The 72,089-nt window shown below is 40.7% G+C and overlaps 1 protein-coding gene and 1 long non-coding RNA gene across 4 annotated transcripts; one reads left to right on the forward strand and one right to left on the reverse strand.

Moving 5' to 3' along the window:
- Window positions 1-3,088: 3,088 nt before the first annotated feature.
- On the reverse strand, window positions 3,089-19,176 carry LOC121654323. The gene is made up of 3 exons (XR_006012934.1): window positions 19,096-19,176; window positions 7,750-7,755; window positions 3,089-3,120 (listed from the first exon to the last, which is right to left on the reverse strand). It is a non-coding gene; the product is annotated as an uncharacterized LOC121654323 (long non-coding RNA).
- Window positions 19,177-19,909: 733 nt separating this feature from the next.
- Window positions 19,910-32,453, forward strand: LOC121654322 (N-lysine methyltransferase KMT5A-A-like). 3 transcript variants are annotated; one of them, XM_042008408.1, is made up of 6 exons: window positions 19,910-20,027; window positions 20,330-20,492; window positions 20,730-20,922; window positions 21,109-21,180; window positions 21,475-21,546; window positions 31,461-32,453. In XM_042008408.1, exons 1-6 carry the CDS (start codon window positions 19,910-19,912, stop codon window positions 31,527-31,529), a joined length of 687 nt encoding a protein of 228 aa, XP_041864342.1. In that variant the 3' UTR covers window positions 31,530-32,453. The 3 variants fall into 3 exon arrangements, 2 of the variants coding, with proteins under 2 accessions (XP_041864342.1, XP_041864344.1); XM_042008410.1 differs by lacking the exon at window positions 21,475-21,546; XR_006012933.1 differs by lacking the exons at window positions 19,910-20,027; window positions 20,330-20,492 and having other exon boundaries at window positions 20,868-20,922; window positions 21,069-21,546.
- Window positions 32,454-72,089: the final 39,636 nt, after the last annotated feature.

Here is a 72,089-nt window from a genome sequence, read left to right on the forward strand (position 1 = left end):
TAGCTCGTTAACTGAACCCAATCTTTTGTATAACTTTAAAGTGTATGTGATAACTAAAAACCTGCATTACTGCTGCCATTTTATTGATGATGTCATCGGGTGAACAAAAACAGATTTAAGCCCAGATCAAATGGAAGAGGTCACAAGCGGCTCTCCCCCTCAGTAAAATATAACCCAAGTGGCTGCAGCTGAAAACAGAAAAGGAGGGAGGAAGGTGAAGTATTCATATGTACTGCAAGTCAATGCCAGAGGCTACTTACTGTGAGCTACAAGCAGCTGCGAACCGGGAAGGAGGAGGTGATTCGTACTCGTACTCGTATTCGTAGAGCTTTGAGGAAGGGAGGGGGCGAGTGATGACTCAAACGACTCAAATTTGCTATAACTCAGGAAGGGAGGGGGTGAGTGAGTGACTCAAACATGTTGTTAGCAGAGAAATGCTAGTGTAAGCTAATGAGTGAATCTCTTGTGTTTTGAGAGGCTGGGCTACTGTGAGCTTTGTACTGAGGGTTTCAGAGGGTACTCATATATGAGCTGATATATTTCTATAAGTGCAGCTGCAGCTAGTTTTCTACTGGTAGCAGGGATGAGTCAGTAAATGAGTCAATGGGGACAAGTAATCATGATTCATGAGTCAGTACAGTGATTCTTTAGTACTGAACAATTTGTCCATAACTCACACATCACTACAGCTGGGAACCTGCTGACTTTCCAAACAACTCTACTACTTCCCTGTTGCTCAAGCCTTGCTCCAGGGCTCTGCACTCTGAGCTTCTAAGAGCCTGCTGGACATCCAGATCTGACCAGCCGCTCAGAGACACACAATTTCATCTGAAAGTCAGTGAAAATGACTTGATTAAATCCCACACTGAAGCCGAGGTTCAGCCATCTAACTGTCCCGGTGGTGTGTTCTTGGTCTTGCAGAAGTAGCAGTCTGTGTTGAGAGCACACACTTGATATGGGAACATGGTAGGAACAGCTGTGGGTAGCAGTGTCTTTGTGTGCCAATCACAGAATTCTCACCTTAGCTTTGTGACTGGCATAGTGCCAAAACAGCTGACATCCACTGACATATGGGTGGTCAGTTCCCCCAGCCTACAGGCTCTCAACATAGTCCCTGAAACCTCCAACCTGCTGTGCTACTGCTGGGGAACAGGGTCTTTTGGGAACTTAAACAAACTAACACTGTTTTCAGGGGTGTTTGAACAGAATCCTGCAACACATCAAGCAGGGATATCTCCAAAAATACAGCACAAACAAATTTAAACACTGAGGACGCTGGTGGCAGGTAAGTGACGCTAATGCTGTAGGTGACGTAGTTCCGTGGAGACGGCAGATTCAAACTAGGCGAGCCCAAACATTTATACTTTCATTCAATTGTACTTTGTGCCAGCCTAATCAAAATATTCTTTAAAGTAGAAAAATAGTGTCTTTAAAAGGTACACTCTGGAGCACAGCGAGGAGGATTTGGCCAGCCTGACAGATTTTATAGATCGTTGTTACGACAGAATCATCATGGGGAAACCAAACAACACGTCCACCCCCTCCATCTCATCCAAGTCCAAGAGACAGCGAAACGAGGATTCACCTGGAGCTATTTCACCACTCAACAGATGTTCTGATCTCTATAGATAAGAAACTCAGTAGTTTTGATGCGCGGTTGAGCCTGGTAGAAATTCTCCACAAGGACTTCCAGGCGCTACGTGAATCACTAGAATTCAGCCAGAATCAGGTGAAAACTCTGGCTGTAGAAAATGCTGGTCTCAGAGAGTCAGTAAAATCCCTCACCGAGGGCTTGACCTGTCTCTCGGAAGAAAATAAGAAGATGAAGGAAACGGTGATCGATCTGCAGGCGCAAAGCAATCTAGATTAGATTATTTTTAACTAGCAGCTCGCTGATAAATGACATGTCAGGAATCAGAATCCATCCTATTAGCATTAGTGATCACGCACCAGTATCATTCACTCTGAGAAATAAGAGCAATAAACCAGCAACTAGAAACTGGAGATTTAATACGTCATTCCTTAAAGATCCTGAGTTTATCAGCTACTTCAAAAGAGAATGGTTCTTATATCTAGAAAATAACGACTTGCCAGAAACTTCAGCTTGTGTTCTTTGGGAAGCAGGAAAAGCAGTAATGAGAGGGAAAATAATTTCCTTTTCTTCTCATAAGAAAAAGATGGAAATTTTGAGAATTTTAGAGTTAGAACTTAGAATTAAATCCTTGGAGGACGCTTACCATGTCTCCCCAGAAGAACACATACTAAATGCTATCAGGAAAGCTAAACTTGAACTTAATGAAATAATAGATAAAAAGACACAATTCTTCATGCAAAGACTTTGCTTGGAGAATTTTGAGCATGGCAACAAATCTGGAAGGTTCCTGGCTAATCAGTTAAAAACATCCATCCATCCATTTTCTGCCGCTTTATCCGGAGTCGGGTCGCGGGGGCAGCTGCCTAAGTAGGGAAACCCAGACTTCCTTCTCCCCGGCCACATTCATCAGCTCATCCGGAGGGATCCCGAGGCATTCCCAGGCCAGCCGAGAGATGTAATCTGTCCAGCGGGTCCTGGGTCTTCCCAGGGGCCTCTTTCCGGTGGGACGTGCCCAGAACACCTCACCAGGGAGGCATCCAGGAGGCATCCTGACCAGATGCCCGAGCCACCTCATCTGGCTCCTCTCGATGTGGAGGGAAAGCGGCTCTACTCTGAGTCCCTCCCGGATCACCGAGCTTCTCACCCTATCTCTAAGGGAGAGCCCGGCAACCCTGCGGAGGAAACTCATTTCGGCCGCTTGTATTTGAGATCTCGTTCTTTCGGTCATTACCCACAGCTCATGACCATAAGTGAGGGTAGGAACGTAGATCGACTGGTAAATAGAGAGCTTCGCCTTTTGGCTCAGCTCCCTCTTCACCATGACAGACCGATCTAGAGCCCGCATTACTGCGGACGCCGCACCGATCCGCCTGTCGATCTCCCACTCCATCCTTCCCTCACTCGTGAACAAGACCCCGAGATATGTAAACTCCTCCACTTGGAGCAGAACCCCATCGCAGACCCGGAGAGAGCACTCCACCCTTTTCCGGCAGAGGACCATGGTCTCGGACTTGGAGGTGCTGATTCTCATCCCAGCCGCTTCACACTCGGCTGCGAAATGCTCCAGTGAGAGCTGAAGATCACGTCCCAATGAAGCCAACAGAACCACGTCATCCGCAAAGAGCAGAGACCCAATCCTGAGGCCACCGAACCTGATCCCCTCGACACCTCGGCTGCGCCTAGAAATTCTGTCCATAAAAGTTATGAACAGAATCGGTGACAGAGGACAGCCTTGGCGGAGTCCAACCCGCACTGGAAACGATTCTGATGTACTGCCGGAAATGCGGACCAAGCTCTGACACCAGTCGTACAGGGACCGAACAGCTCTTACAAGCGAGTCCGGCACTCCATACTCCCGGAGTACCCCCCACAGGAGTCCCCGGGGAACACGGTCGAATGCCTTCTCCAAATCCACAAAACACATGTAGATTGGTTGGGCAAATTTCCATGCTCCCTCCAAGACCCCAAAGAGGGTGTAGAGCTGGTCCACTGTTCCACGACCTGGACGAAAACCACACTGCTCCTCCTCAATCTGAAGTTCGACTATCCGACGGACCCTCCTCTCCAGCACCCCTGAATAGACCTTACCGGGGAGGCTGAGGAGTGTGATCCCCCTGTAGTTGGAGCACACCCTCCGGTCCCCCTTTTTGAAGAGGAGGACCACCACCCCAGTCTGCCAGTCCAGGGGGACTGTCCCCGATGTCCACGCAATGCTGCAGAGGCGTGTCAACCAAGACAGCCCTACAGCATCCAGAGCCTTAAGGAACTCTGGGCCGACCTCATCCACCCCCGGGGCCTTGCCACCAAGGAGCTTTTTAACCACCTCAGCAACCTCAGCCCCAGAGATAGGCGAGCCAGCACCAGCTACCCCAGACTCTGCTTCCTCATCAGAAGACATGTTGGTGGGATTGAGGAGGTCTTCGAAGTGTTCCCTCTACCGCCTCACAACGTCTCGAGTCGAGGTCAGCAGCCCCCCATCCCCACTGTACACAGTGTTGATGGAGCACTGCTTTCCCCTCCTGAGCCGCCGGATGGTGGACCAGAATCTCTTCAAAGCCGTCCGTAAGTCATTCTCCATGGCCTCTCCAAACTCCTCTCCAGGTCCAGATGGTTACCCAGCAGAATTCTACAAATAATTCTGGACAATGCTGGCACCCACTTTCCACAATATGATATTAGAAATAAGGGGAAAACAAAAAGTACCTTCAAATATGAACCTAGCCAATATTACTGTACTATTAAAACCAAGTAAAGACCCAACACTTCCATCCAGTTACCGTCCAATTTCATTAATAAATGTAGATCTCAAAATAATTAGCAAAGCTTTGGCCAGAAGAATAGAAAAAATGACCCCTTTAATAATACATCCTGACCAAACAGGCTTTATTAAAGGTAGACATTCCTCTACTAACATGCGTAGATTAATTAACATCATAGATTATTCTACTCTACATAATCTGGAATCCACAGTCATTTCTTTAGATGCAGAAAAAGCATTTGACCGAGTAAACTGGAAATTTTTCATTTGCATTAAAGGAATCCATGCCAAAAATATAAAGCATAAGATAAGTCTTTATGCTGATGATGTACTACTTTTCCTCCAGAACTCACCGACATCTCTCCCTCAGACAATCACACTTATTAACACATTCTCATTAATATCTGACTACTCTATTAACTGGTCTAAAACTATTATTATGCCCATCAACTGTGACCTACAAAACACACCCAATACTACAATATAGTCTGGAAACATTAGATATCTAGGCATAAACATTTCCCCCAGGTTATCAGAACTAACAAAGCTAAATTATGTCCAGCTACTTAATGCAATAGAGGATGATCTCTCACGGTGGAGGCGCTTACCCATATCACTCATGGGGAGGGTTGCCACAGTTAAAATGATGGTTCTATCTAAAGTAAATGTTGCACCCTTGAAATGAACAAGAATGAATCCTCTTTTCTTTACCTTTATTTTGAGCTCAGATATTTAAAAGATATACAAGTTCCGCAACAACCAGGTCAAGGTCCCCTATGAAAATACAATGGTTCTAGTTAGATTTAGATTAAGTTTCAATGATACAAAATAGAATATAAAAAGAAGACACTTACACGTCCTATATAGGCCTCAGTCTAGCCACTGCACCACACCACTCCTCACCTGAGAAGGATGTGGGCCTACTTAAAGACTTCCCCTACTGGGTCACATGACTCTGGACTTCCGCTTGTGCCCAGTCATAATATTATAGGTACAATTAACAAGACTAATACATTTTTACGGACCAACATAGCTGATGCAATAAAAAGAAATAAATGGGTTGGCAACATAAACTACCTGTTTTCAATGATAACCCACTAAACCATCCTCCAGCTGGTTAAAGTCACTGGACTCACATATATCTAAAATTTTATGGAAAAATAGGCCATCACGTATCAGTCTACAAACTTTACAACAGACTAAAGATAGAGGTGGATTGGAGCTACCCAACTTTAATCATGTTTTCTTAGCTAACAAGCTGCAGTATATCTCCAAATGGCTTAAACCTAGCAGTCTGGATGAATCATGGTACTTTTCCATGTCTCATCCCAGCATGAAGTCCAGCTTTTCATAATCAGCAGCTTATTTCACACTTTTACAATCATCTATGAGACTGGAACCAAACTCCACACAGTTTTTCTTTGTGCTGCAGCTAAAAGCTTTCTAACACTTCACAATATCTCCCGCATCAGTCATTTAATCTCAGCAACAGGGCAGCTTTGTGTCGCCTAGCTTAGCTTCAACTAGCATAAACTGCTCCATGTTCAGCATGGCAGCAGCGTGGAAAACGCAGCATTTGTATCAAACTGACTACTTTTTTACTGAAACTTACCGAGCTGTTGTTGTTCGGGAATAAAATCCTTTCTGTTAATATTTTTAACCCTTTTCTGTTCGACGTCCTCTGCATGAAACCAGCATGAACCCAGTGTCTCAGACAGGAACAATTTTCATTAATTAATTCAAAGGTCCGTGGTGTTCGTATTTAGTTTTTTCCACAGCCGAATTTTTCTTATGCTGTTATAGAAACCAACCATCACACGTCCTCCCTGATTTCCTTGATATTGTGAAGAAATAAGCATTTCCAACAAGAATCACCATATTCTCATTGGAATACGTTAAGTGGAGGGGGAGTGGCAGTGTGTTACGTAGGGACTCCAGGGAGACAAGGGAAGGTTAACAGGTTTATTCGATTAGGTGAAGACAAAGGATAAATGTACGGATACCGGTTTGCAGGTCAAGAATCCAGGAACGGAACAGGAGTGAGTCCATAAGATACGTGGTTTAAGGTCCGACGAAGATTGACTGGACTGATTGAGTATATATGGAGTGAGGAGTCAATAGGGGACAGGTGTGGCAGGTTGACATGATTATAATGACTGGATCTGGAACTGGTGTGGGGAATCAGGGAAGTGCAGGAGTGAATGGAGGAGTAGGACAGGCTGTAACAGTACACCCCCCTCCAGAAGGCCGGATTCCAGACGGCCCGGGAGGACGACAGGAGGGCTGTGATGATAAGAGCTGGAATCCTGGCGGACAAACCCCCAAAACGTCGGAGGACGTCCAGGAGGATGGAGAACCTTGACCGGACCTCTGGAGGATGGCCTGGAGGGCGAGAAGGCCAGGGCCGGGACTCGGATGGCCGGCCTGACCGGGACCGGACCTCTGGAGGATGGCCCGGTGGGTGAGCAGACCAGGGCCGGGACTTGGATGGCCGGACTGACTGGGACCGGACCTCTGGAGGATGGCCCGGAGGGTGAGAAGGAGGACGAGCAGGCCGGGACCTGACAGCTGGAGGAAGACCAGGAGGACGAGCAGGCCGGGACCTGACAGCTGGAGGACGACCAGGAGGACGAGCAGGCCGGGACCTGACAGCTGGAGGACGACTCGGAGGACGAGCAGACCAGGGCCGGGTCATGGAAGGAGGACGACCCAGGGGATGAGCAGACCTGGACCGGACCTTGGGAGGACGAGCAGACCAGGACCGGGTCTTGGAAGGAAGGCGACCCGGAGGACGAGAGGACCAGGGCCCGGTCTTGGAAGGAGGGCGACCCGGAGGACGAGAGGACCAGGGCTGGAGCTTGGGAAGATGAGCTGACCAGGGCCGGGTCATGGAAGGAGGACGACCTGGTGGACAAGCAGACTGGAGACTCTCCAGTGGCGGCAGATGAGCAGACTGGAGCTGGAGCTCAGGCGGACGGCCTGAGGGATGCACGGACTGGAGCTGGAGCCAGATGTCTGGCAGGCGTGCTGACTGGAGCTGGATGTCTGGCAGGCACGCTGACTGGAGCCCTGAGTAGTTGGCCGAGTGGCGGTGGAGCACAGGGAGACCCACCAACTGCAGCTGGAGAACAGGGAGGCACGCAGACCGGAGTTCTGGAAGACAGAGACTTGTCAATACTGATTCTGGCAGGCGACCGGGAGGTCTCATAGACAGGAGCAGGAGCGTCGGAGTCGGTGACCTCCTCGGAGACAGGAGTTGACTTCGGACTGGTGAGGTTGGACAGAATTATATAGTGCACATCTAGGGGTCTGGCAGGCACAAAATAATTGAACAAATCTTTTCGATGAGCTGATTCTAGAGATTTAGGGTTTTCTAAATAACTTCTTTGCCTATCACCAGTGCCTGTTCTCACGATAATAAAAGAAATGATCTGTCATGCAGATGGATTTGCAGGTCCTTTTCAAACATGTTAAATAAAGATGTAAAATTAAAGACTGCAAACATTTACAAACATGCATTTTCTTTTTAATTTTAAATTTACTCAGTTATTGTGGTGTTAAACAAGTAAATCTAAATAGCAAACTTAAAATCAATTTATGGGAGCATTTATTCTTTAAATAAAAAAATTCAACTGCAAGTCCAAATTACAATTGATTTAATTCGAATCGAAGAAAGATGAAGTCTTTAACTATTAAAGTGTTAACTTTATACTAATTTTGTTAATATTATAGCCACCTATATAGAGCCATTTCAAAATCTTCACATGGTTTTGAATTGTGTTAATACATTATGTTAATATATTTATTCTATTCATGTACCGTGAGTATATTTTGGTTTTGTAAGGATCTTTTCATAAAAGGTGTTAACATTCTGTCTGATTTCCCCAGTATATTCCTTTACTGCACATGAGCACCCGACTCTGCCTTTGGAGAGTGAGGGATGACACAGATTGCTGGTGGGAGGCCACTGGTGGTGCCTGGGTTGGTGGGCGTCGGTCCTGAGCCGGGTGGCCGGGCTATTCTGGGGCAGGCTGGGCAGGGGTTCTGGGCTCTGGTGCCTGGGGGTGGTCCTCCTCCCTCCGGGGTGGTGGGCTCCGTATGTGCCTGGGGTCTGGGCCTGCCCGGATGTGCTGCCATGGTGTGGGTTGGTGCATGCCCTGGTGTCTGGTTGACACCCTGGGACCCAGGGTATGGCCCGGGGGCAGGGGGGGTGTAGGGGTTTGAAGGAGGGCTGAGTGGGATTCGGGGGATTATAGGGGGAGGTGCTGGGGTGTGAGACAGGGATGCTTGTATGTTGTGTGTGTGTCTATACTTTGGATGTTTGTGTGAATGGGGGGGGTATGTTTGTGTGCGTGTGTATGCATGTGTTAGGAAGAGTGGGAGTGTGTCTGGGGAGTGAGAGTGGGAGGGTTGGATGCTGTGCGAGTGTTTATATTTTTTGGGTGGGGCTGAGAGGGCATATATGTGAGTTAGGATGAGTGGGAGTGTGCAAGGAAATAGGTGTGTGCATGTGTTTCTGTGTGTGGTTGGGGCGGGTTAAGTGCACTTGTGGGGGGGGGGCTTGGGCGGGCCTGGGGGTGGTGGGCCGTGGGTCTGCCGCTGTCCCCATCCTCTCATTCCCCGTTAGGGGTGTGGAAGGGTGGGAACTTTCTGGGGTGGGTGGCGGCTCACTGGCTGCGGTCCCTGAATGGCCCGGTCGTGGGGGGCGGCCTCTCCTGGCCTGTCTTGCCCTGGGGGGCCTCCTGGGGAGCAGGGGTGCCTAATGCCACTAAAGGCTCATCATCCAGAGGGAAGTTTGCTGTACATCCCCGGACCCCTCTTACTTCCCGCTCTCTCTGTCTCACACACACACACACGTAGGGAGTTGGGAGGCGTGGGGCCATGAGGGGTGGAACGGAGGAGACCATTCAGTGGTCTCCTTGGATGCACCCCGTGGCTGCTTGCCTCTCAGTTTTAATTGCACCAAGACACCAAAACACAAGAAACACAACACACAAACAACACCTGGGGGGCATGGCATGCGGTGCATGTCGGGCGGGGCCACTTAGGTGGCCCGGCTCGCGGCTCATTGCAGTCACTGCCCCTCAATTTTAATTGCACACAACACACACTACATAAACAGTCAGGAGCGGGGAGGGAGAGGGTATTGGGGACCTCTTACGCCCCTGCTCCTCCTGTGGGTGGCTGGGGGGCGGGCAGGGGCGGGGGTTGCCCCGGGGCCGGGTCCCGGGATGGCTGCGCTGGTGGGCTGCTGGCTCTATGGGGGTTGGGGCCCGCTGCCCGCTGTCCGCTGGTCCGCCTGGGGTGTCCCCCACGGGGCATGGTGGGAGGATTGTGTGTGGCGTGATTGTGTGGTGGTGAGCGATTGTGGGTGCGGCACGGGGGAGGGTGTGAGTGTGGGGTTATATGGGATGCAGGTTTATTAATAAGAGACTAAATTTTGACATAGATAGCACAGTAGTGGATCCTGAAGGCAGATTTCTGATAACTTTATTATCTATTTGTAATATCAAATTATGTATTACCAATGTGTACGGTCCCAATGCAGATGATCCCTCCTTTTTCCACTCCCTGTTTGCTACACTCCAGAATTATTCAGATAACAGAATAGTGCTAGCTGGTGATTTTAATGTAGTCTTGACTGAACAAGATCGCTGCAGCACATCAGGCAGTCATCGAGTCTGGCAGTCGTCAGAAACTATCAAACAGTACATGAAGGATTTTGGTCTTTGCGATGCTTGGCGCTCTCACCATCTTAAACTAAGAGAATACACCTTCTTCTCTTCAGTTCACCACTCCTTCTCTAGAATAGATTATATTTTAAATAGTAACTCACTAATGGGCGACATTTCAGAGACTCAGATACATCCAATCAGCATCAGCGATCACGCACCAGTTTCATTCAGTCTGAGAATCAAAAATAATAAACCGATTGGTAAAAGCTGGAGATTTAACACCTCTTTATTGAAAGATCCTGAGTTTATTGATTATTTTAAAAAAGAATGGTCAATTTATATAGAAAAAAATGACATGCCTGAAACTTCAGCGTGTCTCCTTTGGGAAGCAGGAAAAGCAGTAATGCGAGGGAAAATAATTTCCTTCTCCTCACATAAGAAGAAGAAGGAAACAGCAAGAGTTTTAGAATTAGAACTCAGGATTAAATCATTGGAGGAGGCTTACCGCATTTCCCCCGAAGAGCACACAATGAATAATATAAGGAAAACTAAATTGCAGCTTAAAGAAATTATAGATAAAAAAACACAGTTTTTAGTGCAAAGACTTCGCTTGGAGAACTTTGAACATAGTAACAAATCTGGAAAGTTTTTAGCAAATCAACTAAAAACAAACAAGGAGAAAACAACAATCTCCTCTGTTAAAAATCAAGACGGAAACATCAGCCATGACCCAGACAAGATAAATGACACGTTTAGAAGCTTCTATAAAACATTATATGAATCACAGATTAATCCAACAGATGAACATATTGAACAATTTTTAAACAACATTAATCTACCAAAACTAAAAAATGAAAATAAAATAAATTTAGATGCACCTATTACTGTAGATGAACTCCACGAAGCTCTCCAACATATGCCCAACAATAAAGCCCCGGGTCCAGATGGTTACTCAGCAGAATTTTACAAGGAATTCTGGACAACGCTAGCTCCTACATTTTATAATATGTTGTTAGAAATACAGGAAAAACAAAAAATACCGCAAAATATGAACTTAGCTAATATAACACTATTGCTAAAACCAGGCAAAGACCCCACACTTCCATCCAGTTACCGTCCCATATCTTTAATAAATGTAGACCTGAAAATAATTAGTAAAGCTCTTGCCAGAAGGGTAGAAAAAATAACCCCTCTTACAATACATCCGGACCAGACAGGTTTTATAAAAGGCCGACATTCATCTACTAACACGCGTAGACTAATTAACCTCATAGATTACTCTACTTTACATAATCTAGAATCCACAATCATCTCTCTAGATGCAGAAAAAGCCTTCGACAGGGTAAACTGGAAGTTTCTATTTGCAACACTAGACAAATTTGGGTTTGGACCTGCTTTCATAGAGTGGATTAAAATATTATATAATAACCCAAATGCATGTGTGAAAACCAACGATCAAACTTCTCCAAGCTTCCGCTTACAGAGAGGCACCAGACAGGGCTGTCCACTCTCCCCCTCACTTTTTGCCATATTCATAGAGCCGTTAGCAGCTGCTATTAGAAAAAATATAGAAATTAAAGGAATCCAGGGCAAAAATATAGAACATAAAATAAGTCTTTATGCAGATGATGTATTACTCTTCCTTCAGAACTCACAAACATCACTCTCTGAGACAATCACAGTTATTAATAAGTTCTCATCAATATCTGATTATTCTATTAACTGGTCTAAGACTACAGCCATGTCCATCAACTGTGACCTACAAAACATCCCTAATATCAAAATACAGACAGGAAACATTAGATATTTAGGTATAAATATTTCCCCCAGATTATCAGATTTAACAAAATTAAACTATGTTCAGCTACTAAAAACAATAGAAGATGATCTCTTACGGTGGAGGCGCTTACCCATCTCACTAATGGGGAGAGTTGCCACCATTAAGATGATGATTCTACCTAAAGTTAATTATTTATTTTCAATGATACCCACTAAACCCTCCACCAGTTGGTTTAAATCTCTGGACTCTTTCATATCCAAGTTTCTTTGGAAAAACAAGCTGTCATGTATCAGTCTTAAAACCTTACAGCAGACTAAAGATAGAGGAGGACTGGATCTACCAAACTTTAATCACTACTTTATAGCTAACAGATTGCAGTACATCTCAAAGTGGCTCAAACCCAGTTATCTGGATGAGCCGTGGCTAGATGTGGAGCAGGCTTTGTGTGAGGACTTAGTCATCTCTGACCTGCCGTTCATCAGCTCAACCATTAAACCATATAAGTGCTTTAAAAGCCTTAACATCCGTTTTTCCTTAATGGCTTGGTGGGAATTCTGTAAGATAACCAGATCTTCCCTCTTTCCATGTAGACTTACACCCATCTGGAACAACCCTGACATCCTGCAGAACAAAAAGATGATAAACTTCACTCAATGGAAGACTAAAGGAATACAACAGTTAGGACAGATAATAGAAAATGGAAACTTTGTATCTTTCAACACAATTGTCTCACAGTATGGAATCAACAGCAATAAATTCTTAGAGTACCACCAACTAAAATCAATTATATGTAAGAAGTATACCCCTGTACAGTTAGACTTGCAGCTTCCTGTCAGAATAGCAGAATTCTTGAATCTTAATACTCCAAAATTATTATCAAAAATATATAGATTATTTGCAAAGCTAGAAGACAGGATATCTCTCCCAACTTCAAAATGGGAAGATGATTTATCTAATAACTTTGGTCAGAAAAGATGTTCACAAATATGTTTAAACACGTTTAAAATGACTCAGAATTCAAATATACAACTAATACAATTCAAAATTCTCCATAGAACTCATTATACAGGACACAGGATGTTCAGGATGGGCCTTTCACCATCAGATATCTGCCTACACTGCTCTGAGAACACTTCTGATAGCTACATCCATGCGCTGTGGTCCTGCACACCTGTCCAAAGGTTCTGGATTAAGGTGTGTGAAGATCTCTCAAAATGGTTTAAAACCAGTTTTTCTGCAAACCCCACACTTTGCCTACTGGGCGACCTGGGTGACACTAACATAGGAATACACTCCATAAACTTGGTCCTCGCAGTCTTATGCATTGCAAAGAAAACTATTCTTGTGAACTGGAAAGATAAGAATAATTTGTCTATCCAGCAGTTTAGAAATCTCCTGTTAGATCACATCAGCATTGAGACAATGTCTGCCTCCTCCAGGAACCAATCAGATGACTTTCATTCCCTCTGGTCCCCTGTGACTGGCTACATCACCTAATGTAGGTGGAGGATACCCCAGGAGGCCCCAGGCTCTGGGGTGTCGGGTCTCCCCCCGCTCCTGGGGGTGGGGGGTCTGCCGCTGCTGGGGGGGGCTGGGCCCGTCCGGATGTGCCGTGCCGGGGGTTGGTCCGTGCCCTGGTGCTTGGTCACAGCCCCGGAACCTGGGTGGGGGTGTGTTTGTATATAGGTGGGTGTGTGTGTGTGTGTGTCTGTAGGTATGCTGGTGTGTGGGTGGGTGTAGAGGAATGTGTGTGCTGTATGTGTGTGTGGGTGTGTATGAAGGTCTAGGTGTGTGCGTGTATGTGTGTGTGAGTGGTGTGCGGGTGTGTGTGTGGAGGTCTATGTGGGAGGTGTGTGTGGGTGTGTGTGAAGGTGTGTATAGATGAGTGTGTGCACATGGAGGTCGAGGTGTGTGTGGAGGAGTGAAGAAGTGGGTGGAGGCGTGAGTATGTATGGAGGTGCTTGTGTGTATATGCAGGTATGTATGTGAGTGCGTATGTAGTGGTGTATGTGTATGGAGGGGTATGAGAGTGTGTGTGTATGTGGGCACCGGTGTGTGTGTTTATAGGTATGTGCGTGAAGTGTGTGTGTGGAGGTATGTGCACGTATTGAGGTGTTGGTGTATAGAGGTGTGTGAGAGGGTGTGTGAGTGGCTGGGGGGAAAAAAAAAAAAAAAAAAAAAAATGTGTGCATTTGCAGGGGGTTAGGACGTGTCCTCTGGGGGGCGCCCTGGCCGGGTGTTGGGGGCGTGGGCCTGGGGTTCCCTTCCTTTGCCTCGCCCCCCTCCCACTCAGAAAGAGCAAAGTGGCCCCTTGGGCTGGTGGCTGGCCCCTGGGGGGGGTTCATGGCGTGCCTGGGTTGGGGTGCCTGCTCCGGGCCTGTGACGCCCTTCGGGGCCGGCGGGGGACGGGGGCGCCCTAGGCCACTGGCGGGTCGTCTTCCAGGGGGGAGGCCTACTCCCCTCTGGACCTACATCTCCTGACCCCTCCCCTCCCCCACTCTTCACTACATACACAGGTAGGGCTGTGGGAGGTGTGCTTGTTGCGCTGGGCGGGGCAGGGCGGTCATCATAGTGGCCCTGTTGCTTCGCCGAGCGGCAGCATGCCTCCCAGCTTTTAATTCCACTTAGTCACTGAGCACAAATAACATTTGCAACATACAAACACGTTTTGGGGGGTGGAACATGCGAGGTCAGGTGGGTGGGACTGCTCAGGTGGCCCCGCCCCCTCCTCAATGCAGTTACTGCCCCCCAATTTTAACCCTCTTTTTTTAATTGCAAACAGCACATAATATATTCCATCACTAGTGGAGGGGGGATGGGGTCTTCAAGCGCCCCTGTCTCCATGGATGGCCCGGGGGTGGGGCGGGCCGGGTGGCCTGTCGCGTTGGCCCGGGGCGTAGGCGGGCTGTCCCGGGGGGTTTTGGCTGCTGGCCTTGGGGGGAAGGTGCTGTTTTGGGGGTGGGGAGTGGGGGGCGGGGGCGGGGTGGGGGCCTGGCTCGTGTCTCCTCGCCTCCTGGCTGGGGCTGTCCCCCCGCGGCGTGGGGTGGCGGGAGGATGGTAGTGGGGGGATGGTGTTTGTGTGTGTGTGTGTTGGGGGGGGGGGTGTGTGGGTGGGAGAGTGGTGTGGGTGTGGGGGGATGGGTGGTGGAGGGATGGTGTGTGGGAGGGTGGGGTGTGTGGAGGTGGATGCGTGGTGTGTGGGAGGGGGGGTGATGTGGGTGTGGGAGGATGAATGGTGGAGGGATGATGTATGTGTGGGAGGATGGGGTATGTGTGGGAGAATGTATGGTGCAGGGATGGGGGACTGTGTGGGAGGATGGATGGTGGAAGGATGGTGTGTGTGCGGGAGGATGGATGGTGTATGGGAGGGAGCATGGTGTGTGTGTGTGGGGGAGTGGTGTATGTTTGGGAGAGTGGGTGATGGAGGGGTGGTGTGTGTGTGTGGGAGGATGGGGTACGTGAAGGTGGATGTTTGGTGTAGGAGAGGGAGGACGGTGTATGTGTAGGAGAATGATATATGTGTGGGAGGATGGGTAGTGGAAGGATGGTGTGTGTGTGTGTGTGTGGGAGGTGTGAAGGTAGATGAATGGTGTATGAGAGGGAGGATGGTGTATGTGTGGGAGGATGAGTGGTGGAGGGATGATGTGTGTGTGGGAGGATGGGGTAGGTGTGGGAGAGTGTATGGTGGAAGGATAGTGAGTGTGTGGGAGGAAGGATGGTGTGTGTGTGGAAGGATGGATGGTGGAAGGATGGTGTGTGTGTGTGGGAGAACAGAGTATGTGAGGGTTGAATGGTGTATGCGTGGGAGGATGAATGGAGGAGTGGAAGGAGAGTGTGTGTGTTTGTGTGTGTGTGTGTTGGTCTGGGGGGGGGCAGGACTGGTTCTCGGGGTGTGCGGCTGGGCGCTGGGGTGTGGGGCTGGCCTCTGGTGGTGGCCGTCTGGGCGGGCCGGGTCCCCCCGGGTGGCGTGCTGGCCCTCGGCCTGTGGGGGGGGGGGGGTGTCCCTGCGCTCCTGGGCCCGGGCCCTCTGCCCCGTCTGTCCCGGGCGGCCGGTGCCCGGGGGGGTCGGGGACTGCTGGCCTCGGCCCGCCGGGGCCGGTGCCCTGTGTCCGCGGGGCGGCTCCTGCTGGGGTCTCCTGCTGCTGCCTTCCTGGGCGGGCGAGTGGTCGTCTCTGTGGACCGGTCGGGATCTGTTGCCTGCGGGGGGGCTGGTGGCCTGGGTCTCGGGACCGCTGGCCTGACTCTGGCCTCTGTTCAAGTGAGGTGGCATCTGCATGATCACTCTGCATGGTCACTCCTTCCTGAACGTCTCCACACAGTCTTTGCGTCGCCGTGTGGCCGAGTTCTCCAACACATCCACACAGGTTTCTCTGCGCGTGTTCTTGAATACAGCAGTTTCACTTATATCTATTATCATATTTTTTTTTCTTTTTTTTTTTTTTTTTTTTTTTATTATTTCTGTTCTTATTATTATTATTACTCTTACTCTTATTATTATTATTGTTACTATTACCAACTAGCTGTGTAATGACCTACTGGCTAGGATGATCTTAGCTATATATGTTGTAAGTAGTATGGATTACATGGTCTTCTGTATGATGTTTCAAGTCCCCACCCGCACTCCCCACACCCTTTCTGTCCCTCTCTCTCCCCTCCCTCTTCTCTCTACTTTCTTGTCTCTCTCTCTCTCTCTGTCCCCTCCGGTCGAGTCCAGCATTAAGAGTCTGATTTAATAAAGTTTTTCATGTCATCAAGAGGGACTTTATACATGTAGTATAAATCCCTGCTTGATAGAGTAAAATTGCCCAGCATCAGACGGCAGCCAGACAATCATTCTGTTTGTCTGGGGCTCTCCTCTGCCGCCCTTCGGGTGGGGCTGGAGTCGTCTTTGTGGTGGGGTGGCATGGGTTGGTGCTCCGGGTCTGCTGCTGAGGGCCCGGCCCAGGCCCAGGCCCTGGTCTGCCTCTGGCCTCCGTGGAGGCGAGGTCGCATTTGCATGATCTCACTCACCACTCTTCATCACTGATCACTCCTTGTTTCTCATCTCATTCCCCTTGTTTTAATATTAAGCGATAATTATTAAAAAAAAAAAAAATAAAAGAAAAAAAATTTGTATTTTTCCTGTGAGTTAGTATCTGGTCGCTGTTATGTCTTTTTGATTTGATTTGGTTATTATTTAAAAACTCTTAATGACTGGCAGCCCTGTTTTTTTTTTTTTTTTTTTTTTTTTTTTTTTTTTCTGTGTGTGTGTGTTTCTGTTTTTGTAAAAGTTGTAGGAAATTTTCTGGTGTGTTCATGTACAGGTGTAACAGTTTGTTGTCTGGTGATGGTGTGGATTGAAGGGTCGTTTTCCTTCTGTCTGTGATCTTTTTGTCTCCTTTCTTCTTTCCCTTTTGCTCTTTTTTTGCTATTTTCCATCTTTTTCTTTCCCCTCCAGTCAGGTCCAGCAAGATTACATAGATTCCGTGATTCAAAGTAAATAAATAAATAAATTAATCACATTATCAAGAGGAGCCTTACCCATAGGCCTCCCCTCGGCAGAGCAAATTTGTTCAGCACGATACAGCAACCAGATTATCATTTTGCTTGCTATGATGCTGGACAAGACAAAGTTAGATAAAAGAAAAAAAAAAAAAAAGATTGCTGGTGGGAGATACCATTTAACTGTTGCTTCTAATAAAAGCAAAATTTGATATAAACTGTTTATTTTGAAAGGTTTGATAAAAGTGAAAAAAAAGAAATGCATTTTTGTTCTTAAATAAATAAAAGGTTATGCTCTTTTTAACAATTTGATTTATTTAAGGTATTCTCTAGCTCACAGGTCACTCCAGAAGTAGAAGAACTTTGAGGCATCAAATATGTATAAAAGTCAACGCTCTACGTGGTAATTTTCTTGGTAATGACTTGGCAGGCTGCCATGTTGCAGACTACCGCGGAGGCTTTTAATGAGTTTTGCGACGCCAAAAACGGCACAGCCACGGGCTGCCACTGGAAGTTCCCTGTTAGCCTGTTCCCATTAAGACTGGCCTAAAATACAAACTAATGAAGTTTTTTTTTTTTCATTTTTCAGTCTCGTTACTAGTCTGTGGCGTTGTCCATTACGTCATGTGCGATGCAAAGGATATATGCTTTAAATTATACATACAGACACGAGGCTAAAGTTAGCTTCCCATATTAACCTCCGCTTCGCCAAATACGTAAAGGGCAATTCCACTGAATTTTCTAGACTCAGCCCCCTTTACAACCGGTTGTATTGAAAAAACTACAATACTTAAACTATTCAAATCTGGATTTAAATTCTCTACACTGTCCACAGATTCATAAAAACACAGTTTGTGATTTGTGAAACCTTTATTCTATGAGTGAAAATGCAAATTTGCCTAAGTTTTGAATTTTTCTGCACCAGAACTGCTCCTGTGTGTAAAATTACAACACTTAAGACTCTTGCAGTCTGGACTCAGATCTTCTAATCAGAATGGAGATTCATAAAAACACAGTCTCTCATTTGTGAATACTTTAATCTATTTGTGAAAATGCAATATAACCTCCATTTTATTATTTTTTCAGCATCTAGACCACGTCAGACAAGGCCCTGTTAAAAGAACTACAGTACTTAGATTCTTCATATCTAAACTAAAATATTTTTAAAAATATGGACATTCATAAAAACAGTTTCTGATTTTTGAAACCTTTAATCCATTTGCGAAAATATAAGTTAGCCCCATTTTATTATTTTCTAAGCATCTGGACCACATCAGAATTTGTCCTGTTAAAAAAATTATTTAATGTTTTTTATTAATCCAGATTTGTATATAACATTTGAGTCCACATTTGAATGGTTTAATTGTTGTATCTTTACAACAGAACCAGGTCTAAAATGGTTTAGATGAAGCGATAAAAAATAATAAAATGAGGCTAAATTTTGCAATTAAAATAAGAGTTTCATAAATGACAGATTGTGTTTTTTTTTTATTTAATTTTCTGTGTAGAAGATTTGAGTGTAGATTGTAAAAGTCCAAGTATTGTATTTTTACAACAGGACCAGGTCTGATGTGGTCTAGATGCAGGGAAATAAAAAGGAATTAGGTTAATTTGCATTTTCACTTATAGAATATCCATTCACATATCTCCATACTGTGTATATCATTTGAGTCCAGATGTGAAGAGTCTAAGTGTAGTAGTTTTTCGACGGGACCAGGTCTGATGTGGTTTTGATGCAGGAAAATAGAAAGAAATTAGGCTAATTTGTGTTTTTGCTTATAGAATAAAATTTTCACAAATCTCAAACTGTGTTTTTATGAATCTATGGACTGTGTGGAAGATTTTAGTTCAGATTTGAAGAGTCTTAAGTGTAGTTTTTCAACAGGACAAGGTCTGATGTGGTCTACATGCAGGAAAGTAGAAATAAATTAGGCTAATTAGCATTTTCACAAATAGAATAAAGATTTCACAAATCAGAGACAGTGTTTTTATGAATCTCCATACTATGTGGAACATTTGAGTTGAGGTTTAAATAGTTTGAGTGTTGTAGTTTTTTAATAGGACCAGGTGTAAAGCGGGCATAATCTCCAAAATTCAGTGCGATTGCCCTTTACTGAAATGGCGAATCGGAGGCCACAAATCGAAAGCAAACTTCAGCCTCGTTATACAGACATGTTTTGTATCACTAAGTTTTGAGTGATTATTTAGTAAAATGTGATGAAAAGTCTTGTGATTTTTCTGTTTCAGACCTAAAATAGAAATAGACATGTTTTATTGCTGTTTTAGGATTAATTAAAAGTGAGAGATGTGACTGTTTTACTTAATTCATACAGCATGTAAACACACTATAACATTAGGTCAATTTATAAATGACTACCAGGATAGGCTATGCATAGTTAGATAGATAGATAGATAGATAGATAGATAGATAGATAGATAGATAGATAGATAGATAGATAGATAGATAGATAGATAGATATGAATAATTGCAGTTTAAATTCCTTGTAATGTTTTCTCTTTCTCTCCTGATAATGCATAAACATTTTTTCTATCTGTGTAAATCAAATTGTATACAGTAATATGTTGTTGCTCAAGTCGTTAACATCTGATCTTTGCAGGAGATGGCAGCAACAAGGCCACAGAGAGCAAAAAGAAATCCTAAACATGATGCTTCTTATTATTGCAAGTTAGGTGAAGATAAGGAAGGATTTGATGTGAAGTATATTAATTCATTTAAAGGTGAGTTGCCAGAGTGTATTATGCAGAGGTTTTTATTTAACTGCACTTTAGGAGCATAGATCATGTTTTATGTTCATGAATTGCATATCTAGCTTGATATTTGAAGAGAAAATGTTCATGGATTGGTTTATAGAAATCATTTGTCGGTGAAGAAGCCATTTCACCACTTAATTGACAAAAAAAAAAAAAAAAATTACACACACAAATAACATAAATTAATCGATCAAAATAAGTTGTTAATTTAAATATAAATGTATTATTTACATTTATTCCTCTCCTTTGCTTATCATGTGTGCCTTTAGGTCGGGGTGTGTTCAGCTGCCGGCCCTTTGAAAAAGGAGATTTCCTCATTGAGTACAGAGGGGATTTCATTACTGAAAAGGAACAACAAAACCGATTAGCAATTTACCATGATGCACTCAAAGTCTTTTTGTTTGATTTCCAGTTTAATGGAAAGCAATTATGGTATGTAACTGTTGCAAGGCTTATTTTCTAAATTTGTATCTAGACACAGAGATGCAAACTTGGTTGCTCATCATCAGTAAAAGTAGTTTCAATCATGAAATGCATTGCCAGGATTGAAATTTTTACTGTTGAATATTTTAAGTTGTTGGAGAAATGTTCTTTAGACATGCTAACAATGAATATGCTCAATTCTTTCACTTACACTCTATAACTGTTATTGTATACTTGATATTTTAGTGTTGATGCTGCCAAAGAGGATGGTTCACTAGGGAGGCTGGTAAACGATGATGACAAGAACCCTAACAGCAAGATGAAAGTGATAAGAGTGGATGGAAGACCCCATCTTTGTTTATTTGCACTGAAAAATATTGCTGTAGGAGAAGAAATCACATACAATTATGGTGATTCTGACTGGCCATGGAGGAAAAAGGTATTTTAAACTCTGTAATAATACTATCATAAATTGAGTCATTATACCAGCTTTGAAAATAATTTTGAGGGGGTGTGTGAAGTTGCAACAAATATATTGTCAATATTGGGTTCTATATTGAGGAGGTCTCTGCTCTTTGTGTGTAGATACATCGACTCACATTCAGTGTCCATTCCTTAATTTTAGACGTCCATCGAGATGCAGAGCCCAGCTGCTGATGCGGACGCACGCAGTTCCTTTGCAGACATTATACCAAAGGTAATATTGATCTTTTAAACCTTCTATATTTTCAAAATATAGACTCATAAAACCAATATCCAGTAGTCTTCAGGTACACGAGATGTGTGTAATCCTCACCATGTAAGGTACAGACATCAGCAGGTCTGACTTAGGAAATGAGAAGTGTGGAAGAATGAAACTTTGGTTTAGAAACTTGCAGACACACGGATGTCCTGTGTATTCATCATCTAGTCTGGTACAGACATTAGCAGGTCTCTGCTCTTTGTGTGTAGATGCATCGACTCACATTCAGTGTCCATTCCTTAATTTTAGATGTCCATCGAGATGCAGAGCCCAGCTGCTGATGCGGACGCACGCAGTTCCTTTGCAGACATTATACCAAAGGTAATATTGATCTTTTAAACCTTCTGTATTTTCAAAATATAGACTAAAAAAACCAATATCCAGTAGTCTTCAGGTACACGAGATGTGTGTAATCCTCACCATGTAAGGTACAGAAATCAGCAGGTCTGACTTAGGAAATGAGAAGTGTGGAAGAATGAAACTTTGGTTTAGAAACTTGCAGACACACGGATGTCCTGTGTATTCATCATCTAGTCTGGTACAGACATCAGCAGGTCTCTGCTCTTCGTGTGTAGATGCATCGACTCAGATTCAGTGTCCATTACCTAATTATGCATTACGTAATATTGATCTTTTTTGATTTTGATATTCAACACCACAAGTTTCAGTTTGTGTCAAGTTTTTACCTCTGATAAAACTTCTTTTTGGACAGCACGACTGTGACCATGATTTACTCCCTGAAGAAATGTCAAGTTTGGAAAAATGTTACACATGTGGAGGACCTTATTCACCTCTGAAATGGAGTGGTTTGAGATGTAAAGGTAATTTTTTGAGAATTAAAGATAATCTTTTGAACATTATCCCCCCCAAAAAATCGGTCTAAACTAAGCTAACATGGCAAAGTTTAACATGTCTTTGTCACTTAGCAGCAGCTTTGACAGTCAAGCTTCTCCTTTTTTTTCGCCTTTTAAGAAATTGATTCTTGGAAATTTTGAAACAATTCTGAATCTTGATGAACAAGAATCTCTATTCCAATTTAAAAACTATTTTTTTCACCACCCCTACCCGTAACAGTGCTAAATATTCAAAATGTGGCATTTTAGGCTGTACTTTTCAAGTATTTACCATGACATTAATAACTATCATTTTAATTTCTTCTCTGTAGTTTGCTACCAGTCCTGGCACAAAAAGTGTTATTTTAAGCACGAGGTGAACATTGCTGGACCTCTTCCATTGGTACGTGTTTTAGTAGTTTTTCTTTGTTAAATATTGTTTCAAATGCATATACGCACACGTGTGTCGCGCGTGTGTGTGTGTAGATGTTAGGGATGTGAAATCTGTCTGGTCCCCAGATCATTCGATTGTGGCCACCGTCGGTCACCGATAGGCGATCCAGTCGTCCAAGAGGGCAGGCACAGTTATGTCATTAAAAAAAAAAAAAAAACTTGCCTGGTGCAAGAGCGACCTATCCAAGAGCAAGTTCCGTGCCGAAAAAAAATGCCAAGTCGGCTATTTGGGCATATTTTTAACTCTTCCCGAATTCCAATGGTGAGCCTAGTCAGCTGTAAGCAGTCACTTTTTTTATTTGCTTGCTTGTTTACGCCGTAACCCCCCTGACGCGAACGATGTGAGTATAAACCAGCTTTAGGTGCATTTAATTTACGCTGATGTCTCGATTTAATAAAGTTATTGTTGTTCAGTGCGTGAATTATTTCTTTTGTGACTGAAAAGAAAAATAATATAGCACACCACTTGTGGTGCAGGGAAGTTTATGGTAAACAAGCAAGAAGATTAAGAAAAAAGAGCCAACATCTGCGGCATGCTCCTCCGAAAAAAGAGGGAAGGAAAAAAAAGACGACTTTAACTTTCACTCTTCAGTTTTGTAGATCAACAGGCCGTGTATGCAGGCATGCTGCTCCACCAGAACCATTTTAAAAGTAACCTACACAGTACAGCGCAGGTTCTAGAGATTTTATGGCAGTAAATTAAAGATCTGCATTTGAATAAAATATATATATATATATATATATATATATATATATATATATAAACAAAATTTTCATCATTAACAGGCCTATGAAGAGCAAAGTGCGAGTGACGAGGCATCTTCAGATGAGGAATATGTCCCTGATTCCACAGCTCATTCCAGCAGTTCATTTGATGACAGATCAGATTCTACAACAGTCATTCCAAAACATTCGGAACTACAGAATTTTGAGGTCTCCACCAGCAAGTCAGCTTTCACAATGAAGAGTCGCCATAAAGAGAGTTTTGTAGAGGAGAGGGAGCCCTTTTGTGAAGCAACAAAATCATCGGAAGATGCAATCAGCACACGTCAGCCTGAAGTAACAGGAGTTACTGCAGAAGTAGGAAATGCTGATGCTGAAGGCACTAATGTTGATGATAACACCAATGCTAACACTGAACAGGTCTCAAGCACAACCTCCTCGCTCAGAAATAAAACTTACTGCTACATTTGTGGGAAACTACAGACAAAGTTTACACGTCATCTAAAAATTCACGAGAAAACACATGCAGACGTTGCTCAAGTTTTAAGTCTTCCCATGAAGTCCAAACAGCGGATCACAATGCTAATAAAGCTACGCAACAAGGGAAACCACAGACATAACTCAGAGGTCTTGGCAAGTGGAGTTGGACCACTAAAACTAAGACGCACATCAAAGAATAAATACAATGCAAAAGACTATATTCACTGCATGTACTGCCAGGCTTTATATCTCAGAAGAGATCTGTGGCGACATGCGAAAAAATGTTCTTCAAAACCAGGAGAGCCCGATTCAGAGATTGGAAAAAAGAGGGTCCTGTCTTTGGCTTCTATGAATGAGTCAGCTCTGTGTCAGCAAATATCCCCAGGTGTCTGGAACATGCTGTCTGTCATGAAAGACGATGAGATAACTTCAACTGTAAGAAGTGACTTCTGTGTTCTTCAGCTGGCCCAGTCTTTGTTTAACAAACATGGACAGGATCCTACTAAATACGACTACGTTCGCCAGACGCTCCGAGAAAGTGGAAGACTTCTGCTTACGCTTCGCAAGGATTTCTCAATACATACCTTAGAGGATGCTGTGAGACCTGCAAATTTTGATGTGGTAATCAAAGCTGTCAAGAAAGTGTGTGGGTATGATGAGGAAAAGCACTGCTACCGTACTCCAAGCCTTGCTCTTAAGTTAGGTCACTCGCTGCGGAAAGTCAGTGACATTTTACATTGCAGAGCACTGATGGCACAAGACAGTGTGCTGATCAAGTCAACACAGAGTTTCAAAACCCTCTATGCTACAAAATGGTCTGAACTCATCTCCCACACCGCTTTAACAACACTGAATGAACGGCACTTTAACAAGCCTTCCACCCTTCCTTTCACAGAAGATGTTCAGCGTCTCCACAGACATCTGGAGAAAACTACACAACAAGCGTTGAAGGACTTGGAGGACCACAGTTCACCAAAATTATATAGTGAACTTTGTAAAGCTACCATGGCAAATGTAATACTGTTTAACAGGAGAAGAGGGGGAGAAGTTTCAAAGATTACGCTGAATGGCTTTCTGGAGAGAGACACAAGTGCCCTGCACAAGGATGTCGCGTCTGGTCTGACGCAGTTTGAGCTTCACCTTTGCCAACACTTCAGTCGTGTTGAATTAAGGGGTAAAAGAGGACGGAAGGTGGCAGTCTTGCTTTCACCAGACATGGTGAAGGCCATAACATGCCTGATAGAGAAAAGAAAAGACTGTGGTGTTGTGGCAAACAACCTGTTCCTGTTTGCCAGACCTCATTGTCTGACTCCCTACAGAGGACAGGACTGTTTGAGGCACTATGCGAGTGAATGTGGGGCTGGAAATCCCGAGCTTCTCCGGTCGACACAGTTACGCAAGCACGTCGCAACTTTATCTCAGATCTTGAATCTGAAGAATCATGAGTTGGACCAAGTTGCCAACTTCCTTGGCCACGATATTCGAGTTCATCGGGAGTATTATAGACTTCCAGAGGCTACTACACAGCTGGCCAAAGTTTCGAAACTGCTGCTTGCAATGGAAAAAGGGTGTCTCGGAAGCCTTCAAGGCAAAACGCTTGAGGAGATTGAAATTGAAGGTAATACCATTTAAAGTAAAAATTGGACCTGTTTCTATCAAATATGGGGTTGCAACATGGAACACACATTGTGTATGTAAGCAATCTATAGTACTTTAACTCATAACTTGTATTACTTTGATGAATTATTTTGTTAGACAAGCTACAGTTGACTGATTCAAGCACCGAGAGTAAGGTCGATGCCGAGAGTGAGGTCGATGCCGAGAGTGAGGTCGTTGCCGAGAGTGAGGTCGTTGCAGAGAGTGAGGTCTTTGAAGGAAATTTCCCATATCTACAGACTGGTAAGTACAGTGATTTTTCTTGAATTTGTTTAATTTATGAAATCACATGACTAATATTAAACTTTATTACAGATTCTGCAGAGATGAATAGAACGAAGAAACCTGTTGAGGAACCTGCAGGCATGTATTTGTCAGGAGATGGTTTTACTTTTAACACTGTAACTATTTATGATGTATCCTTGACGAGTATTAATTTTACTGTCAAATTAGTTACTACAAAATCTTATTGCTATATTTCAGACAAAAATAAATTACATTTGTGACTGAAATACAAGAAAACCAATGGCAATTGACAGCTTTCACAGACTGCACACACAGTTGGTTTGCATTCTACAGGTTGTCTGAAATGAAGTCACATGCAAAGATGGTGAAGGCTTTAGTATGCTAATGAGATTTTTGAATGTTTCCTGTATTATTTTGTAAAAAGTTTGAACAAAACCAGGCTGCAGTAAACTGAGCAAACTTTACCTTTGTTTGCCTATGACAGGTTAACCAACTTGCTCTGTAATACTTCTATTCATCTTTTGTCATTTGTGTGTATGCGTTTAATGGAGTATATTAAATTTTATTACAGATTCTGCAGGACTGTTGATTGCTGGGCAACCTGTCAAGGAACCTCCAGGCATGTCTACGTCATCACAAGGTTAGCCCTTATCTTCAGTCTACTAATTTGTCTCCTTTTGATTGCTTTTATGTTATGAAAACTCAGTGGGTCGGGTTCAGATTTGACTGGAACATGCAGGTAACGGGTCAAACCCATCACCTGCAGATGATTACTTAGTTCAGTAATCATCTTAATGGGGGGTTGGTAAAACTGGAACTGTGCAGACTGCTTGACAGTATTTGAGATGCCCATCTACAACAAATAAATGATTACAGTAACCATTGTTGTTTTGTTTTTTAATCTTTTTTCTTTTCAGCACAAAGTAAAAAAGCAGATAGGAAGGGCAAAGTACCCAAAAGAAAACTGAAAAAGGACAAAATGCCCAGCAGAAAAAAAATGACCGAAGAATCTGGTAAATGCTGCCACACAAACGCAAGTCACTAAACACAAAGTTTCTTATTTACGAAAGCACAACTGAAGCATTGTTAAAAGAAAAGTAACACCACCACCTTAAAGTGGAAATGAAACAGTCAACCAACAGATTGAGTTCTGGTCTTATCAATAATTATATAACAAACAAGAAGGATATAAAAGAAAAATGTAGCAATGTTTTATGCTTTTATGACTAGGGCACTGCCATCTTGTAAACTGTGACGTCACCGGGATGGTTGGTGTTGCGATAAAATGAGATTCCCCTTGTAAGCAATACAGTTAGAAAGACAACAGAGTGATCGATGGACACTGGTGAGCCAAAGGAGAAGGGAAGTCCAGGCGGAGACCACTACTGTATTCCTGCTGGCTCTAAAAACAAGTATTCCTAAGTTTAGGTTGAAGATAAAACAGTTAATTTTCACAAACTCACTTGAACAGCAAGCAGTTCTGCTGCGCTGGATGCGACTCTGAGGGACACCCTCCCTGACTCCAGGGTCTGTTCTCTGGAGTCTGGATTTTCTTGAGAAAATTAGGAAAATTATCAGAAGACTTAGTCTGGTAAACTAGATGTCCACAGACTAAAGCCTAAAGCTGCTCTTGAGTATTTTTAATTTTACCGACTACAATCAGCAGTCGCTTCACGCTCGGCTGCGAAACGCTCCAGTGAGAGTTATCATCATCCGCAAAGAGCAGAGACCCAATCCTGAGGCCACCGAACCAGATCCCCTCGACACCTCAGCTGCGCCTAGAAATTCTGTTCATAAAAGTTATGAACAGAATCGGTGACAGAGGACAGCCTTGGCAGAGTCCAACCCGCACTGGAAACGATTCTGATGTACTGCCGGAAATGCGGACCAAGCTCTGACACCGGTCGTACAGGGACCGAACAGCGAGTCCGGCACTCCATACTCCTGGAGTACCCCCCACAGGAGTTCCCGGGGAACACGATCGAATGCCTTCTCAAAATCCACAAAACACATGTAGATTGGTTGGGCAAACTCCCATGCCCCCTCCAAGACCCTAAAGAGGGTGTACAGCTGGTCCACTGTTCCACGGCCTGGACGAAAACCACACTGCTCCTCCTCAATCCGAGGTTCGACTATCCAACGGACCCTCCTCTCCAGCACCCCTGAATAGACCTTACCGGGGAGGCTGAGGAGTGTGATCCCCCTGTAGTTGGAGCACACCCTCCGGTCCCCCTATTTGAAGAGGAGGACCACCACCCCAGTCTGCCAGTCCAGGGGGACTGTCCCCGATGTCCATGCAATGCTGCAGAGGCGTGTCAACCAAGACAGCCCTACAGCATCCAGAACCTTAAGGAACTCCGGGCCGACCTCATCCACCCCCGGGGCCTTGCCACCAAGGAGCTTTTTAACTACCTCAGCGACCTCAGCCCCAGAGATAGGCAGAGATAGATAGCTACCCCAGACTCTGCTTCCTCATCAGAAGACATGTTGGTGGGATTGAGGAGGTCTTCGAAGTGTTCCCTCCACCGCCTCACAATGTCTCGAGTCGTGGTCAGCAGCCCCCCATCCCCACTGTACACAGTGTTGACGGAGCACTGCTTTCCCCTCCTTAGCCGCCGGAAAGTGGACCAGAATCTCTTCGAAGCCGTCCGGAAGTCATTCTCCATGGCCTCTCCAAACCCCTCCCATGCCCGAGCTTTTGCCTCAGCGACCGCCGAAGCTGCGCTCTGCTTAGCCTGCCGATACTAATCAGCTGACTCTGGAGTCCCACAGGCCAATAAGGCCCGATAGGACTCCTTCTACAGGCACCGACGACCTTACGGCCACAGCTGCGGCTGGCCGCCTCGACAATAGAGGCACGGAACACAGCCCATTCGGACTCAATGTCCCCCGCCTCACCCGGGACATGGTTGAAGCTCTGCCGGAGATGGGAGTTGAAACTCTTTCTGACAGGGGACTCTGCCAGACATTCCCAGCAGACCCTCACAACACACTTGGGCCTGCCAGGCCTGACCGGCATCCTCCCCCACCATCTGAGCGAACTCACCACCAGGTGGTGATCAGTTGACAGCTCCGCCCCTCTCTTCACCCGAGTGTCCAGAACATGCGGCCGCAAGTTTGACGACACGACTACAAAGTCGAATATCGACTGCGGCCTAGAGTGTCCTGGTGCCAAGTGCACATGTGGACACTCTTATGTCTGAACAAGGTGTTCGTTATGGACAATCCATGACGAGCACAGAAGTCCAACAACAAAACACCACACGGATTCAGATCAGGGGGTCCGTTCCTCCCAATCATGCCCCTCCAAGTCTCGCTGTCATTGCCCACGTGAGCATTGAAGTCCCCCAGCAGAACAAGGGAGTCCCCAGAAGCAGTGCTCTCCAATGCCCCTGCCAAGGACACCAAAAAGGGTGGGTACTCTGTGCTGCTATTTGGTGCATAGGCACAAACAACAGTCAGTACCCGTCCCCCCACCCGAAGGCGGAGGAAGGCTACCCTTTCGTCCACTGGGGTAAACCCCAATGTACAGGTGCCAAGTTGGGAGGCAATGAGCATGCCTACACTTGCTAGGTGCCTCTCACCAGGAGCAACTCCAGAACCGAAGAGGGTCCAGCCCCTCTCGAGGACAGTTGTTCCAGAGCCCAAGCCATGCGTCGAGGTGAGTCCAACTATATTTAGCCGGAACCGCTCAACTTCGCGCACAAGCTCAGGCTCCTTCCCCGCCATAGAGGTGACATTCCACGTCCCTAGAGCTAGCTTTTGCAGCCGAGGACCAGACCGCCAGGGTCCCCGCCTCCGGCAACTGCCCAGCTCACTCTGCACCCGACCCCTATGGCCCCTCCTGTAGGTGGTGAGCCCACGGGAGGAGAGGCCCATGTCTCCCTTTCGGGCTGTGCCCGACCGGGCCCCATGGGCAAAGGCCCAGCCACCAGGCGCTCGCCCACCTCCAGGCCTGGCTCCAGAGGGGGGCCCCGGTGACCCACGTCCGGGCAAGGGAAACCTTGGTCCTTGTTTTTCAATCATCATAAAGGCCTTCTGAGCCGCGCTTCGTCTGGTGTGAAGCGGCTGGGATGAGAATCAGCACCTCCAAGTCCGAGACCATGGTCCTCAGCTGGAAAAGGGTGGAGTGCTCTCTTCGGGTCTGCGATACGGTCCTGCCCCAAGTGAAGGAGTTTACATATCTCGGGGTCTTGTTCACGAGTGAGGGAAGAATGGAGCGGGAGATCGACAGGCGAATCGGTGCGGCGTCCACAGTAATGCGGGCTCTAGATCGGTCTGTCATGGTGAAGAGGGAGCTGAGCCAAAAGGCGAAGCTCTCGATTTACCGGTCGATCTACGTTCCTACCCTCACCTATGGTCATGAGCTGTGGGTAATGACTGAAAGAACGAGATCTCGAATACAAGCGGCCGAAATGAGTTTCCTCCGCAGGGTTGCCGGGCTCTCCCTTAGAGATAGGGTGAGAAGCTTGGTGAACCGGGAGGGACTCGGAGTAGAGCCGCTTTCCCTCCACATCGAGAGGAGCCAGATGAGGTGGCTCGGGCATCTGGTCAGGATGCCTCCTGGACGCCTCCCTGGTGAGGTGTTCCGGGCACGTCCCACCGGAAAGAGGCCCTGGGGAAGACCCAGGACACGCTGGACAGATTGCATCTCTCGGCTGGCCTGGTAATGCCTCGGGATCCCTCCAGATGAGCTGGTGAATGTGGCCGGGGAAAGGGAAGTCTGGGTTTCCCTACTTAGGCAGCTGCCCCCGCGACCTGACTCTGGATAAGCGGCAGAAAATGGATGGATGGATGGATGGATGGATGGATGGATGGATGGATGGACAATCAGCAGTTCTGCTGATGGGTGGGTCAGCAGCATCAGTCCATACGAACATCAGTACTTGGCTCTCCGCCTCCATCCCTCTTATTAAACACACCGCAAACGCCAACACTCATAAATCCCGTCCTCACAGCCTGCTAATGACTGGAGCAGCTCTGCAGAAGGCTTGCTCTGTATCTTACCCGGACTCCCCGTTTTCCATGGCAGCTTTGGGTAATACCAATGCTGTGCTCTAATCGCCCAGCAGCCTGGATTCTTTGCATCTTTTCCGTCATATCACTGTCCCGCCATAGCATTTATGTTATGTTACAATTAAACCACCGGAAATTGCTAAAGTTGGTTAGCTTGGCCAGTGTCTCCCCTTCGGATCTCCCTCAGTGACAGCAGTCACCTTCAAAATGTCCACCTCCCAGTACAGTAATCCAAATGAGTGAACATTTATTATGTACGATTCACTGCGCATGACACGGTACATGTCACCTCCTGACAGCAGCTTCATGCCTAGCATCGCTGAACAGCAGCCACTACTACAGGTGCTGCAACCCGCTCCGCCCTGAGACCAGCAGCACCGGCTTCACGTTTTTGTTAGTTTTTTAGCACCGGCTTTTCCTCATCCTCTTCTTGTCGGCATGTGGGCTGGAGAGCATTGGCAACGGGATCTGGATGCTTGATTGGCCTTTCAGCTTCGCCTTCCATCGTATTCATCTTCTAAAATGTGTTACAGCTTGTTAGTTATAGTGTAGAGTAGCTGGTGGTATCTGTGGATTATTGAATTCACAGAACGCGAACCAACCCATGATGTCAGAGCTTGCAAGGTGGCGGCGCCCTAGCTATAAAAACATAAAACTTTGCTACGTTTTTCTTTTATATGCTTATATTTATATATTTATTGATTAGACCAGGACTCAATCTAGTAAATAAAGTTAGGGTTGTTGACCGTTTCATTTCCACTTTAAGGCAATATGGTGACCATTCTCATCTAATAGTAGAGTTTTCACTGATTTCTTTCTTTTTTCCAGTTTCTGTCGGAGTTGGTAGGAGAATACAAAAGCGTCCATGGTCTTCCACGGAGGTTGCCGCAGTCATGAAACATTTTAGCAGACACATAAAAACAGGAAAACTGGCCACTATGATAGAATGCCAGCAATGCATGACAGCTGAAGATCCTGCTCTGTCTCATCGCTCTATTCAAAACATACAAGACTTCATAAGGAATCGGGGCGTGACTTTGAAAAGAAAACAAAATTCTGAATAAAACTGGAGGGGTGTAGTAGGGTAAAGGGGTGGGGGGCAGACAACTGGAATGCTTAAGGATCTAAAATCAGTAATCTCTGTTCTGATAACTACTGCTACACAATTTAGATGTTTCAGCTTGTGGAGGTGGCAAGTACGGGTAGCGTATTGTTGTCACGGAGGAAAATACATTTTCGAGCGCTATCTCGTTATAACATGATAATTACATTGTACAAACATGATACTTGTATTGTACAAACGTGATATTATATTGTACAAACGTTATAATTATATTGTACAATGTATGACATTTGTACAATATAATTATCACGTTATAACGTGAAAGTGCTTGAAAATGTATTTTCCTCTGTCACAGCAATACGCTTCTGTAGGAAGGGGAGTGACTGACCCATTATCAGGGTAGAGTGGTTGTTCAACAGTATATGTAAGCATATGTTCAACAGTATATCGTTTGGTGTGGCTGACTTAATTTTAATCTCTCGCAAAAGGAATCAGTTTTATTTGTTGGAAAAAAAACAAGTTAAATATTTACTCTGTGTTTTGTCAGTTGGTTTAACAGTGGACATTTCATTTTGCCATTATGTTCACACATGGGATTCTGTAGCTCTTAATCACTGTTTAGCCATGTCCCATTTATCCATGTTTGGCCCTTTTAATGCACAAAAATAACATGTTTGTGTATGTATATGGCCATGGTCCTGGTAAATAAAGTTGGCCCTGACAATTACTGTTTTTGTAATGGGCGGAGCTAAGCACCTCATTATCTCTGTCCTCTTAATTCAGCATGGTGTCAGGTTCTTATATTTTGAGTTCTGATGTGTGTATTCAAACTTTGAAGTGAGATTTGTGATGTATAGCTGAAATAGATTTTTTTAAGATTTACTAGAACTTCCTAGCATAAGCAGAAAGCAGTGTCCCTCTAATGTAGCAAAAAACTGGTTTGAAAAATTTGTCCTGTTAATGACTGAAAACCAGTTTGTGTGTGTGTGTGTGTGTGCGTGTGTTTTTTTTTTTTTTTTTTTTTTTGTTGTTTTTTTTTGTTTCTGCAAAACTTCTCCCATATACTCCTTATGTTAACTCACTGCAGTTACCCGGTGTTTGTTTAGGTGTCATAGGTGTTGTCTTCTCCTAGCATAAAAAATGTTGTAGCTAGTAAAGAAACAAGATCTTTATTGGAAATAAGGAACAAAGCGGAAAGCAGCCTTCAAGCATGATTTCTAGGCCAATACTGATTCTGTTGCAGTGGCATGTTAAACAGAGCAACACCAAGTAAGATAAATGAAGATCATTGTAAGCAGTGCTCATTATAATTCAATAGCTGAATCTTTTTCTGCTTTTCACCTCAACAGTTAAATCAATAGAAAATATTCTTTACACTGCTAGTGTAGAGCCTGGTGTACTGAACCAAGACACTGTTGGTCTTTAATGGATGTCGCTATACTGTTACTTCATCTCACTAAAATAACCTGATCATCATTTTTGCTGTGTTGTGTTATATCTACACTGTTGGGTTTCCTTAGTTCTTCTTAATGTATCCTTATTTCATTTTTTTACAACTTCATATAAGCATGTTTAGTCATTCAGTTATTGTATGGTCAATAAAAAAAGCATCTAATGGTCTTTTACACAAATCAATATTTGCTGTGAAAACTATTCTGATTTGCCACATGTACATTTATAGTGGGGACACCAAGCTGAATATGAAGACAGAAAATACTTTGTAATCTCAGTTGTCAAAGCTCCACAATTTGTGTACCTACATGCATCTTCACTTTCTATTAGGCTTTGAAGTTGAATTCCTATACTTACTTACAACATTCATCAGTCAATAAAGTCTTGTTTTATAACCGTATGCGTTGTTACCACGCAGAGTTCAAAGAGAGGAGATGGTTTCAAAATAACTCAAAAGACAGTTTTAAATGACCTGGTTCATTAATTTCTGGGCCAACAGGAAAAATGTATCTTGGAGACAAGAGGGTAAAGGCCAACATGTTCTATTCTTTCAGCCTAATGAGTGGTCAGACCTCCACAAGGTGACATTGATTCATCACCATCGGACATCCTTTTACTTTTTCTCTTTACTCTTTATTTTCTTTACCATTGTGTCCTCCATACAGGACAGGAAAGCTGCAGTCTTACCCCAAAATGGAAATCTTTAAAGGCACAGTTCTAATTAAAGCCGATGTTTAAATACCTTCACTAATCCATGCACCATTGTAGTGTATTAAGACTCCATAATTGATTGGACAGAGTGATTCAAAGAGCCAGCAAAGGCAAACTCATTAGAAAAGATCTGAAAGATGCCCTTTGTTGATGGCTTCAGATGGTCTTTACCTTGTTTGTTTACTTGACCGAAAATACATTTTTCTAAATGGCGGATAAATATAGGTGATGTTACAAATGGCGAATCATTAGACAGACAGGTGTATGCAACCCTCGCTGTACATTCTGATTAGTGTCACCAGCAGTGAGAAATAACAGCTTTCAAATGAAGAAGCTGCCATTGATATTCTCACAAGGATATGAAGAATAATAGTTATTATGGAGTTATTATGTAAATTAACAGGAAATACAGAAAAGTGGTTGCTTATCCTGGTCGGACAGGACTGAAATTTAAAGCAATTTTAACAAGCACAACCTCAAAGAGCTCCTGATAACATTAGAAATGCATCAGTCATATGCCTCTAAGGAGATTTTATGGCCATATATCCCACCAGATGAAGGCTTCAAAGAAGACCCAGGACTCAAGAAAAAGATTTTTACTTTTTTCTTTTTTTCTTTTAGCTGACTTGTGAACACCTCTATAATCAGTTTTAATTTTGCTGACTAAAAGTTTTTGTTGACTCATTTTTTTTCCTAATAAAAACTAGATGATATCCTTGATAAGAAGATAAAATCTATGACACAATCCACTGACCCTTTCTCGAACAAATAAAAATGAGGTGAAAATATTAAAAAGATTAAAAAGAGAAAATATTCAGTAAGATCTATTTAGGTTATGTGGAAAGGTGGGACAAGTTAGGAAGGAACCCAATCAGACTTTTTTGTTTCAGTCAGAATTTTTGTTTGTGGTAAATAAACACATTTGATTAAACCTGGGGAAGATGGTAAAGCTGGTTCTATTCTACTCTTATCAAACTACTGCAGCTAAATGTCATGGGAGAAAAAGAATCAAGAGGATAGAGTTAACATTTTATGTCAAGTTGATACTTAATTAATTCTGTGGACAGACTATCGCTTGTGGAAAAGCACAAAAAGTATATAGCAACATTTCATTGGCCATTCTGAAATCCATGCAAAGCTAAAAATGCTTAAGCTAACATGTCATGAACTGCAGAAGCTTTTGCAAGACTATAAAATTGCAAGCGTACAAGCTGTCATTAATCTGAGATGAAAATCAACAACTGATTTGCCCATTTTTAAAAAAAAGTTATAGGTGTTCGGAGAAAAAAAAAATCACATTCATTTCACTATAATAGATATATATTACCCATACACCTTATATTATTAGTATTATTATTATTAATACATATATATATATATATATATATATATATATACATATAGAATAGAATAGAAATACTTTATTAATCCCTTCAGAGAGCCCTCAGGGAAATTTGGGTACCAGTAGCAATACAACCCAACTGTAAAGCAGGACAAGCACAAGACACAATATATACAGGTACAAAGCAAAATAGAGACAAATAGAATGCAATAAATATAACAATAATAATAAGATAAGTTAATAAAACAATATAAACAAGCATTGCACACAGTAGAGGTGGTACAGATTCCCAGTTCACTATTGCACATATAAGTTATTGCAACTGTTTGTATGGGTTATTGTACATGTGTTCTATCAGGCGGACTGCACAACTTCCTCTCCCCCCTCCTTCTCTCCCTCCTGCGTAATGCAGAGTTGTACAGTTTGATGGCTCGGGGGACAAAGGAGTCTCTGAGCCGGTTGGTCCTACTCTTGTGGAGGAGCAGCCTGTTACTGGTCAGGCTTCTCTGTGCACTGATGACAGTGTGCAGAGGGTGACTGGCATCATTCACATTAGCCAGTAGTTTTTTTTAGTGTTCTCCTCTCTGCCACTGTCACCATGGAGTCCAGCTTCATACCAACCACAGAGCCCGCCTGCCTGATGAGTTTCTTTACAGGTGAAGCATCTGTTTTTGTCTGTTTTGGCTGTACAAATGTAGCAGTTGCCTTTTGTATTTTTGTTTAATTTTTCTTCTCCTTACTCCTTCTTGTTATCTCACTCACCTTCCCCTGTTTCCCCTCATCAGTTTCAGTATTATAATGGAATTTAGAAATATCCAAATTTAAAACAACAAATCGTTCTTAAAAAAAAAAAAAAGAAATAACTAAATTAAAAGAGGGAGCACTGTAGAAAGTGGAGGTCTTTGATGCCATAAAATGCACCACAGCTGCTGCTTCTTTTTTGTTCTTTTTGCTGATCACACATGAGCTATACTGCACAACACTGCCCCTGTGGTTTCTGGTGGTACTGTTACATTTGTTACATAAAAGTATGCACCTGCAAGTACTCTGAAAATGGAAATAAAAGAGGCAGAGAATGGACAGAAGGCTCCAACCATAGGCTCCATGGATGGATGGATGATGGTCCCTGAGACACACAGGTCTCCACAACCTTGGAAAAGTTCTCTGGTTTCTAACACATTTACAGGGGATGTGGAGCTTTAAAAAATAAAGAAAGCAAACTTTCATGTTTAAAAGAAAATTGTGTGCTGAACTAAGACTTCTCCACAACTACAATGAAGATGGTTTGGTAATCTTTGTCCACACTGGAAGAGAAGGAAACTTTCTTTTGTTGATCCACCAGACACCAGCTTGAATGCAGCCTTATAAATTAGGGGAAAAGAAAGAAACTATGACCCCATGCAGAGAAAAGGAATGAAAGTAAGGAAAAATGTCTTAGTCTCCGATACCCCTGAGTGGTCATTGATCTACAGGCTCTTATTCAAGTTCAGTATTAAACCACCCTCGAGTCCATGGCCAGCCGGTTCTCCTTACCCGATTTTCCAGACACCCAATAATAATAGAAAGTGTTTTGCCACGAGGCCCCAATCTTGCCTCTAGCGTTTATCCCATCTTCCCTCTCACTATTTCTGCAGCCCTTTCCTCACCTCTGTTTCACTTTGACTTTTTCTTTTTTTTCCCCCTTAAATCTCTGTCTCCTTCCTATACCGTATTGTAAAGGGATCTTTTGTGTACCTCTGATGGAAAGACCACTCTCAGACAAAGACAGCTAACATTGTGGAACAGGAACAACAAATAGGATCTTTTGTGGGCATTCTGAAGGTGCTCTTTCATCAACAACAGACAGAGGAAGGGAAAATAAAGAAGAGGAGTTAAAGGGGTTGAGTTTGAGTAAGATTTATCATCATAAAATCAATGGCTTTCAAAGAAAAGTTAACCATGGTTTTTAAAGAGCATGTGTTTTGTAATATTAAGATTTATACTATATCTCAGATTATGTGAGATCAATTACAGTGTATTCAGTAACATAGTGTAATACACATAGATGTATCTGGATTTTAGTATCAGATCATTTGTTCAACCAAGCATTTTAGAGGAAGACATGTTTTGACACATTAATAAATGATTGCCAACCCATAGATAGTACTGTACAGCATTTGTGTACAAAGAATGTGGATACTGAACAGCTGAGTATAGTGCTGTAAAGTAAACAGGCAACATCTAGAAATGGACACAACACTTAATCTTTTCACTGTAGAATAGATCTTTGTACTTTTTTAAAAATGTGGGTATTGGATAAAATATGTGGCACCAATCAAATCAAATAAACAATTTCAATTACTCATCCCAAAATTGCCAAAAGTATTGGAATGTCTGCCTTTACATGTAAGTGAACTTTAAAAACAAGTGAACATCCCTTTCTTAATCCTTGGGGCTTAATATGTACTTTGTTCACCCTTAGCAGTTATAACAGCTTTGACTGTTTTGGGAAGGCTTTCCACAAGTTTAAGAAGTGTATTTATGGGCTCAGGCACAGATATTTGATAGTAATGTCCAGCTTTGCAGTCTTGGCTGTAATTAATTCTAGAGGTGTTTTATCGGGTTAGAGTCAGCAGTTTGTGCAGGCCAGTCAAGTTCCTCTACACAACGCTTGTAATAATAATAATAATAATATTAATAATAATAATAATAATAATATAAAGAATATATGCCTTGGATAGCTTGTCACAGCTGTATTTTAAGCCATACAGCAGCACTTATTTCAGAAGAGACAGAAAAGAAGCATGGAGACATGCAGTACTTCCATCAAGCTTGTTTGTGAGTGTTAAGAGATGGAAGCTTAATCTGAAATGTCAATTCTAAGCAATAATATGCCTAAGAAATTACTACAATGATGATTCTGATTGTTCAGCTCTGCACGTTTCTGCAATGGATATGCAATTTTTAGCATAACGCTGGAACAGGAAACAGATATTTTTGTAGGTGTCTGCTGGTGGGAGTATGCTTACCTGTGTGCACACAGCATGAAGAGGCACGTGAAGATGGTGTGTAAATAAGATAAATAACATTAGGCTGTTTAGCTTGGATGGAAAAGAAAATACTAAATTTAAACATGTTTTTCAGAAAGTTACCTTAAATTAATTTTATTGTGACATGTAGGTGCTATATGAAAAACATAGGTGGCTGTTGGGGATCAGGGTGTCCCATTATTGTGGTACTATAAGTAGGAGACTGCTTCAGAATTATAATAGTTTAGACAAAGTTAGGTATGCAAAATCCACAGTGTACCCACTTAATTGCTCCATCAATACAAGTAAGCTTTCAACAACAACAACAAAAAAAATTCCCTCAGCTTGACTCTTCCTGGCAACTGAACCTTGCCATCTTTTCCTTTGAGGTGTTGTGGCGTTGTAGCTGTCATAATGGATGAAACAAAAGCAGTTGCTAAGGTTTAGAAATATCTCAAAATTCATTAGCCAGTTTTCTGGTGAACTGGCTGGTGATGTTTTCTTTTCAGGCAGAGTTAAATTCAACCTTGTTTGAATCCAGATTGACAGGGTCATTTAAATGTAATGCTTCCTTTATTTTTTATTTTTATTATTTCTTTTTTTTCCCCCAAAGTTGAGGTAGGTTTGTATGGTAGTGTATTTCTGTGGGTGTTTGTGTGTTTAAAGTGCAAACAAGTTTCAGTCCAAAAGTTTAAATCTTAACTCTCAACAACAAGCAGAGTTGCTCCATAAATCATGTTGACAGGTTTCTTGTTGATAAGTGCTGCTTTTCTTCACTGTGCTGTTTGGTTTGTGAACCTTCAGCTGACCAGCAGCTCCCTGCTCGTGTTCCACATGGGAAATTTCCCTGAAAATTTCCAAAAGAGTGTAATGTTCTGCTACTTACTGCAGGAACAGTTTTGTCACATTTAAGTGAATGCATGCTGCTTGCACAAGGAGACTATAAGAACACATTCATGAGAGTGTCCGTCATTGATGCATTCAAAGAACTCCAAAGTTTGTCATACAAGGCAAGGCAAGGCAAATTTATTTGTATAGCACATTTCATGTACAGGACAATTCAAAGTGCTTTACATAAAACATTTCAGCAGGGTGCAGAAAGCAATACAACCTCCTTGCTCTGAAAATATATCGTTTTTTCTTTAAAAAATCTGCTCCTCTTTTCAAGTTTAGTATTGCAAGTTTAAATCTCCAGTGCTTAGGCTTTGTCTCTTTTTCTCACATTCAGACTCGTTATCTGCTCTCTCAAAACTTCTGGTCTTTTTTCTTCTCTCTTTGGTTGCTGAATGAGCTGTCTGTCTAACATGTTTCAGCCAATAGAATACTAGATAAATACTGACTATGCAAATCGTCACCACCTTCTTCGGGGTGCGCTCTAGTGTCCCAGCAAGGCAGCAAAGTCACCACCAATTTGTCACCGCCATCAAACAAGTTCCTTAAGTCCTTTAACCAAAGAATCAGGATTTTCAAGATAAACATGGACATTGTCAGCAAAACAGTGAAAAGATAGTGTGTACTTTTCAAAGATAGAACCTAAGGACAGCATGTACAGTGAAAACAATAATGAACCATGTATTGACCCTTGTGGTAAACCACAGGTAAGAGGAGCAACAGTAGAAGAAAAGTCACTAATTTGTACAGAGAAAGATCTGCAAGATTAATAAGCAAGCCCTGTACTGCTAAAGCCCTGCAATGGACAGGTGACCTGTCCAGGCTGTACCCTGCCTCTCACCTGATAAAATGCTGGAATAGGCTCCAGCTTCCCTACAACCCATAATCGACAAAGCGGCACAGATAATGAATGAATGAATGTACTGCCAAATGGGATAAAGGAAGAAATGAATGACAGTGTCAGAAGCTGCTGTCAGATCGAGAAACACTAAAATAGCAGTTTCCAGACACCACACTAAAAAGAAGATCATTAAATACTCATAAAAGGATAATTCCTGTGCCTAGACCAAAACCTGGCTAAAGTTTCTCATAAATATTAAATTAGTCTTAAAACACTTGTAAAAACCATTCTGTCTAAGACCACTGATGTGAAAGGTAAGAGAACAGTGGTAAGTTGTTGTTTTTTTTAAAAAAAAAAAAGAGGTTGGACAATGGCATCTTTCCAACAAGATTTCAACTGACTGAAAACAGAAGGGCACACAGGAGAAATTGGGTGCTCAATTGCAGAAATAGGAAAGTTTGAGAGTTTAGAATTTTTTCTAAAAAAATCTAAGAAAGTCCTTACAGACTGCACCAGAAGACTCTGTTTCAGGGCTATTCACTTCAGTCCCTGGAGGAACTTTGTTTAGTCAAACTAAATGAATCAAACAACCAATGAAGTTCTGCATAATTACTCATTAATTTGAGTCAAGTGTGTTGGAGCAGTGACACATTGAAAACCTGCAGGATTTTGGCCCTCACAGGACTGAATTGAACAGTTCTGCTCTATTTGCTTTATACTCTGAGGATTGATAAGAAAGTTAAACATATTTAAAAGAGTTTAAGTTAAATTATTGTTAGCAATAAGATTGGATAAAAAGTCTGCCTCCTTTGTCATTTTGTATTGTCCAAAGTTCTGTGGAGAACTTCATGAGAGACTTGAAGTTTGTACTACTTTATATATATATATATATATATATATATAAAGGGTCTACTTTTTTTTATAATTTTTTTTTAAGTCTCTGACCAAAACTTTGGTTTGCAAACATAGATGTTAAAATCACAGACTATTAAAAAATAATCATATTTCAGTCCAATCTCAGCCACAAATTTTCTAAAATCCTGGATATAATCCTTATCAAATTAAGGAGGATGGTACAGCACAACCCAAAACACAGTCATGGGGAAATGCAGTTCAAAGACATGAAATTCAAGGCTTGCACAGCTGTCCAACTGTACTTCCTAGCAATGAAGTGGATTTAAATATTAAGGCTAACCCCTCACTTTTACTAGTGCAGTGTTATGGCCCTTGGCCTGTCAGCCTGGTGCCGGTATTGAAAACAGCTGTGTCTTGCTGCAGCCTGACGACTGCCATCAGGAGCTGCTCCTCTTCGTCACTCTCCTCCAGGGACGTCGCCTGGCCTGGGCATTCCCGGCTCTAGCCCCGAACATTTCACATCAAGCCCCGAATGTTTTTTCATCCCAGAAGGAATAGGGTTACATTCTCTCAGCCGCCTTATAACATTAAAGAAGATGGTAGTTTTGTAATTTCCTGGCTTATGTGAATGCAACACAGGTACAATATGACCAACCACAGAGGAATTTTCTGGAAGCGGGGAATCCTCCATGTTGGCTGACAGCCCGGCGTTTTATCCCTAATCTGAACTCTGGTGTTATTTCGAGCGGTCATTATTAGCGGTCAAAAATGGACATCAGACGGTTTTTTATTTAGAGAAGAGAGAAACTCTTCAGTTGTGGTCGCTGCTATTGGGCAGCAAGACTCTGGCCAACACACGAAACAGGTAAACCACAAATAATTTAAACCCTGTACATCTTAAAATTAAATGAACATTAGGCAGATCATTCGTGACAGTACTTAATACTTCGAAGGTTAAGCTAGCTGTACTAAACCGTTAGCCCTGCCCTTTTCTGTTCTACACATTTGCATTAAATCCAGTGAAGTCTACGTATTTCGCTGGTTTACCCGCTACTGTGAGTGTGTGTGCGCGCGCGCATGCGTACATGTGTTTGTGTTGTAGTAGATGGAAACGGCTTTCCCAGTGTTGGATGTTCGGTTTCTAGATGCTGTTTTAGTTTAAATAAAGAACAGCTTTATTATAAATTTATTTACTAATGTTTTTGTTTACCTCCAGGTCACTGGCTGGTCATAGTTAAAGAGTTTTAAAGAGTGTTTTACATTTTGTGTTGCTCACAATACATTTATATTTGGAATACAAAACCAGTCTTTCATGATCTCACCTTTGTGTGGGTGTTTACTTTATGTATTAAAGAGGTTGGTGGTTCTTGTATGTGTGTGTTGCTACAGGACAGGGATGTTCGAGACTGGGAAGGAAAAATCAGAGTATACCACTAGTTTAAACTAGGCTATACTACTGAAAAAGTAGTAATGGTAAAGATGGAAAACAGCAAGTGAAAGAAGGAAAGAAGGGAAATGATGGAAGGAAAACAGGTGATGAAGCCTGTAGGGAAAGAAGGAAGAGACAGATGAGATGATAGAAAGGGACAGTAAATACTACAGCATCATGTTTATTCTGGAAATTGCAAGTGACTGAAAACAGTTCACGTTCATCATTTTGTGGCAGAAGATGTGCACTAAAGAGCAGGTTGTGGAGATAAACAGCAGATGTCTGGAAAAGTAAAAGTTTAATACGGATTTTAGAGATCTTGTTTACATTGTCACGTTTAAGATTGAAAATAAATACATATCGAAGCACACATTACAGTATTTGGCTTTAAACAAAGTGACACAGTGCTCAAGAAGCTTAAATAAAAAGCTGTTTTTACTGTGTTGGTTCACTGAGATTTCTTTAGGAGGGTGTGGGCTCAGCCCCCAATGTTCCCAGGTCCAGGAAACGCCCCTGCTCTCCTCCGTCAGGATTGGTCGCCTGCGGTTCCGGGATCTCCTGAAGGGGCAGCGCTTCGTGGACTCCTCGCCCATAAAAGCCCAGCAGCGCCATTATTCATGGCAGCTGTGTACCGTGGGCACACAGTTTGCCGGCTTTGGGATTAAACTCTTTCGTGTTGTTTCCCTGTGTGGGTTTAGCATTGGCTGTGAGAATTGTAAGAGCTTTCGTTTGGCAGAACTTGTGGTTTAGAGAAAAGACTCTCTCGATTTCAGTTTGTATTAAGTATTTGTTAGTGCGGGTTTTGGTTTATTAATTTTTGATCGATTTGTTCATTGTATGGTAAACCTGAAAAAGGACACTTTTTGTTATTTCTAGCCGGACATGGTATATTTTCGTTTATAGGAATTTACCCTTTATTTGTTTATTGAACCCGGTTGTGCAATTTGTTTATAGGAAACTGTATTTATTTATTTATTTTAATACAACTTTTTTTATTTACACCATTTTGACTTGAGTCTGGTCCGGTTTGTTATTGACCCTTTTTACCCCTGGACAAAAAGAGGTCATAACATGCAGGATCCGCAGGGAGTTCAGACAGTTACACTGTGGAAAAAGTTCTATGAATCTCACCATTTTGAAGCCAGGTATCCAGCAGGAACATAAAATCCAACTCACATTTAGTGAAAAAGTCATTCAGAATGGTAAGTAGATAAGGCTGACAGGAAGACAGGAATTGTTCCGTTTAAATAGACCATTGCAGATCAGATGAAAATGTTTGATATGTGGCATGAAGAGTATTAAGGCATTCTGCATGGGATGCAGTGGAGTAGCTGGAGTTGTCTGCCTTAACCAGCTCACAGGTGTCATTTCATTTATGCTAGACAGAAACAAATATATTTAAGAGCATTAAGAACTCAGTTATTTTGCACCCTGAAGTGTGGAGGGCCGAGAGGAAAGAGAGAGTATTTATTAAGCTTTACTGGTGGTTTTATGCATGAGCAAAGAAATGCATGGCATAATGGCAATATTCCAGAGACCTTAATAATGTAGGGATCTTTATCAGAGCAAAATCATGGCAAGAAAAGAGAAATTATAGAAAATGATAGATTTAAGAAAATAGTCAGATATCTAGATTTTATTTTAACATGTATTTCGTTATGACTGTTAACTGTAGTAACATAATTACTCCATTTACTGAGATACTGTTTGGAAAAACTAATTCTTCTAGGAGTAGTTTTGCTGCACCATACTCATCACTTTTACTTGAGTAAATTTGAGAAAAGAAAACTCCACTACATTGGGGAATCAAAACGTTTTTGTTTTTCATATATTAAAATGGATATGCTTTATTTTACCTGCATATGCCACCAGTGGATCTACTAGGAAAAAGTGTAGTTGTACTAACAACCACCACATGACGTAATATCACCAGTCAGACATAACTATGCAGTCACATGACCGCACACACAAGCTTTAGTGGCTTAGTGACATAAACTCTTCACACCTATTTGATTTGGAATTGAAAAATAGATTAAAAATAGCAGAGGGAACTGTCTTTAGGACTAAACCTGAGAGAAAGACAGTGCAAAAGAACAGTTGTATAATGTGGTGTCTTCTGTGTTTGCATAGATAAATTGATGTTTCGGTATAAAAAAACTCACTGTCTAAACTGAATGGCTTGACTAAATTCCTCCTTTGTTGTGGTTAGTTGAATGCTGGTCTTGATAGGTTAAAGGATCCTAGTCTTAACAAAAACTCTTCCATATGGACCCTTTAAACTTGTAAACATTTTGTTTACAACAGAAAGGTCACGAAAACAAATCAGAATGAAAAAAAATGAAATAGTTAAGCATCACTTTACGGTAGCTAACAGAACATCTGGAAAGGCTGTGAGAGAGATCAGTTTAAAGCAGATTAGCATTCAGATAAAAGGAAGATCATGAAAATAACCAAAATAACTGCTTTGTAGGCAATTTGTACCTTTGTACTCAATAAAGTTGAAAACATGGAAATTGTTAACTAAATTATCCTGTGAACTTAGACGAACTCTGATCAAGACTAATGTGAAACTAATAGAACTTATCCTAGGAATTTAGATTTAGCCAATTAAGCTAAAGTAGTGAATCCAAATTAGCTAGGATGTGACTCTGAATAAAAGAAAGTTTAATTGATTCAGTTTCAGACACCAGCTAGAATCATGGATGATATGATTCTAGATCTTACTTGGTGCCGGGGATCAGGGCAGATTGGCAACAGAATTGCTCACTCCTTGTAAGAGCATCTCATAGAGAGAGCTTGCACTGGGTGTCAAAAACATTCATTCCAAATTGATTTCTCAACCAGAGTCAATAAAGTTTAGCATTTCTAACCTCTGGCTTCTCTGGCTCAGGTGGACAAACTTAGGACTTGCTTTCCTAAGCTTGCTCAAAACAGGAAAATTAATAAAAATCAAATACAGGATACTAGTGCTGATGAAGAAAAAGTATGTATTCGTTGCTTGGCAACATTTCCTGGTTTAACGTAATGAGCAAAATAAAAACACAATGAAGGCGAAGATGAATAAAACAAAGACAAAGCTGCTGACAAATAGACTAAAACTTAAGTTTCTTTAGTTTGAATGTTAAAATGTTGCTTTTTTGTTGTTTCTTTTTTGGACTTTGCGCCACTGTCCAATCAAAGCACAAGGATTTTGGTGCAGAGGCAGGCCTTGCTTTTAAGACAATATTATCGAATGTTTTAAAACCAATCTTTTCCATTCTTCCAACCTTCAAAAATATCATGTAGAACACATACACTGTGTGCAGAATTATTAGGCAAATGAGTATTTTGATCACATCATCCTCTTTTTGCATGTTGTCCTACTCCAACCGGTACAGGCTTGAAAGCCTACTACCAATTAAGCATATCAGGTGATGTGCATCTCTGTAATGAGAAGGGGTGTGGTCTAATGACATCAACACCCTATATCAGGTGTGCATAATTATTAGGCAACTTCCATTTCTTTGGCAAAATGGGTCAGAAGAGAGATTTGACGGACTCTGAAAAGTCAAAAATAGTGAGATGTCTTGCAGAGGGATGCAGCACTCTGAAAATTGCCAAGCTTTTGAGGCATGATCATCGAACAATCAAGCGTTTCATTCAAAATAGTCAACAGGGTCGCAAGAAGCGTGTTGAAAAAACAAGGCGCAAAATAACTGCCCATGAACTGAGGAAAATCAAGCGTGAAGCTGCCAAGATGCCATTGGCCACCAGTTTTGCCATATTTCAGAGCTGCAACATCACTGGAGTGCCAAGAAGCACAAGGTGTGCAATACTCAGGGACATGGCCAAGGTAAGGAAGGCTGAAAAACGACCACCACTGAACAAGACACACAAGATAAAACGTCAAGACTGGGCCAAGAAATATCATAAGACTGATTTTTCTAAGGTTTTATGGACTGATGAAATGAGAGTGCGTCTCTGATGGGCCAGATGGATGGGCCCGTGGCTGGATCAGTACAGGGCAGAGAGCTCCACTCTGACTCAGTTGCCAGCAAGGTGGAGGTGGGATACTGGTATGGGCTGGTATCGTCAAAGATGAGCTTGTGGGACCTTTTCGGGTTGAGGATGGAGTCAAGCTCAACTCCCAGTCCTACTGCCAGTTTCTGGAAGACACCTTCTTCAAGCAGTGGTATAGGAAGAAGTCAGCATTGTTCAAGAAAAACATGATTTTCATGCAGGACAATGCTCCATCACACGCATCCAGGTACTCCACTGCGTGGCTGGCCAGAAAAGGTCTAAAAGAAGAAAAAAGTAATGACATGGCCTCCTTGTTCACCTGATCTTAACCCCATAGAGAACCTGTGGTCCCTCATCAAATGTGAGATCTACAGGGAGGGAAAACAGTACACCGCTCTGAACAGTGTCTGGGAGGCTGTGGTTGCTGCTGCACGCAATGTTGATCGTGAACAGATCAAGACACTGACAGAATCTATGGATGGCAGGCTTTTGAGTGTCCTCGCAAAGAAAGGTGGTTATATTGGTCACTGATTTGTTTTTGTTTTGTTTTTGAATGCCAGAAATGTATATTTGTAAATTTTCAGGTTTTATATTGGTTTCCCTGGTGAAAATAAGTGAAATGGGTATATATTTGGTTTTTGTAACTTGCCTAATAATTTTGCACAGTAATAGTCACCTGCACACACAGATATCCTCCTAAGATACTAAAACTGAAAAGAGCCCCACTCCAACTTCCAAAAATATTCAGCTTTGATATTTATGAGTCTTTCGTGTTCATTGCGAACATAGTTGTTGTGCAATAATAAAATTAATCCTCAAAAATACAACTTGCCTAATAATTTTGCACACCCTGTATACGTATAGAAAGGATTAACAACTTTTGACTTTTGTTGTAGATAAAACAAACCACATGGTTAACATTAAACAATGAACAGGAAGGATTAATTAATTCATTTAAATAAAATACAATTAGAATACTTTTTACAGGTAGAAGTGTTCTAACAACAGAAAAGTACTCAACCAAAAATACTTTTGGTTCATTGTTTTTACGATATTTTAGAAGAATGTACACTTCCTTAAATCCATCGGCAGATTAGGTACGTTTATCAAACCAAAAACTCTTGAAGAACATCTAGGGGGTGTTATAACTTAATGTCAGAACTTACAGCTATATGGTAAATTGTCCTAGAGCCAAGAATGAAATTACTATCTGTGTTTTATTGATAAATGGGACCATTTTAACAAATTACTATGACGAAATCACAACATTTAATAAAGTTAAACATTCAGTATCAAAACCAGTTTTTAGAAAAGTAAGTTAATTTCTGACACTTGATAAAATCCAGCCTGGTTCCTATCTGAGGTCAGATAGGGGTGATGGTAACTCCAGTGATTTACATGTCCCAAGGAGTGGGAGGAAGAACCCTTTGGAATTCAAAAAGTGAGGTGAGATCTGTTGAACACAAAGGCCCTCTGTGTATTCAGCGTGAAGGATTACACCTTAGGTCTGGACTTAATCCAATTTGAAGGTTTGACTCCTCAAGGTCTCTTTTGAAGCTGAAAGTGCCGGGCAAGGAGACAGAGTTTTGGTAAACATTCTGACCATCTGTCGGGAGGAATGGGGAGGTTTTTTTTTCTGGCTGTGAATCTGAGTCTCGGGGGTTTCCATTACATTTGCAAATATTGCTGTATAAGAGTCTGTTTTATTACTTGCTACTTAATGTATTGCTTCTTTATTTAATTACTTTTTACTTATCTTAATCTTGCATTAGGATGACAGCATGTATCGGCAAAAAAATTCCTTGTATGTGTTCATACTTGGCAAATAAAGCTGATTCTGATTCTAATGTGATAATACCTCAATTTGCACATTGTTTTATATTTTGTCTGTCTGCTTTTATCATTTATAAATATAAATGAGATATTATAATCTGATACTCAGTAGTTAAGTAGTCTTTTTACCAAATACTTTTTTACTCTGAGTCATTTTTTTTTTTTTTTTTACTTTTTTTTTTACTTGAGTACAGTGATTGTCTACTCTACCTGTCTATTTGTCTGTTCTTTGGATAAGAGACACTGTTGGTTGTACCTGTTGGTACGAACTAATTGGGCTTTCACTAGTGTATTTCTCTTATTCCAATAAATAAATAAATAAAATCCTGTTTTTTGTTGGTCTAAGTAAATTGGCCTTTTGTGTTCATCAACTAGAGTTCTAAACAAAACAGTAGTTTTCCACTTTTGTTGATTTCTTAGCCTATTCTCTGTTAAGTGAGGATCAATCTTCTGGTCTCTTTTTTGTTACAAAATCTCATATTCAGAAAAATGAAGCATGGCATGTAATAAAACATGTCATTGTACCTTAGTGGTCTACAAAAGAGTGTCTGTCTCAGTTGATTTGCTGACACAAAATATTACCATAGTAACAGAGAGTGGGTTTGATTATATGGAGAGCACTCTTCAAGCCAGTATTGGGTGCATGTCTCATTTTAGTTGCTAATGCATAGGAAGGCAGTTTCAATTTTGTAGAGCATTGGCAGAAACTGCCAATACCAACAGAAACGGCTTTACAGAGAGAACAGGATACGACATGAATATATTAAGTGACTATTGCTGTAAAGCAGTTTAGAAAAATTGAGTCTCATTACACCTAATTTTTATTGCAGAATACATCTGTCGATATGGGGAAATGAAAATGTATATCAAGTTACATGTCCCTGCACTATTGTAAAACTGTTTTGGCTTTTTGTATATGTCTCCTCTTGCTGAAGTGATTTTTTTTAAATAAACAAAAACTTCTTAAATATAATGAAGATGGGGAGAGCTGATGGTGGCACCGCGACATACAAAAGCATGTAGGTGAAGCTTCTTGCTTTGGCATGAAGGGGAGGGTGGTCCTGTAATAGTGTATACATCTCAGAGAAATGGAAATTTGTGTTGACAATCTATGTCTTGACAATGGTGTAGGTCATATAACTTATACAGACGATTTATAGAAAAACAATTTACCTACAGAAATACAGTTCAGAAACAATAGTTGTATATTTCTCCAGAACAGCCTGAACAGCCAGTCTCCACCAGCTGCTGTTCTTTCAAAAAGGATTCAGTCTCATCAGATGGTTATTTTTATTTAAAAAAAAAGACTTAAAAAAATAAATATATAAACCACATGCAGAGATAATATGCAGCTTCAGCATGCAGTGTGAAAAGGGTGATAAACTGGCTCAGACCTCTTTATCATGATCAGATGTTATAACTTTGCACGGATTCAAGTGTCCACATCTGTGCATGTACAGTAGCACGCGACTGTGTGTCTGTGTAAACATTCATTGAGTGACAGTCTATCAAGACAAGGCTGGCAGAAACAGACGGCTCTCTCAGCGACTTGTGCTTTGGTTTCACTCTGTGATTGATGCTTGATATTTGTTGCTGTAACAAAGACAGCTGAGCAGGTGAATACCTTCAATTTACCTTCAATTTCAATTTAAGAGAAAATCTTTGACAGCCAGCAGGATACTATAGGGACATCAAGAAATAAACAAACATCTGCATGTTTGTAATATTAATTAACATGTTTTATTTGATGATGACAGCATTGTAAAAACACACCCAAATCTGGACTCATATAGAATCAAAATCCCTGTTTTTAAATGATAATCCAAATTAAATAACAGGGCGATTCGGATTCAGTCCCTTTTCTTTTTATTTGAAAAGCTACTGGTTGCTGGAAGTTTTTTTGTGTTGCTTGTGGTAGGAGCTTAGCCTCCGACTGTTTTAAGTACTCACTAGGAACTCTGTTTTATTGTGTCGTCTCCCTCCAGTTTCTTTTTTTTTTTTCCATATGCTGCAATGCATTTATGAAGCAGATTTAAAAAGTCCTCGGGACAAGAAAGAGAAATTTTCTCTCCAGTTGATGCACTTTTATACTATTATGTGCAAAACAAGGATAAGCAGGGTTTATTGCATCCCAATTTTTAATTTATTTTTTTTTTGGGGGGGGGGGGGGGGGGGGGTCTTAGATACACTTTCAATGTAGTAATGTAGTCTAAACTACATTTAAGCAGTAGTGTGTTGGAATTTTACCTTAAAATAACAAATTGAATTTCAGTGTGAAGTGCTTGTTCTTGTTCTGGCCTTATATAACTTTTGGAATGTAGGCACAATGCCCACTGAAAGCCACGTTGTTTTTTACAGTACTGTCACACAATAACTGGACTTGCTGGTGGTACAAAACAAACCTGGCAGAAGTTGAAAAATGAAAAATGAAGAAAATAACAGCCAACAGTCAATCTTGGACATGTTTTTATTCAGAGGGGTGTAAATTACAAGTTTGATCACAATGCAGTTTTCATTTTGGAACAAACAATTCATTGTTTGCCAATATACAAATTTCTGCCACAATATGATTTTGAATCAATTCAATTGAAATGAAGTTCAAATCAGGAGATATAGATTAATATAAGGTGATATCACAAGCTGATTTAATACAATACTTTAATACTTAGATTTATACCAAATCACAAAAAGTGGCTTAAACTAGTTTCTTTGTAAACTCTGACATTTATATAAAAAAATATTTTATAACAATAGACTGGTACATTCTGTAAATTGAGCTTTGACATTTTTATTTGAAAGAAAACCAAAGACCAAAATCATTACTATTTCTGGTATTATAAATGGATATAGTGTAAACCAGGGCTGCCCAAGTCTGTTCCTCGAGATCGATTATCCTACAACTTTTAGATGCATTCTTACTCCAACACATGTGATCAAATATATGACTCGTTACCAGGCCTCTGCAGAGCTGAATGACATGCAGATGAAGGAATTCAGCCCTTTGATTTTATGCAGAAAAGTGGTATAAAGTTCCTCAACAGCAATTTGAGCAGTGGTCTCTTATAGATAAAAGCAATAAAGCATGAACATTTATTCCCTCCAATTCCAACTAGTGGTAACTAACACATTATTTTAATCAAAAACATTGTAAACCTTTTAGTTTTAGACCATTTTAGACTGTTGTGGACCCTACTGACCAAAAATGAAAGGGTAAAATACGGAGTGGCTTTGTACCACTCTAACTAACCCCCCCAATTATCCCCACAGCTGTTGACAGACCACTAGGACGATAATTAAGTGAAGAAAAGTGGCAGGAGTTAAAAAAAAAAGCCACAGCACAAAGTACAGAGGAAATTAAATGTGTGTTTGAGCAAAAAAGGTTTAAGATAAAAAGAGTGAGAGACTAAAAACCACAACAAGTCTGAAGATTTAGTGTGGAAGTGAATGTGTGGGGCTAGAAGTCGAGAAAGAAGGACATGTTGATTATGTTGGCAAATGCAATTACAGCTCACAGGTCACATCTCTCTATTAATTATATCCATGAAATATAGTGGAAGTAAGTTGATGATGGATTGTAATAAATACTTTCGTGCACGATGCACTGATTATTACCCTCATGATTGTAATTAAGACTAATTATGAGATGCCTAGAGGATCTCATCCCCACAATGTAAACCTATGGGGTTGTTATGTATTTTCTAATATTTCATTTAAAGTAATTCTAACCCAAGGCCTGTGCCTTTAACCCCTAACACTAATTTGTGGGTGAGAGTGCCATTGAAAATTAAAGGATTAGTATTATGGAAGACATGCAGGATGAGGCTTGAACTAATGAACACTTGAATGAGGGATTTAACCATCCCCTTCTTTGTCTTTAGAAGAAATTGTGCAGGAGTAAGTATGGAAGCTGTTAACATACTGAAACAAAATATTTTCAGCTGCGTCTGCACAATTTTAAGTCCTGATGGTAAAACAATTATGCAATATTTTCCATTTAAAACCATATCATGTTTGGGTAAGTCTAGCAAGTTGTCTAGCAGTACAGTAGAACATTTTAATCTCACCACAGAGTCTGCTAAGGATCCCTGAAGATGCTTTTCTTTCAAACAAGGGCTTGAATTCGCTCTGCCATTTTCAAGGACAGATAGTTTTCTTGCTTTTCCATTTTATCTTCTAAAAGATATTGTAAGCGCTTGAATAATTTGGAGTACTTTTTCTTGTTCTTGAAGATGTTCCACCTCTCATCCGAACTGCTTCTTTAGTTCTAACTAATTGGTGGGGGCTTTAATATCGTCAAGAACCAAGAAATAAAAGTCCAGTTGCCTTTATTCAATCCCTTATAAATACCATGACCTGGATGACTGAGAATACTATCCATCCATCCATTTTTTACCACTTATTCCTTGTCGGGTCGTGGGAGTAGCTGCCTAAGCAGGTAAACCCAGATTCCCCTCTTCCCAGCCACATTTGCCAGCTCGTCTGCAGGGATCCTGAGGCGTTCCCAGGCCAGCTGATGTAGTCCCTCCATCGTGTTCTGGGTTTTCCCTGGGGTCTCCTCCCCATGGGACATGCCCAGAACACCTCACCAGGGAGGCGTCCAGGAGGCATCCTAACCAGATGCCCGAGCCACCTCATCTGACTCCTCTCGATGTGGAGGAGCAGCGGCTCGCCTCCTGCTGTGATGTCCTTGTCTGAACAGCAATTGTGGAAAAATGGCATACCAAATTGCCCACACTTTCTGTTAAAGTTTCTGGTGTTCATATGTGAAAACAGCTTGAGTAAAAATTAAACAATGCTGTCAACAAATAACACTTTCCTTATTAGCGCTGGTGTTACCAAACCTAACAATTTTAAACAGCAGGATTTACAAATTTGCTGCAACAGAAATTACGCTCAACAAACCACTGCAAGAACTGGCTATACTGGTTATAGAACTGGTTATATTCAGCCAACAGGTCTTTTTTTATCTTGTTTTGAGAGTGATATGCCAAGCAAGAGCAGAATGTGTAAGATTACTATTCATGTTTTCAGAGTATTGGTCTAATATTTTTAACTTAGTTACAGAATCTTAAAATGGGTTATTTTGCATGCATATTAAGTTGTGATAACACCACTGAAGCACTGTTCGATATGTATAGGATTTGTAGTAACAATATATCTTTCATGTCCAACTTTAGGTATGAAAACTTGTTGTAAGACCTCCCAGCACCAATTCACACACTACAAAAACAAGTTCTCTAAACATAAGGAAGAAAAATGCTTAACTTGAGAAGATTATAAGTACGTGAAATAATCTGCCGATGAAGAATAATAATTACAGTTGGTAAGATTCCCTGATATGAAAAACAAAAGAAAAAAAAATCAAATGAAAAGTATCTTAAAACAATTGGATGAAACACTAATTTCAAGTAAAAACAAACAAATTCAAAGCAGGCCTCTCAATGCTTCTTTCAGTGTTGTTTCTCACTTTGAAAAAAATATCTTAAAACAAAAACAACTTAATAAGATGGCTCTTCTGACTTCTAGAATTGCAATATAAATAGCTATATATATATATATATATATATATATATATATATATATAGATAGATAGATAGATAGATAGATAGATAGATAGATAGATAGATAGATAGATAGAATTATATTTCATATAAATAATAGAAAAATTGAGAAAAAAAGAAAGCATTTTGCACTTAGTTGTGTGTGGCTCAGGCAGTAAAGCAGGATGTCTAAAAACTGGAAGGTCGGTGGTTCCACTCCCACTTTGTCCCAGTCAACCTGTCCTTGTGTGTGTGTTGTTAGAGAATCATGGGTGTGGAGTGGTGTGTCATTACCACATTTCAGTCAGTCTACCCCAAGAGCTGTAGCTTGGTTTCATTTAAATGCTTTGTCTAGTTTTCAAGAAAATAAATAGATAAACAAGCAAGCAACCAGTAGCTATTCTTGAGTTCAGAAGACTGATCTTAGCCCTGCAGATAGAAAATCTGCCAAAGTTCAGTAGCTTTAATGAAGAAAAATGTCTGTCAGGACACATTTTTGCAAAATGAGATTTATTGGTTGTAATTTGTAAATAAGAGTCCTAATGGCAATACAACCAACAAGGAAAGAATCATGCTGCATGAAAACTAGACTTTTTTTTAACATTTATGCAAAATACAATCTCATTATCTATTAATTAACTAACAGCAGTGTGTTCTAAAGAATTGTCCAACTGTGTTAAGTGGTTTGAGAGACTCTGTGTTCTCTGAGTGCAACTTTCAGGTACAACTGTTGCATCAAACTACTTTCTTTTCATCTTTAGCTGGGGAGATTAAATGTTGATTTATTAATTAAAGATTTAATTCAAAGTATGTTTAATTATATACTGTAACTGAAATTTAATGCAATTTAACAATTTAATAACAGTTTTTGTTATTAAAGGGGAAACAAACATTGTGGTTGGCTTAGGTTTGACTTTGAAACTTCCTGTTGTGTTGTGTTGTGCTTCAACTTCAGCAGTCTATCACAGACAAAATAATGATCTCATCTATGCCCTCACAACTATGTCACCATTCACTACATGTGATTAGATTATGTAAAAACAAAACCTAATAAAAACAACATCAGTCAAAACATCTGAGGAAACTGGATATCAAGGGAGAGGGTTTTTACGCAGTAAATAACACAAAATATAGACGGAGATCCCAGAGCAGGTTTGTGCCATTAAATCTTCCCGGTTAAAAATGAAAAGGGAGCAGTTTAATAAAAAACTTGTAACTAAACGTTGCACTGAGAGAACACAGAGTCTCTCAAACCAATTAACACATTTCTGCCAACACTGAAGCTGTGACTGCCCCTGGATTTGTTCCAGACGAGAACAGTAAAAACATCATGACTGACACCATCAACAGCTTCAACAGGAACTGACTTTGTTTGACAGCGACGATGTTTAATTTTTCTAAATTGCCTTCAGTCATGGAGGAAACATCTATAATTTTTTCTTCTTCATGCGCAACTTTGATTCTCAACCAAACTAAGACTTCACATAAAGGCAAGATGTGTAATTTGCATATTTTACCCATACCAGGTATAAGTTCTCTTCATAGAGAAAAACTGTGAACACCAACGTCTGATAAATACTCCTTTGGCTGCATTTAGCACAAGCTAACTTTCAAGCTCCATCAATCAGCTCTGCATGAAGTTGTCAGGGTTTGATTGAAGACAGTGAACATATGAATGCTCACATCTGCTGCCAAATTACAATCAACATTCAATCTACTGTGCATGTTTTAGACTGTGAGGAAGAAAAAACTGAAGAAGGAAAAGAGAGAACATGCAAGTTCCACACAACTAAAGGCAACAATGCTAACCACTGTACCACCGCGCCATCAGAAGGTGCAAAGTGTTTTGGGATTTATTGGGATAACAAGCCTTTGGCATCACAGCGGGAGGCACAATTTAGCAACATAATAAAAAAAACTGTAATATTTCCATCCTGTAATGATATAATCAACTCCAACCATTAAAGAATGCATAATAGTGAAAAATGTCATGAAAAATATGAAACAGATGAAGATGGAAAAGAATGATGAAGAATTTAGTTTCAGAAACTAATTTGTACAAGACTGTACTTTAGTTTGACTTTTCAGAGTCCGTCAAATCTCTCTTCTGACCCATTTTGCCAAAGGAGTGGAAGTTGCCTAATAATTATGCACACCTGATATAGGGTGTTGATGTCATTAGACCACACCCCTTCTCATTACAGAGATGCACATCACCTGATATGCTTAATTGGTAGTAGGCTTTCAAGCCTGTACCGTTTGGAGTAGAACAACATGCATAAAGAGGATGATGTGATCAAAATACTCATTTGCCTAATAATTCTGCACACACTGTATGTAAACAATGGCTAATGCTATGTAGATGTTAGCACTGCATAGGAGGAGGCTACGACAATATAAATAATCTACCGAATTATAAAGCAAGACTGATGAGTGATGTCAGAATGATTTTAAGGTCCTAAATAAACTATTTTAGAATTACAAGCGGTGGGTGAATGAGCATCTAACTCCTTACTGTTGTAAGAAGTGAATGTGCTTACTGAACTAGCCTAGTACCTGAAGTTTCTTTCATGTAATGTTGTACTTGCCACTTGTTGCTGTAGACTGATATGTAAGATAAGCTAACAATTGCAATCTCTGTTTAAAAATCTCCATATTAAATGCTAATCAAACGCATTAGTTACACAAAGGGTCTAATGGGATTGAATCAAATCACTTCATTCTCTGAAAGGTTTGTACATCAAACCCCGCTAGCTAAAACTAGCTCTCTTAGCTTGCATTGAAACTCACCTGATATAAAATGTACACTGCACAGACGGCTACTTGCAGTCGGCGTCCAGTTAGCCCACCTGATCTCTCAAAGCCATCTCTGAAAGCCACATGATTAGATGTAATTACCTTAGTATAAGATGAGAGTAGAGACAAATGGGAGTGGAAGTGTCTTTGCATTGAACCCAAAATATAATGAACATATCAGATATTTTGTTACATATTTTCTTGTAACATGGATATATTGGCTGACTCTTCCCTGTTACCCCTAAAATAGTTTTTCTCCTCTAAAGTATTATTTGCTAGAGCTCTCAGTTTAGGTTAAAAAGGAGGGAAGCATGACTCCAACTTTGAACCTCCATGTTGCTCTCTTTTACTACACACTTTCATGGGCATATGTATGATAAAAGGAGGTTTATTCTTTCATGCAACAGATCTACAGTGCATGTCAGACCTGTGACCAGCACTAAAAGCAGCATCTGTGGCAACAACTCATATATATATATATATATATATATATATATATATATATATATATATATATATACTACCGTTCAAAAGTTTGGGGTCACTTTGCCATGGGATTCAATAGGGAAGTGACCCCAAACTTTTGAACGGTAGTGTATATATTAGTCTATATTAGTTTTTAATCGCGATTGATCACATGACATGCTGCGATTAATCGCATTGTTATGCGCAAAATGTCTCTTTCCTTGAAAAGAAGGCCTACGGCTATATAAACACTAAAGTAAAGTAAACACTACATCAGGGGTCTCTAACCTGCGACTCTGGAGCCGGAAGTGGCTCTCTGGACCTTCCACAATGTCTCTAAGTACGTGGCTAAAATATTTTTTTAAATCTATCGTTCTTGTCATTAGGTTGGAAACCAGGTACTTTTTTTTCTTTTCTTTTTTTTTTCTACAAATATCTACATCCTTTAGAAGAAAGTCTATTTATCCTTTTTTATATAAAGGTTTATTTAAAATCGAATAATGGAAATAAAAATGTGGTTCTTCAAAAATAACAAATATCCTATGGTGGCTCTTCATTAAAAATATATATTAGGTTGCATTTTTGAAAAGGTCTCATAACATTTGCGTCTCTAAAGGAGTTTTATTTAGCTGGCTGAGGGAAAAATGGCTCTTTGGATTGGAAAGGCTGCAGACCCCTGCACTAAACACATAAACAGGTTTAGCATCAGTTTTCTCTTTAAACAGCAACAGTTAAAATATTTCTTCATATATAGTTATAGAATCAAATATTTATGAGAAAGAAGGATGAAATGTTCAGGATTTACTAACTAAAAGGTAAAAAGTCAGCAGGATGAATTTAAAGCTGTGAAGCTGTTTCCTTCTAAACACAGAAGGAACAATATGTGATGAATATCAGCATCAGGTGAACAGACAGAAAACAGGATTAGAATCTCACAGCTTCTAGATGGTGAGGAGAGAGAAATATTCACAATATGCACAATAACTTCCATCCATGCACCTTCAGTGCTTCATAATCCAGATTTCTGGCCTATAATTTTTCTAACACTTCATTCTTAGCTTGACTGTTTAGCTTCACCTCTGCACCTGCAGCCTCCGCTACTGGGAAATAAGGGGTTAACATCTCGTTTCCGGGTGTAATGTCAGGTCTGTAAATGTAACTGTAAACATGTGTGGTATCCACAGAAAGTCCAGAGTCTCAGCTACCAGCTCAGTAAAACAATTTCTATGTCCACCACAGTTAAAACAACAAACCATTCAAATACCAGGTATATATAGTCCGAAAAGTATGTAAACACAGATGATGAACACGAACAAACCAGTCTTCTACTGAAAAGCTCACATCTCACAGAGTCCACATCTGGAAGTTTCATCTCGCTATTACCAAGATTCACCGAACCAGAGGCAGAAGAAGACCCGATTTATGCTTTACAATTGTAAAAGTCAAAAAACATGTTTTACCTTTGCTGTCTTGCCTGAAATAAAACCGCATTTATTAAAAAGTAAATAGTGCACTATATAAACTGTCAAAAACATCACTAAGTCTCTGTACTTCCTCCAGAGCTTCTAACACGGTTTATTTGTTTTTTTGTAATTTCTTGGACATGTTTATGGCTTTTATCCTTTGTTCTAAATGGATAAAAAAAAGTCAAAATAAAGCAAAGAAATGAACGCTGTTTGATATTCGCTCTTTCCGGTGTGAGAGAGAAACTGAGTGACACAGCGTTAAGAAGCTGGGCGGCCGTCTGATCAGTATCTATCAGACATTCAATTTATGACACAACTAATTGCAGCAGAATGGCAATGATGCTCTTGTGTTTACGCGCAAGCATTTATACCTGACAGATAAAGTCTCATTCAAGTGTAAGATATCGTTGGAAAGCTTGTGCGATGTAGAATTTGACCAAACTTTATTTACACTGCCAAGACCCACAACAAGACAAGAAAATGGTTGTGAATGGGAGCATATGACTGGTTAGTGCATAACACAGTTTCACGATTATGGATTACTACGCTGTGAGTTTTGGTCGAAGAACAGTGTGGATAGACTGAAAATGACCACAAAAAGGTAAGGAAATAAAAAATATCGTTGGTTGTGAAAATAGTTTTGGGATTTGGTGCTGTATTTGGTGATACACATGCTATCTGACAAGATTAGCTTTGTGTTTGTTTTGAGACTGACGTGTAGTGCTTGATGAATATCTTTTAATGCTTGGTATCATATGAAAGTGCAGCTTTTCTAGTTTCGTTTGATACCCAATATGTTGGGGTGGCGTGAACGGATTACGCGTTGTGTTGCATTTTGTTTCGGGTGTTACTCGTAATGGTGGCGCTGTTGTTTGTGGCATACGTATTGTTATTAAACAAATACTTTGTTGACTAAATGCACTTGGAGAGTTAATTTAGTGGCATTAGGTATTCTTCTTTGAGATACATTATAAATAAAATATCCTCACATCACTAAAGTAACTTTTTTACACACATGAACTTGTGTTTAGACCTGTTGGACCCACCGGTTGCTCCGTTGGGCTTAAGGGGTTAAGTTTGAGACAGAAAACGTCTCCATTTTAATGAGCCCGCTCTCTCCTGATTACATCAGACGCACCGCTGCAGCAGGGAAGGGAGACAGGGGCGCCATGTTTCCATGATCAAAGCTAGCAAATGCTGACACTCTAACACGAATAAAGTCCTCACATTTAAAATGTCCCTATCAACCATTTGAATGGAACAACCTGAAAAAGCTTTAATTCAGATTTCTGTGTGACAATGTTCAGCCATAAGCAGCGCAGGTGGTGAGAGCTTATGGCTGTGCTATTGAGGCCATTTTTAAACTGGACTTAGTTCAGCATCTGCTGCTGCATACTGGCTCTCAAGCATAACTGCTAACCTAAACAGATCATTCATGCAGCAAACTGGAATCTATACTCTGAAGAATACCCACCAAGTTGTCTGGGAACACCACAGCTTGTCCAACTCATTAATGAGAATACTGATAAGAAAGATGCATATTTCTGTATTGCTGCATTAAGTTTGTAACTAAGGAATCAATCAGACAATTTTTGAGAAGCACTAGCCTTAACATTGTTACCCGCAATGTAACTGTAGAGGTAACGTGTTATACAAGACTGATAAAGGTATCCACATTAACTGTCGATACAAAAAATACATCTAAAAGTTTTAGGAATCCTTGCACATATGACTGTACTACTTATAGCTAATTGGGCAGGTGGTTTGAAGAATACATGCCTTTTATACAAACTGCTTCATGTGTCATTATGCAACTCCATAAATAATTTGTGAATGTGTACACTACTGGATCACGTCATCTTCTTCTATTCATTTGTGAATGCACCGAGGCAGCTTGGTGCTTTCACACCAGCCCTTCTGAATAAAATTTCATTTGTCTGGAAAGTCTGGTTTGTTGCAGGAGGTGTGAATGTGCAACTGAACTCTGATGTGTATCAAAAAAACAAACGCTGGTCCATCTAAAAACATAGGTCTCAGTTTGCTTCAAGTGAACCAAATGCAGGAAGTGAACTACAACTTTTGTGGCAGAAACAGAAGTTACCCTGCATCAACACTGCCTCAGACAAGGAGGGTAATGTCATTCAAAAGGCTCCGTTTGTTTGAGTAACTGCAGTGTGAAGGCAAACTTTGAACAACCGAATATTCCAAAATCCAACTGAACCAAGTCCCTGAACGATACTGAGTCTAGCTGATTATTAGGTGTACATACGACATTAGAGATCAGTTCAGTGTTCCGGTCATATGTCAGAACTTACCTGTGAAAGGGACTAAAAATGGTTTGATATAAAATCTTGATAAAGTTGTAATATTTTGATCATGTCATTGAGAATTAAAAGGGGCCTTTTTTATATAGAATTGTGAAAATGTAAAGACAACGGTAGTGTTAGACTGAATGATGTCTTTGGTAATTCTATATGCAAAGCAATTTAGGTCTGTTCGAAGAGAAACTGGAGTCACAGAGAAAACCTGGGACTTGAAGCAGCACAAGAGACAAGAACACACTGAATGATGACAAAACTTAAATGAGAACAGAGTACACTCTAGGCCTTTTAATTACACATCTTTAACAATTATTTGGATCAACAGTTTTGTCTGTTAGGTGCACAAGTAGAATGCACAGCCACATTGTTATTGTCAATCAGGTTTGGAGCTGCAACCAAACAAAAACTGCTTTGGCAGGAACTGACTTTTCCACAATAGCAGGCAAAGGATGAACAATCGAGGGGAGAAAAAAACTCTTTCCTTTCACAATTCAGGAGTGATGAGCACAACAAAACATACTTGCGTCTTTTTTGGCACATCAACCAGTTACCAAAAGTTATTGAAATACATGAACAAACTGTGTTATCCAGTTTCTGAGATACCATGCTAAGTAACAGATAAACAAGCACACAGAGTAGAAAAACAAAATCTCTTTGGCAGATGAACAAAACAATACTTTTGTTCCATCTGTTTTCCACTGAGGCATACAGGTATGTACACACAGGCTCAGCTTCTCTCTAACAGCTCCCTACCTACACACTAATTCTCACACACACACACACACACACAAATCAAGCTATTCCAGGAAACCAAAGAAGAGAGGGGAGACAGGCAGTCCTGCTCTCAGATCTAGGTCTGCCAAAGAAAAGCTGTTGGCTGCTGCCAAGGTTGAGTACACATATTACCTTGTAATGGAAAACGAATGGAGAAGCAGACACTGCACATTGTCTGGAACTCTATCAAATTATTATTTTGTCTTTCCCTGCATAGCAGCTCTGGCAGTGTCAGATTCCCTGTGTGCATCTGTGTGTGTGGTATGCCACCAAATAGCTGTTGGAGCACCTGTTGATTATTGATAAAGAAATATCTTCTTTTGCAAACATGTAGAGAGTATAAAACAACATGCAATGACTGTAATGGGCCAGTTTGCACTATTCCCAGATTCTTTAAGCAAACATCCAGAGATACAGATCTCTGTCAGAGATGGTGAAATGACCCATTTATTGCAGCATTTCACACACATTTTCATTTTATCATTTAATCACAAGGAATTTGTTTGAATGGCTCTGTGTTCAGGTGTTTAAATACATTTGTAACAAGTTTTAGATGTCCTGAGTCGAGATGCCCTGTGCCCATGAGCATCACTAGGATTTAAGAGAGAGATTATCAGTTTGTTTATTGGACTGTTTACTATGGAACAGTTTGATGGAATCTAGAGAATTTTTATCGGCCCACTACATGAAAATGTTCACACAAAATGGCTACTGAGTACACTTACAGAGTTCCAGTGACTGTTCCCGGGGAACAGCCTGAGGTCAAGTGCTTTTCCCACAAGGTTCTCACACCTTTCACAAATTCAAATGTAAGCACTTTTCAGTAAACAGTATTTTCAAGGTGCGTTCAAAGCTTTTCCAGCACCTGACTAAGGTGATAAATTATATGTAATTGTTTACTCACTGGCACTTTATTAGTACCAGTACCAGTACCAGATTTGCATTGTGTCTCACTCCCCACACTTACTTATTATTATACTCTCGCTCTCTCCTTATAGCCTTACTGCATAGATCAAGCAAAACTGAGTAGAAGAGGAGTAAAGACAAAGCATGAAGGGTAGTGGTCCCTGAGGACCAGGATTGAAAAACACTGTTTAAAGTACAAAACACAAAGTGATTTTTAACATATTTACACTTTATTTGATCTTTGGTCAAAAAAAAAAAAAAAAAAAGTTGTTTTATGTTGTGGAATATAGACAGTTAAAAAAGTTCAACAGTTCAATGGAAAGTAGCCCTTGTTCTTATATGTTCTTAAAGACCTCTGATTCAGTTTGATGGCACATTGGCATTTATTATAAACTTTCCTCTGCAGCATTCCACGGCTAGAAACCATACTTTTCAAATTTGTGTTGCAGCCCAGGGCATCATGTAACATCTGCATTTTACTTCATGGTACCATGTCACACACTAGCAGCTGGAAATGAACACACAGACTGTTTAGAAGGGACACTTTGAAAGATTTAGCAAAAAACCCACACAAGGACATGATCAGAGGAAGTGAGGAAAAGAAAAAAGAGAAAGTGACAGAGCAAGTGATAAGATAAGTCAACATACTGGCTTTTACTCACTGGAGTGATCTTAAAGGGTCAAAATTAAAAGATGTAGCTCAGCTTAGACTACACATGTGGCAAGTGGCCACAGTCAGCCACTGATCTGACCAATGATAAGCTAGCATTGGTAGCAGAGTAACCAAAGGAAACCTAATGGATGGGTGACTATACATCCCACCTGGCAGTACCCCATGCAGCTAATATCAACTCATTGTATCATCGGTTTTTTCTGCTGTGCGTTAGTTTTGAAAGGCTAATTACTAACAAGCTGCTGTCTCACTGGATTAGATACTCTTTGGCTGAGCATTTACATGGAAAGGAAGAATAATAGCATTTATTACATTTGTGCAAACTGTCTACTGCTTTAGTTACCAGCTTGCTGAAGCTAACTGGATTAGCCACTGAGATTCAAGATTCAAGATCTTTATTGTCATTATGCAAGCACACAGAAATTTTGAAGAGTTTCTCAGCTTAAGCATGCAATAATGAGAAAATCAAAATATAACAGGTACATGTAAATAATTACAAAATAAAGATATAAAAGATATAAGAACACCTCTAGATTTACAGAAAATGAGAAAGAAGAGTTGGCACATCTTTTTTTAGTTGTAGGTCATTTGTTTCTGCCAGTTACTGTTGACTTCGCCATTACTGCAGTCTGTAAAAAATAACATTGTTGTCCAATCTTGAATCTGTATCAACTAATATCAAAAGAATAATCACATGGATTTCCTCAACTTTACTAATTACTAGTAACTTTCAGCTCATGTTTGGCTATTAGGGCTTCTCTACTGATGGCTTCACTCTGTGTCCTGCAGCAGGCAGCTCAGCCTCTAGTCAGCACCAAACAGTAAACAGATAGTGAAAGCAATTAACTGGTAAACAGGAGCATTTTGCAGCTAAAGAACCAGATATTTCCCTTAGGAGTTGGTGGAAACCGAAAACAGAGCTAAAGGAAAAATGAATAAGATTTAGATCCACCTCATTTCATTTCATTTTATTGTTTATTTGACAGGGAAAATGCACAATCACATAACTGCACCAGAGTTAGCTAAAAGCTAATTTGCATTTGCAGTCGCTGGGGAGGTAAACGAACAACAGTAGATACAGAATAGAAAAACAGGACATTACATACAGTAAAACAACTGACAAACAATTTAAAAACAAATAAGACAGTAAGAAACTATACATACAGTGTAACAATTTAGTCTAAATGACTCAGGGGTAAAACATATAAACTACATGAGCCATAAATAGTGAATAATAATATTAAAAGGCCTTATCTTAATTATAGCAGCATCTTTAAAAGGATTAAGGCCTGATTGTGATTTAGTAGTGAAAAATAAGTGCGCTAAGACATTTAATCATGGTTATACACACACAAATTTTAACAATGCTCCTCAATTGTTGAAAAGAAAAAGAAAAAAAAGATTTTGATGTTAAAAACTGGTCAAAAACCAAAGTAGTAAAAAAAAAGAAAGAAAGTAAATAAAACACCTTTAAAACTGTATAGAATCAGAATTATAAAGCATGATTAGTTTTTTGATTAACTTTTTTCAATGGGCTAGTACAAAACTGAGGCAGACACAGCTCATGCAAGTCATCCATATTCATCTATTTACTTGCAGCTGCAGCACATCTATACTAGCTCTCAGACATGCTTAGTATATGCTACTTGAGAGTTGATAGAAAGTCCTCTAATGTCACATTAAAGTTGGCAACAACGAAGCGGTAAACCTATTATATCACTATTACACCAATGTCAACAGGAAACGCTGCACAGGATTCTTGGGATTAATCTACAAAGTTACTGTGCCAAATCAAGCTTATCTATTTACTTATTGACAGAAGGTAAACAGCATCATGGCACATTGCATTGTAGATAACCATATTTTAGATGTACACCTTTGTTTTCATGAATTTCTGTTCAGACACTACCGGTTGATGAGCTGTTCTTATTGTCAGTCGTTAATGGACACGGAACCACGTTATCATCATTGTCTTGTGCACAGGGAGCTTCTCTACAGCTGCATTGCCAGTTAACCTTCTGCAGAAGCGAGCACTGGATTGACTGTTCCGATAATAAACGGTGACAGAAATGTGTGACTGTAGTTTAGGTGTTGCATTCTGCTCTCCAGCAGGGTTCAGGACCTTTCAGCTACTGCACATCACTTTATTAGTAAAGCAATAAAGTGGCTTGTGTCAATAACTATTATTTATTATTATTATTACGCAATGTATAAAATTAGATGCTGGTGGTGGGTTTCTTTTCCTTTACTGTCTTTTTCATTCATGGTGCCAAGTTTAAAATTCAAAGTGGGCAGAACTTTATAACATTGTCTAATTGTTAACATAACACAGAAATTAAAACACAAAACTCACATTTATTGCACAGTAAAAAAAAAAAAAAAAAAAGGTAAAATTTCAGCTGAATCTGCTGCATCTCCCATGAGCTTTTGCGGTCAGGATATGTTGAGTTTTGAAAATAGCCCCACCATTATTATTACACTGCACAATGTAGAAAACTATTAGAAACAACTTATTTGTTTTATTAATGAGACACCGTTATATAAAACATAAAATGATAATTAGTCACTACTAAAAAGTTTATGTTCAAACAAAATCTGGGCTAAGAGTGTGGAGTCACTGTCAAGTAAAACAAGCGCACCCTGAAGAAAGTGAGGAGTATTTGCCTCGAATTATCTCGTATTCTATTGGCCGGAGGAGGTTTGACAGACAGCTCTTTCAGCAACCCAAGAGAGGGGAAAAAATATCCAAGAGCAGAAGTTTTGAGAGAGCGGAGAAAGTGTCTGAGTGGGAGGGAAAGAGACCAAGTCTGAGCGCAGAGTTTTGAAGGAAGAACAATATATTTGAAAGCAAGAGGGACTTTCTGAGTGTGAGAGCAGAGCTTTGAGCGAGAACAAGATGATATTTGAGCGTGAAAACCAGAAATCTTGCTCTTAACGCAAACAATTATGCTCTTGATTAAAGATAGAAAAATACCCCCATATATAAATACATCCTTGTTTTGCAGTGGCTCCTCTTCCTTTTGGGGTCCACCCATCTCAACCTTGTGACTACATAAGGAGTTCAGAGGGGAACAGACACCGACTCTCAAACAGGCGACTCATGTTTGAGCTTTGGCACTGGTGTTTTTCACAACACACAACAACAAATACTGTGATTCAAACCAAATCTATCTGATAGTTTGTCCATGGGGATTTTTTTCTAACTCTCAAGGGACTGAAAAGGAACTTAAAAAAAACATACCATCATAATGTTTCCACCGCATTTACAAAGGTTTGACAAATTGTGAGACCTTCCTACAGGCTGAATATCAGAAATCTCTGCTGTGTTTACTTCCAGTACAGTTTCTACTTATTGGTGTATTTTGCACTTCAACCGAAGAAAATCATTTATGCATTGTTGCTTTATTATTTCATAAATTTTCTGTATCAAGTCGACCTGGAACAATAGTTGAAATATGCTTCAGGTCATTATGAACACATAATTTAATGATTGTACTTGTGCACGTGTCAGATTTTACACCCTGTCAAATGGCTGGCTTACCTTTGACAGTTCTTTTTTTCTCATTTTCACTCTGCGTGCATGTGTGTGTGTGTATATATATAAGTGTGTGAAAATGCTGAAAATGGGATGCCAGTGTCTCTGGTGGTGTGAATGTATGTACCTTTTGCAGACAGCCTCAAAATTACATGAAGGTGTTGTTTTGACAGAGAAATTAAAACATATTAGGCAGATGTTCAACTTTTTCTTTGCCAAACACTGTACTCACTTGTGCCAGTTGCCATCACTCATGTCTGTCTTTATCTCAGCACAAAGAGAAAGAGTAACAATAACAGACAGGGCGCGAATCACTCGAGCATCCAGTAAATGTTTAGCACAAATACTTCTTGCCTTACAAGGGTGACATCACTCAATTATTTTTTCCCTCCTACATGAGTGTTTACCAAAACTAAACTGCTTTTGACATAGCTCTTATGCAGGGGGTGATTTTACAGAGCTTGGCCTCCACATACATGGCAAAGTGAAAGTGTCTGCCTAGAGGTATGGTACTGAGAAGCCCATTTAGAGTTTGTGTATTGCAAGACTGGGTAGTTCTTCATCAGTTTCTCTGCTGCTCCAGAATCAGCAGTGGCCGCTTCGTCTGAGTTCGACCCAGCAGCATCTCCAGCAGTCCAATGATGCCTTTGAGGGTGCGTGGGTGAGATAGACACTGGTTGGCTGTTTGGGTTTATTAGTGAATTAGTGAACTGTGTAAGTGGTAATTACTATGACATTAATCAACCCATTAGCTAGTTCAATTATATAATCAATAACAAAATATAGGCTAAATTTATTTATAACCCAACTTAAGTCGCTGTTCTTGTTGTTGACAGAGCCAGGACCATGTTTTCAAAGCAAGGCTACTTCAGATAGTGAAGGGAATTGTTTAAGGGATTAAAAACAGGACACTTTAAATTATTGTTTTTTTCACATCGTGCATAATTGTTCACAATAAAGTACCCACTACCTATTTGTTGAGTGGTTTATTAAAAATGTATTTGCAATCAGATATGTAATAACGTGGTTTAAGTAGTAATGGGTACCATAGTATGAAAATCAGGGAACGAGACAACTAATAATACATTATTTACATAATAATACTACTACTACAGTGTAAAGAAGAAAACAAATTGGATGCATTACATCAGGCACCATCAAGAACACTGAAAAAGTTAACATAATACACAGACATAAAACAGTGGCAACAATCCTGGGGTAGAGGGGGCCCAGAATTCCTAGCAACTGCCCCAGTCCTGAGCCACGCCTGCATCCACAGCCCTATAGATCAACCCAAGAAGCCAAAAGATCATCTGTCTGCCCGCTCACCATTCCTACCAGTTCACCAGACTGTTTGCTTCCCACAATAAAACCTTTGTCTCTCAGCTTTAGATTCCTGTCTGCTCTTTGGGTCCGCAATCTTGCCCTTGTGATACACTGAAGCTTCAACACTAAAGAGGCACCTAGAAACTGAACTTCCAACACTCATGGGAATACAAGTTGTATTTTTCACAAAGCCCCAAAAGAAAAAAAAAAACTATGAGGAAAAAAAAGCTACAGAAGTTAACAAACAAATTATACAAGCAAACTATGATTATTTACAGTTTATCAACATTGAACCTTTAATTTTGAATCAATTTGTTTTTCTTTTCAGTTTTCAGTCCCTCCTTTGTTGCTCTTCTAAAATTTGCTCTTCTAAAATTTACTATTTAGTAGTTTTGTTTTAATAGGCCTTTCTTGAGTGTTCATGTTTTTTTCCTGCAACAGCCGGATTTTATTCAATGAATTGTTAGTCTCTTGTTGTTCTGTGCAGGTTCACATCAACATGGTAAATAAATGTTTGTGATGGTCTCATTGTATCATGTCACATATCTGACAGGTTTTTAGCTTTTAAACTAAGCAGATTTGGTTTAGTTATTGAAAACAAAGTAAAACCAGGAGTGAGATCAATTAAACAAATACAGTGTTAGTATTTGAATGAGACCCGGATTGCTATTGAAAAAGTTTGGCCCCAAGGTCAAAAAGGTTAAGAACCAAGAAATCAGAGGCAGATCTGATTAATTATGATCAATCATCTGAAGAGAACGTTGCAGAAAAAACCTAATGGGTGTAAATTTCCTAAATAACCTCTGAAAAGTATGAGTTAAGGTGAAGATTAATGGTCTTCATTTTAAGATTCCTTTACATGTGAGCTAATTAGTGATTGTTATAAGTGCACAGACAAATAAATATGGTCAAAGGTATGCTACAGCAACTTTGAGGACCAGGATGGGAACCTGGGGTCCCCATAAGAGCACAGGGGGTCTCTGAGGCTTTGATTGTTCAGAGCCAGTGTGATTAAAATTAAGGCCATGTCCTGTCAGAGACAAGTTGAGGTGTATCTGCATAAGATTATCATCATTTTGACATTTCATTCACATGGAACCATCATTCTAGGCTTTTTGGTGGTTGCATAAAGGGGGGCCTGAAGAGAAAAAAGGTTGGGAACCACTGCTCTACTTCTGGAGTGTGCACAAAGTTTGAGTGAAATATAAACAATAAAATCTTGGCAGGTGAAGATGAAAATTTGTTTGGCATCAACACAGAGTCTCAGTCAACTAAAACTCAAATCTGAGCCATTGTGAGTCACAACAATGAAATGACAGCAGGATTAAATCAAGGGTGCAGCTTCCCAAATAATTATATCACACATCTTTCTGTAATTAAAATGTTCCATTTTAGAGAAACCTCCTTTGTGTGCAGTTGCATACACAAATACTCACAGGCAGAGAAAATTGCCTGTTCATTACTTGTGGTTTTATCCTTCATGGTTAATTTGACTAATCCACAACAAGCCAGCCAGGCATTCTGTTACTTTAGACATCTCTAGAGTTTTATAGCATCCCTGCATAGTGGATGAAGCCACATTAGGGCAGAATATTATAGTGTTTCTGTTCTATATCCGTTATGGACATTTAAGCCTGGGTGTATTATTTTCCTACATTGCATTCTAAAACAAAACCATTACCCATTCATCCAAAATAATTTTTCTAAAAAAAAAAGAAAAAAAAAAAGAGAAACTACAGTAATAGGACAGTGCAGCTAATCTTTAATCAAATTATTCCAACTTCACTATTCTTCCACTAAACTCAAAACCTGTGGCTGATCTTGGCTTTTTTACAGTATGGCTGTTTAGCTTAATCGTTGTCAAGAATTCCAGTAACTTTAGAGGGCATGATGTAACTTGTCTCACCTCTGAATTTCATTGCTCACCATTCAGTTGGGTGCGTTCTTGATGATAGGGTTCGGTTGTGCCAGCCTCTTCCCCTGTGGGCCAGACCTGAATGGAGAAGTGAATAGTGGTGTAGATGAGAGACCAAGAGGAGGAAAAAAAAGGTTAATTGGTTTTGTTGACCATCTGTCTATGAAGGAGAAACCAGGCAACAAAAGCACACTCCAGACTGAAAAGAAAGGGCCAGGATCTACTGGCACTGATTGGCAGTGACCAGTGTGACCACCTGTCCTATTAATAGAACAAGTTCATATCTCTGAATTATTCACTTTCCTCTGTTTTCTTTTTTGCACTAGCTGCATTTTATTTAATTGTGTTTCAACAAAAGATATTTCTATCTTGCTTTTCTTCCATTTTTCTCTGGACTATAAGCTCTGAGCAAGGTGAATGAGCCATAGGTATCCAACTGAGAAAAGAGGAGAAATAGCTGAGTGGTGCATTCATTGAATGGCATTGCTGGGACTGACTTGCCCAGGGGCCGGTTCTACCTTAGAAAGATTGGGAATCCCTCACTTAAAAGTAGCCATTTCTATCGCCTAAGGGTACCCACTACTACAGGAAAAAAAAAAAAAAAAAACATGAGATAACCATCACCTTATTCATGTGATTCATATTCAAGCTGTGGAGTGAACAAGTCACTTCAGTTTGATAAACTCAGGTGATTTCTGTCAAGCAAAACATCTGTTAAGGGCAACAGAAGCGATGTCATAAACAGAACAAGAATTTCAGAGCGCAAAGAAAACCAGTTTAAAACCCTGCATTATCATCGTGAATGAAAACCTTTTGTTGCAAGTGTACTAAAAGGAACTGTCTAGTTATTCAGAGCAATTACCTACATGATTAATAGTTGAAATGAAGCACCTGCTGCACAGCTGGTAGTGAAGCTGGTGAGTAAAACAGTCTCGTTCAGTCATGCTGCTCATAAACCCTGTGTTCTATTTGTGGATGATTGTCAAAAACTAAAACCCATTCCTTCTCTTCAATTCAGTTAAATTCAGTTCAGCTTTATTTGTAGATCACAAATTCACAAAGACATCTCGGAGCGCTTTACAATCAATTCGAGCCAATCCATCTTCATCCGATCTGTATTCATAAAAGCCAATTCATAATCAGTAATTGCCAGAGATGGGAGCAAAGGCGTTGAAATAAATGTCATTACTTTTTTCAGTAACAGGTAATCTAAGTTAGTGCTACTAAAGATAAAACGTTAATGATGGTGTCCTGCTGCTACTGTGGAAAGGAGATGGAGTGTTACAGCTAGAACTGGAGAATACACTCAATATTTATGTAGAAAAGTTGCCTTGTTTTGTTGTAACCGGATGCAAGCTAAGTGGCTCTGCACCATTTATTCATTTTGATGAAGAAATAAAGCTTTGTCATTGAGCGCTTTGAAATATGTTTTTGTAATTGTTCTTGACTTCTTCCCATGTCCGTTTAGCTCCTATAGGAATGCATCTGAAATAATGAGGTTTTCAATAATGCTCACATATGGCAGAACTACAGAACCATGAATTTATAGAACGAACTTGTGCCTTCACGGTGAGGAATTAATATTTAACAGGATTATTCAATTAAATATTAATCAATATTTGAAGCAATTTGTTGGTTTTCCTTAACTAGACTATTATTCAATATGAATTGGCTTAAATTAATTTATCTGTAAAGTGTCCTGAGATGAAGTGGCACTATACAAATAAATCAGAACTGGATTGAATTGAATTAATAGAAAACATGCTCACATGGGGCGCTAAGCCTCAAAAAACTGAATGGAAAATATCAAGGGAACGGCACTGAGAAAGAGCTCTGTTGAATTGTCTGGGCCGTAATATAGTAAAACTGAGTAATCACAGTGCTGTCTGTTTGCATTGTCCTATGAATAAATAATAGCATGAATTTACTCGTTAATAGAGTCGTCAGTTTCTACAGCAACATTGTTGCTTTTGACCTTTATGATGTGTTTAATTCTTCACGTTTCTGAAGAATAAATGTCTGCTCCTCCATCGTGAAGTATGTCTGTGTTTCATCAGATGCTGCAAACGCCGACCTTTTTATGTAATCACGCACAGATCAAGATGGGAAAACCTTGGGTTGAATTAACGAGTTGACAACCAGCTTTTTCGTACCGCTTATCCAGATCCTGAATGTCTGGGAAAGTCAACCCGGGTAACAGAAAGATATCTGGAGTATGTCATTCACATCATAAAGGCCTCAGGAGACACAGCAAAGGCTATTTTAGAGAAAACAGAGGAAGAGCTTTAATCTGGAACCACAGACATAACTTTTTTC

This window comes from Melanotaenia boesemani, chromosome 15, assembly GCF_017639745.1.
Source record: "Melanotaenia boesemani isolate fMelBoe1 chromosome 15, fMelBoe1.pri, whole genome shotgun sequence".
NCBI lineage: Eukaryota > Metazoa > Chordata > Actinopteri > Atheriniformes > Melanotaeniidae > Melanotaenia > Melanotaenia boesemani.

What these genes read in the sequence shown, in the direction of transcription:
- LOC121654322 (XM_042008408.1), top strand. Translation starts at nt 19,910, where the DNA reads ATGGCAGCAACAAGGCCACAGAGAGCAAAAAGAAATCCTAAACATGAT. An exon ending in ACTGGCCATGGAGGAAAAAG is followed by an intron (nt 20,923 to 21,108) that starts GTATTTTAAACT and finishes CCTTAATTTTAG; the next exon opens with ACGTCCATCGAGATGCAGAG. An exon ending in TTGCAGACATTATACCAAAG is followed by an intron (nt 21,181 to 21,474) that starts GTAATATTGATC and finishes CCTTAATTTTAG; the next exon opens with ATGTCCATCGAGATGCAGAG.